The sequence below is a fragment of the Plecotus auritus genome (assembly GCF_963455305.1).
Source record: "Plecotus auritus genome assembly, chromosome: 5".
Taxonomy (NCBI): domain Eukaryota; kingdom Metazoa; phylum Chordata; class Mammalia; order Chiroptera; family Vespertilionidae; genus Plecotus; species Plecotus auritus.
This window is the reverse complement of record NC_137776.1, coordinates 153,516,603-153,588,691: the sequence shown is the minus strand read 5'-3', so window position 1 is coordinate 153,588,691 and position 72,089 is coordinate 153,516,603. Positions and strand designations below refer to the sequence as shown.

Here is a 72,089-nt window from a genome sequence, read left to right as displayed (position 1 = left end):
AAAAAGAATTAGGTAAGTATTAAATGTCACTTAACAGTGGATGCAAATGCTCTCAGATCTAAAGACTCAAGTCCCATATTTTTCAGCTGTTTTAAGTCTCAGAGCAGAGTGGACTCTGTCCTGAAACTTCCTACAAAGAAGATTATTAGTACCAATTGGGAATACTCAGGTTGGCTCCAAACTGGCTAATCTCAGTGTTGCTGTTCCAGGAAAAACTTCTTTCCATAATCACAGGAGATTACAACTGTGGAAAAATGAAAGGCAGGAGAAATGGGGAAGCAGATATTCTGGAAATGTAATCTTAGGGAGAGAAAAAGCAACTGGCAGAAAACGAAGCTCTCTTCTCTCATCCACAAACACAATTCAGCCCTGCTGTCTTATTCTGTGAGTATCTGAAAAAGAGATAGCAATTGCTCACATTTTGGATTTGAATAAAATTATCTTTTGTGGTATCTGGCAACCCTGATTTGGTTATGGTTTCTGTACTTCAGTGCATATTTATGTAAAACTATTTTATTGTATTCAGGATTTGGGTGCATATTTTAACATTGTACATTTTTTCTCCTTTAAAAGAAATACATGCTCATTATAGAGAATTTGTATTTAAAAGGTACAAAGGAAAAGGTAAACATCACCTGTAACCTCGCCAAATCATTAATATTTTGATGTTATTTCTCTTCAGTCTGTGCTTGTGTAGTGACTCCAACCCTCCATTCAGATTGTCAAGAGGCCGTCTTTCCTCTCTACCCAGAGACCTCGGAACCTTTCTGACAGGACCCAGGGGGCAGCCCCCTGTGTTTATCATGCCTTCATGGCGAGAAAACCTGGACTTTCAACCATCGACTAAAGGGCTCTTTTGGGGGGAGTGTTGCCTTTGTTGCAACCAAATTCAGGACATCCAGAGCCAGGCCAGTGCAGCACAGGGGGCGGAAGGGGCCTCGGTCAAGTGGGAGAGTCTGGTGGCCTAGAGCATCGACCACGGCAGGACACGCAAGTCGCACTACCAAGGTCACTGCCTTTTGGGTGGAAGTTTCTCTGAAGGAGGGCTCAGAAGTAAAAGGAGCCGCTTTCCTGGTGATGTTGCTCAGGCGATGGAACTGCAGCGTGGCCTTCCCTTGATGTCATGTCACCCTTTCTATTGCCTCCCGTCCCCCCTCCCCCAGCCATGACACACTGGGTTTCTGTCCAGGAATGTTTGTGTGCCAAAGTGTTTGGGTCAGGAAGGGGCTAACATCAGCCACACGTTGTGCCTCAAACCAGCCTTTCCCTAGCACAATCACCACCCTGGCATTAGGCTCGGTCCCAACCATCAACCAGTCAAGCACAGCCTTACTTGTGCCAGTGTCAGTGGAGCTCTGCAGTGACAATGCCAGTGAGGTTGCCCATCGGGTCCCTGAAAGTCTGACCATGCAGTGAGAGATCGTATCACTGGAAATGAAGACGGATCTTCTCCCACTGCCTTGTAATATCACTGACTCCAAGTTGTCAGTGCATTGAATTGTCTACCAATCTCTTCTGTTCTTCATCTTTACTTATCTGAAAAGATTCAAACAGATTGCTGAAGGACAGTTATTATAAATTGTTTTTACTGATTAAAAACAATATCAAAGACCATGTTATAATTAGATAGAAATTTTTAAATCACCAAAAAGCAGGCAATGAGTGATTATCATTGTCAGCACCATCACTTCATTGTGGTACTTAGCCATAGTTTATTTATGATGATACTAGAAGCCCGATGCATGAAATTCATGCAAGGGTAGGCCTTCCTTCCCCCAGCTGCCAGCACCGGCTTCCCTCTGGCACCCGGGACCCCGGCTTTCCTCACAGCCCTGGCTTTGTCCTGAAGGACATCCGGTCTAATTAGCATATTACACTTTTATTATTATAGATAATGTCTCCACTGTGTGATCATACACTCCTAGCAGGAAAGCATTTTGAATGTAAGCAAATTATACTTACAAAAGTTACTGAACAAAACACTTAAATATGTTTTGAAGTATACACAAAATTTAAAATTTTTGTATATATTTACCTGTATGTATGAAAATATATATGGGTACATTTTTTGTACATGTATATAAATATACAAACTCCTTTTTTTTTTTCTTTCTGCATCTCAGGGAATATTTAAATGTGACCATTTTTTAAAACTACTGGCTAAAGAATATACTTTTTGCCTTTAAATAGGTTACAACTGAACCTGAGGATTATTGACACAGTGAGAAGACAATAAGTCTACAGAGAACATCTAGATCATTCCTACAAACAGCAACCAATACATGTGAATAAATTAACAAATAAAATATGTACCAAGCTTATTTATGTACAATGGTTGATTTCATAACTAGATGTTCTGTAGGAGAAAAAAAGATAAGGAGAGATGCTAGTGCTTCAAGAAATATGTGAAGGAAAGAGTGGAAGTTCTGGACAAAGCATTGGTGGGATGAAATTCCTGGAGTGAAAGAGCGTGGGTGAAGACTTGGTCTTGTAAGTGAAAAACCACATGAAAGTCTAATGCAAACACCAGATGGCATGAGAGGGAGAGAATGATTTTATAGGTCTTAGGAAGAGACCGGACATTTGCAAGACACTTACATGCCATTCCTTTCTAGATTATGAAGGGAAAATCAAGTTTCAATCTGTATTTCTTTTTTTAGAGTTCCTTCCAATAATATTGCTTCAGACCAATTCTTTCAGAAGGAATAAATGCAGATTTGGTATCCCATAAAGTTAAAAAGATTTCCTTTGGTTACTTTCTTCCTTTAAAGGGAATAATTATCTTGGGAATAACAGAGCACAGACATCATGGCATGTGATTTATCAATAACTGCAGGAAACTTGAATTTGCACAATAGCAATAGACATCAGAAGTGATCTTTTGGGAAATAGTTGGGAACAAGGTTGGGAATTCCAACTCAGTTTTTTTCCTACCCTAAATTTAGATTATAAATTTTTCTTCTCAGTGCTATTTTTCCCTATCTTTGGTCCCCATTGAAGATACCTATTCCATTATCCTAAGAGGTTCTTGACAATTATTCCTGGAGGCATTGCTCCTTCTCCCTTCCTCTTTCTCTTCCCAGCAGAATCCAACCCGGATGGTGGCCCTGGGTTTTGCTGGTCCTCCTGAAAAGATGGAAGAAGGGCACAGTTCTACTAACACACATGAACTCCATCAAACTTCCAGGAGTTTCTGAAATGTTTACACTATCGGTACCTGGAGCACACTGACTTTCCCTCTTCAAATATTTAGTGTGTTTTTTTTAAAATATATATTTTATTGATTTTTTACAGAGAAGAAGGAAGAGGGATAGAGAGTTAGAAACATCGATGAGAGAGAAACATTAATCAGCTGCCTCCTGCACACCCCCCACTGGGGATGTGCCCGCAACCAAGGTACATGCCCTTGACCGGAATCAAACCTGGGACCTTTCAGTCTGCAGGCCGACGCTCTATCCATTGAGCCAAACCGGCTAGGGCCGTCCCTATTCTTAAGGTATGAACAAACCCCTTGAACAAACTCCAAAATGCTCAGTCATTCTCAACTGGATGTGAATTAGTCTCACCATAAAATCACTTTCCTGCTTTCAACTAGTTGCAATAAGGGAAAGAACATTTGTTTTAAAATGAAGAGAAGGTAACCATGAAGTATGGAGCTTTGTCCCCATCAGCCTAGACCTGGCAGAGAACATGGACATCTGGAAAGATAATGGTCAGGAGGTCAGAAGGTCAGGAGGTCAGGAGGTCAGGAGGAAGGATTTGCCAAAATGAGCAAACTGTGCCTTCACCCCTATAGACCATATTCTCCAGATAGTGGGAAAATCGGCCACTGTGGTGCTCCTGAAGTCCCAGGGGAAGTGCTTTGGGTGAAAGACCCTGTGTCTTCCTCCTCCACGGTCCTGGCCAAAAGCATCCACCTCTGAAGGGTCTCAGCGGCGCTTTTAGAGACTTCCTGGTGAGGAGCGACTGCCTGTTATGGACAAAAGCTGAAAACAAACAACATAAGCACAAATCAAAGAGGCCACTTACTCAGGGAGTAGACAACTAGCCCGCACCTCCACAAAACAACAGTAACTTAACAGACTTCTTAAAAAATCATTTGGGGGGAGGGGATTATTTAATAACATGACAAACACAATGCAGTTTTACAAGGCTTTTTTTTTTTTTTTTTTTTTTTAACTGTGTCATGTACTGTTTTGCTTAAGGGGAAAAAGTCTTTTATACTCTTGCCAACAAGAGAAGTAGGGAGAGGACTCAGAAGGAATGTTATATTTTGGATGCTTCTCTGGATAACCCGAAATGAAAGAATTGGCAGATGATATGGAAATAATGGCAGATAGTCCTGCTGGCCTCATATTGGAATCTATCTTGAAAAGACTGTTTATTAGATTATACAGGGCTCTGAAAAATTCAAAGAACTCTTACTTTGACAAACCATTTTTCCATCATCTGGTTAGGATTCCTGGGCCAGTTAGCTCAGATCTGCTATTTCCTCCCCATGTGTTCTGCAAACCATGGGAGGAGAGGGTCATTATTTTGCAGGAGTCAGGAATGAGATGCAATTATGGGGCCTGTGCACAGGATGGATGATATCGTCCCCCAAGCCGGCCAGCCAGCATAGAGGACTGCTTGTCTGCATTCAGGGACTGCTGATTGAATTCAGCCTGGAATATCCTATAAGGGCCTTATCAGCCAGCTCTTCTCGTCTGTTTATTTAGAAAGAAACCATTGTGTGATGTGGTTATTCCAAGGAGGCCCGCAGAGCAAGTGCTGCCTTTGACATGATGAATAAGCAGTGTGCACGTGTGTCCGCACGCATAGAGTCCCAGAGGCCCACCTGCCTGGGACGTGGGGGGAAGCTTCGGATGGAGGCCTGCATCTCTGAAATCCAAGCAGATAGATCCGGAGCTGGTGAAAGAATGTGCTGTCCTCAGTCTTAGCCCATCATATTTCGGGGGGAAAGTTTATATTCAGAAATTCAGTGTGTTGGAATGCTGGAATAACAGCAATTTTTGGTAATTTGCCTGGGTTTGCATTTTTGCTTTCTTTGGCCTAATCTGCTTAATTGAGACCTGATCTCTGGCTGGCTGCCAGCATCCACAGAGCATGTGGGCACCAGATTGATTTACCTCTATTTCTGTCGACTGAAAAATGACATTCCTCTCACTCTGTTAGCCTCTCACCCTAGGGAAAGTCATATATTGAAACAACTTGCCTGGAAGTAAATTAAAACTTGAAATAAATAAAGACAGGGAGTGAAAGTATCTATTTTCACACTTATCCCTCATTCTCTAAAGATTCAGATGTCTTAACACTCAATCGAAAAAGAAAATCAATAGTGAGCACAAACTGATTATTATTGACTAGAAGAGGGTTTACTTTGAAAGAAATATTCAAACACATATTGGCATGTCTGCCTCCATGTTCAGGCAGCAAGAGGAACCCCAGACAAGTGTCCTTCCACCTCACTTAACTCTAGAAGAGGAGAGAAACATGTGCACAGTGGAGTTTCATACGAGACAGAGTGAAAGGAGATCAATGTTAGAGATGCAAGCAAGGTGCTCAGAGAGGAGTTTTGTTCTGGGAGTTGGGGAAGGAAGATTAATGCAGGGGGCCTCTTCTGAACTGAAATTCTCCCCCATTCAGGGCAGCCACATGCACATGCACTACACAAACAGCACAAAATGGAACACTGCTTTCACCTCCCATACAATCAGAACATGTGTACTTACATGTGCATGTGTTTATATGTGTGCATATATGTGCAAATATACATATGGAGAGGAATTGTTGGGGGGTTTTAATATTATCTTTAAAATTGTATCTCTTTAAAATTGTTGAGGCATGCCCTACCTGGTTTGGCTCAGTAGATAGAGAGTCGGCCAGCAGACTGAAGAGTCCCTGGTTTAATTCCAGTCAAGGGCACATACCTGGGTTGCAGGCGCGATTCACAGTACTGGGCATGCAGGAGGCAGACAATCAATGATTCTCATCATCAATGTTTCTATCTCTCTCTCCCTCTCTGAAATCAATAAAAAAAATATATTAAAAACATTTTTGAGGCATTGTGATAAACTTATGAGAGAAAAATAGTTGACAATTAGTAGATATATATATTCAGTGATTTTGTATAGTATAAATTAATTATACTTAAATACATAATACATAATATATGCATATATTTGCCATTATTGGTTAGGTTTATATCTTTTTTATTGACAGAATTCACATTTTGAATTCGATTTGCATTATTATACTGTATTTTATTGCTCTGCAAGAAATTCCCTCAGGCCTGTAGAAGAGCCTGCTTGTGCTGTATGCCAGACCAGAGCCACCAGAGTTTCTCGACCTGGAACACCACTGTCTGCTGAGAGAACATTCTGCCCTGGGGTTAATATGGGTGGGAGTTTCTCTATTTCGTGCTTTATGTGTATGTAAAACTACTGGGCCAAGCAGAAAGAAGATAATGAAAATGTCTCTAAATTAATCATATCGAAAACAAATACACAAATAAATATATACATAATTGTGGATTATTTATTTACTAGAGGCTCGGTGCACAAAATTCGTGCATGGGTAGGGTCCCTAGGCCTGGCCAGCGATCAGGGCCGATTGGAGCTTCCGGCTGCCAGCCGGAGCCTTCTTTCTGGCTGCTGGCTGGGGCCTCCCTTCCCCAGTTGCCTGCTGCTGGCCAGAGCCTTCCTTCGTTCCACGCCGCCCCCTGGTGGTCAGCGCATGTCATAGCGAGTGATCGGACTCCCGGTCGAACTCACGTGGGGACAATTTGCATATTAGGCTTTTATATATATAGATATCTGATGCTTTTTTCCATCCACTTTCCTTTAAACAATGTATCTTTATATTTACATAAATAACATACATATATTAAATTATATTGTACTAGAGGCCCAGTGCACGAATTCGTGCAGCGGGGCTAGCTGGGGAGGGGGGAAGGGAGGGACACGGGAGGTTGGCCGGCTGGGGGAGGGACTGCAGGAGTTTGGCCGCCGGCCCCGAGGAGGGAGCTAGCCCTTGGGACCCCTGGGAAAGGGGCCACGTCTGCTGCCACACACCTCTGGTTCCCCATTCCAGCCTGGGCCTGAGGGCCCCAGAGGGCTCGGGAGAGAAGGCAACGGTTGCCAGGCTGGGAGCAGAAGAAACGAACACCGGATGCCATTGGTACCCTGCCACCACGCAGTTCCCCGCCTCCCCCCACTCCTTCCCTTGCTGTTGTGCCGCCAGTGGCGGTGGGCAGTCAGCCCCTGGGGAAGGGAGCAGACGCGAGTGACATAAACCCTTGTGTCGGAGGCTGACTTTCACAGCAAGGGAGCTGTTCTGCCACATACAAAACCTCGACCCAGAAGCAGGTCTCTACAAATGGTTTAGCACTAGGGGCTGATGGGGGCTGGCTGGCTGGGGGAGGGGCTGCGGCAGGTTGTGGGAGTGCACTGACCACCAGGGGAATGCTCCTGCATTGAGCATCTGCCCCTGGTGGTCAGTGCACATCATAGCAATTGGTCGTTCTGGTCATTCAGTCATAATAGTCGCTTAGGCTTTTATATATATAGGTTGTATATAATGCTATATCTTCTATGCAGAATATGCCTGGGTCTATTTATGAATAAACAATTATATCATAAGTAAATATGAGAAAGACAAATATGGGTTATTTGAAAAGACTGATAAAATGGACAAACCTCTGGCAAAATTAAAGTTTATTAAAAAAAGAATAGAAAATAGGACTTCCACTCCCAGCCAAGATGGAGTATCAGGAACAGGATCTACAGAACCACCTGAAACCACAAACACACACAACAGAAAAATAAATAAATAAATAAATAAATAAAGCAATGGTTTTCAATACATTGAAACATGAGGCAGTAACATCCGAGAAACGGAGGGAGAAATCAGATAAGACCTGGGATTTCTGCCTTGCAAGAACCTCCAATCCATAGCATGAGGATGGAAAGCCCCAGACTGAGGAGCCAAAGCTAAACATCCGGAGACACCAAGGTGGCTGGAGTTTACTGGGCAGAAAACTGGAGAGGGAACTGCAGGCCGAGAGCTGTAGAGGTTTCCTGTGTGTGTTCAACCGAGGGCTGAGCAGTGCAGGAACATGAGGACATTGCTCGAGTTTGGGGGAAGACCTTCCCAAAAGACTGAGGAGGAAGTTTTTTGCACTCACACAGGCTGGTAGTGATGCCTGTTTCCACCATCATACAGGAAAACATCATAATTCATCCAGCATTGGAGAGAATATTCAGAAGTGGGGTAATTAGTACCAGACTAAACACTGCTCTGGTCCCTTCTAACAAATCTTATAATCAAGTCCTAAAAGGATCAAACTGTCTCCAAGTAACTCAACAGCATCCCAGAGAAGAGATCAAGAATATTTAAAAGAATGTTGGGAAAATACCCAGCACCCAAAAAGGTAAAAATCACCATGTCTTACATCCAAACAAGAGTTACCGGGAATGTAAAAAAGCAAGAAAATGTAAACCATAATGAGGAGAAAAAATAAATCAAAATATTATACATTGCAAAAGGAAAGATTGGTGAAAACATAGCAAGAGCTACTATCTGAAATAGAACAAAGGGAAAAAGATGACAAAACAAAATAAAGAAACAAAAATAACAAACAGAGCATCAGTGAGGTGTGAGATTACATCAAGTGGCGCAATATACACATCATTGAAGACTCTAAACGAGGGGGGGAGAGTTTGAAGAAATAATGTCTAATTTTTTCCAAATAAATAAAAATACTATAAACCCACAGATCCAAGAATCTCAATGAACCTAAAGCAAAAGAAACCTGAAGAAAACCACACCAAGCTATAGCATAATAACACAGTTCATAAAATATGTGAAAAAAATGGATTCCAAAAAGATTTTTCATTCAAAATAATGTAAGCAAGAGGACAGTGGAACATTTTTAAAGTACTAAAGGGAAAATAACTGTCAACCTAGTCTGTCAACAAAAATATATTTTTTAGATGAAGAAAATAATTTTTAAACACACAAAAGCTGAATATTTAATACCACATCTTCAGTTAGAAGGAAGATGATGCCAGATAAAAATATAAATCTACAAAAGAATAAAGACCACCATAAATCATAACTTTGTAGATTAGTATGTAATATTTTTTTATTATTTAAATTTTATTAAAACATCATTGATTGTTTAAACAAAAATAATTATAGTATCATGTAGGGTTTATAATATTGGTAGAAGTAAAATGTATGACAATAATTAAAGGAGAGGAGAAGTAGAAGTTTCTATGAAAGAGTTCTTATACTATATGTAAAGTAATATACCATCACTAAAGGTAGACTATGGTGAGTTAAAGATGCATACTATAAACCCTAAAGAAACCACTAAATTAGCAAAACAAAGAGTTATAACAATAAGTCAACAAAGAAAATAAAGTGAAATAAAAAAATACAAAAGAAGGCAAAAAATGAGAAAAGTTGGAACAAAAATAGGACAAATAGAAGTCAAATAACAAAATAGTAGGTTTTAATTTAATCTATATTAATAGCCACATGAAATGTAAATGATCTAAACACCCTAATTAACAAACAAAAAATGCTCAATTAGATAAAAAAATCAAGACTCAAGTATATTTTGCATATAATACAGCATTATATATAATACAATACAATTTAATACATATTTATGTAAATAAAAGAATACATTGATTAAAGGAAAATGGTTGGAAAAAGATATGTTATGCTAACACTAACAAAAATTGCAAGTAGAAATAGATAATCCACAATTATAATTGGAGATGTCAGTATCTCTTTTACTAATTAATAGAGCAAGTACCGGTAGGTAGAAAATCAGTAATGATATAGAAGACTTGAACAACACTATCAACTAACTTGCCCTAATTGACATTTACAGAACAACCACTCAACAATAGCAGAAAATACATTCTTTTAAGTGTTTAGGGAACAATCACCAAGTACTGGTCCCAGCAGATTGAGGAGAGCACCACAGTGGTCGCCTTGCAGACCGCTAACATGCTACAGAACTGAGGTATATGATCCAGTCCTTGGAGACTGACCTGGACTCCTAGAGAAATCTGAAGGTCATGTTGGAGAAGCCTGCGGGAGGTGGAGACCCGCTATGCCATGCAGATGGAACAGCTCAACGGGATCTGCTGCAGCTGGAGTCAGAGCTGGCCCAGACCCGGGCAGAGGGGCAGTGCCAGGCCCAGCTGAACATCAACGTCAAGCTGGAGGCTGAAAACGCACCTTCCACCGCCTGCTGGAAGAAGGAAAACATGACGCCCCGGACAACCACTCCATACAATCTATCCAAAAGACCATTCCCCACATGACTGTGGATGGCCAGGCTGTGTCTGAGGTCAACGACACCAAAGTTCTGAGTGTTAAGACAGCAGAAGTGGGACAGGAGGCCAATCAAAAGTTCAGAGATCATTGAACATTAAAAAAAAAAAAAAAAAAAAAAAAAAAGAAAAAGCAGAGAAGATAGGAATGCAACCCAAACTTTACCCAGTACCTGACACATCAATGCCTGGTATTATTATTTTTCTATTCTTTCCCATCATCTTAAACCTTGGCAGCCATTCTTTCAGCTTTGTACTCTGCTTCGCTTCTCCAGACAGGCCCGGTCTTCCTTCTGTGAAGGAGCTGTCACCAGTGCCTCTGGGGTTCCTTTGAATGGTATCTGAAACTGGACTGCTTGGGCTCATTCATGGCTCCACCACAGAGTAGCCATGTCACTTTGGACAAGTTACTTAAATTCTCTGGGTTTCAGTTTCTTCATCTGTAGAATAGGAGCATTAGTAGTACTTATATCAGGGTTGTAATGAGGATTACATAGGATAATACATGTAAAATGCTAAGAGGTAATGCTTAATGTACAATTTTGAACAGGGGTTGGTACATAGTTAGCCACATATAAATTTTAGTTACCATTAATATCAAAATGTGATTAAATTTATTCTATTAACACCCAACATTTTTATATTGGCTCTTGTCACTGTAGAGTTTGCCTCTTAGAAATGGAGAATTGTATGACAGCTACTTGTGATCTCCTGTGGAATTGGATTTTAAACATCCAAAAATATAACTTGGAAAATTAATTTTAGTTTTATTTTTATACCTTCTACTTCTGTCTTTCTGCCCCCTTCATTTCTTGTTTTTCTATTATTGTTCAGTACAATTAAGAAAAAAATTACCCACATCTGTTATTTATCTTTTCATCCTGGGGCAAGGCACATGTGTATGGTTCCCGCAAGATAACAGGAACCATATGGAGCCCACGGAATTATCAGTTTACAAATTCAAACTTTTCCAAAGATTGTCCACAAGCAGCCCAAGGATCTTGGGTGAAAGAGTTTGCATTGTGATGTTTATATTCAGCAAACATAATGGTGTAAAACATGCTCACAGCTGGTGCCTCATCAGGCTGAAGGAGCTTAAAAGTGGTTCCAAGTGGTTCTCAAACTTTGCTGTACATTAGAATTGCTTTGGGTGCTTTTAAAAAAAATCCCTATTCTCATGTCATACCCCACACCAATTAAATAAGAAACTGTTGGGCAAAACCAGTGACATCAGTATTTTCTTGATGGTGTGTATGGGTGTGGTTTTTCAAGGCAATTCCTATGTGCAGGAAAGTATGAGACACAGCAAGAGCTTTTAAAAAAAATTTTTTTTGCATTATTTGGCCACTATAAGGGACATGCTAAAAGACACCTTCACTTGGAGCTTTTTTTACATTCCCCTTAGATGATGCACATGTTTGAGTAAAAATTTTAGCCAAGTCAAATCCTAATTAGCAGCCTTGAAGTGCTATTCCTCAATAGCATCCTTCTCAAAAACAGCAAATACTGATTTAATTAGGCCCAGAGGATTTAACTTAATCTTGCTCTATGAAAGGGAGGGAAGGAGGGGAGAGAGAGAGAGGGAGAGAGAGAGAGAGAGAGAGAGAGAGAGAGAGAGAGAGAAAGAAGAAGAAGAAGAAGAAGAAGAAGAAGAAGAAGAAGAAGAAGAAGAAGAGGAAGAGGAAGAGGAAGAGGAAGAGGAAGAGGAAGAGGAAGAGGAAGAGGAAGAGGAAGAGGAAAAGGAGAGAAGGAAGGGAGGGAGGAAGGAAGGAAGGGAGGGAGGGAAGGAAGAAAAGAAACTCAATCTATTTGTCCAATTTTCAAGTCAATTGCTATTCATTCAATAAGTTCCATCCTGGGCTTAACACAAGCTCTGTGTCTGTTACGCTTAATTACATACAGTTGGCCTCCAAACAGAGATCAGAAGGTGACATACAAGGTATGTTTCAGGCACCAGCTGGCTCCAATTCAGTGTCCTGGAAAAAGCCTTGCTGAACAGTGGGTCACTTTGCAGAGGATGGCTCATTGGATGCTGCTTGGAAGACAATTTGCTTTGATCTCGAAGAGCATTTTCACTCTCATGAAAATCTCTGGGTCTCACAGCTCCCTACAATGGTCTTAGTGTCTGTAGAATCCTTTCCCATGTTGCCTTCTTATTGCAGAGGAACAATGAGGCACTTGAATTTCTTATGAAGAACTGTGTTGCCATCAAGAACTGGATCCCTCATCTTGTTGTTTTTTAAAGAAATAATATTTCGAACAATAACGCCCCTTTGCTTGTAAAGTTGCCTTGCTGTGTAGAACCAGTTTCTGATTGTTTCAAGTTAGTGATTTTAGTGATTAAAGATTATTTGTAAAATGAGGGATTGTGTTTGAAATACTATAACTCTGAAGTGATTTCTAGATCTTAGTCTAAGATTGTCTGATTTTGAGCCTCTAGCATTAGTTTCATGTAGTCTTGTTGAGGTCAAAGGTTCAAGTACCAATTTCATAATTTATCTTGAGCAACTTATTCTTTCTGGGCCTCAATTTCTGCACCTCCAAAAAGGAGTTTATCATTACACTTGCTCCTTAGGTGTAGAGAGTCAGATGGCTAAAAGCACGGCTTCCAGAATCAGGCTGCATGGTCTGAACCCTACCCCCAGCAGATTAGCTACATCACTCTGGACATGTAACATTGCCATGCTTCATTTCCCTCACTTATAAAACTGGGATGTTTACAACGAGTATGTCATAAAGTGGTCATGAAAATTAAATGCTAATGTGCATTCAACTCAGCACAGAACCTGGCAAATAATAAACATTTTAAAATAAAATAATTGCTATCATCATTATATCATCCATGTAAAATGAGACTGCATAAATAACTTGTAGATACCAGAGACGTGTAACCCCTCATCCATCCTTGTCTCCTCTTATCTCCAAGGCCTTTTGGACACCGTGAGGACAAGGGTAACTGGCTCATCTTTCACTCTCCAACAACTAGCCCATTCCTGTGCTTTGTCTCTATGCTTCTTCACAGGCAGCAGTTTTACCAAATGTTTGGCTACTACATAAGCTGGGTTTCCATCTTTCCACTCTACTCTATTTCTCCTCTACCTACTTTTTGACCAAGTCAATACCATCTATATTAAGTTTGTATCATAGCAACATCTTCTTTCAAGGTACCAGTTTCAGTATTACTGATGGCGGGCTGTGTTGTGATTGGGAAGATGATGTGTGTTAATCCAGATGAAAGAGGATGATGGCTTACACAAGAGTTTTAGCAGTGGGAGTGAAAAGACATGGTCAAATTCCAGATAAAACTTAGAGATAGAATCAACAGGACAGGCTGATGCCTTGGATATGGAGGGACTAGGAAAATAAGATAAGAACCTCCCAGTTTTTTGATCTGCCTAACTGGGTGAATGGTAGTCCCATTTTCCAAATTGGAAACATCTGACATTTGATCTGAGTGAAGTATGAAAGACAAAAAGACCCCAACCAAACACTTATGTGAAAAATTTAGGGGATAAAAAAAAGAAACAATAAGTAAAGTGACCTGAAGAATGAAAAGATCATGGTTTATTTGTGGAACAGAAAGAAGGTCAATGTTGCTAGGTTGAGAGCTTGTTTGCTTGTTGGTTTTAACAATAAAAAAATATAATTTTTATTTGCCATTATTAATTCTGTAGGAATATTTAATATACTCATATGACAAAAGCAACACAAGATGTTATCAGTTTTCAAACTTGCTGAAATTGTTTTTATTATATACTAGTAAATCTATTCAACTGTAAGGTAGATGATTTAAAATTATTTTGAGGAACCAGACAATTTTAAATCATTTTGGTACATTTTATCAAGTAAGGCAGGCATATTAATTGTTTCACGGACTTTTACAAGGTTAAAAAAGTATTAAATTCAAGTCCTTATCTACTAGAAACAGAATCTTTACTAGATAACAAATTCAACTAATTACAATTTGATGTTAAAATTTGATATTTGAATCCAAGAATCAGCAAAATCTTAATTTATTTTATCTCTTATATTTCACAGTGTTGGTCAGAATCTAGCTGTGTCAAAATACTTAATTGTTGAAATTGTAGGGAAAAACCCTACAGAACAAGTGGAGCACTGAAAATTATACCACTAGGCCTGGGGCCATAGAACAAGACAGGGAATAGATGAGAGAGTCTTGTAGGCGAACTTCAGGTGTAGGGGGATCTGATAGGCATGAAGTACAGCCACCAAATCTTTTTTTTTATATATATATTTTATTGATTTTTACAGACAGGAAGGGAGAGGGATAGAAAGTTAGAAACATCGATGAGAGAGAAACATCGATCAGCTGCCTCCTGCACACCCCCTACTGGGGATGTGCCCGCAACCAAGGTACATGCCCTTGACTGGAATCGAATCTGTGACCCTTTAGTCCACAGGCCGACGCTCTATCCACTGAGCCAAACCAGCTAGAGCTGGCCACCAAATCTTTGTGCCACATCTTCTGCTGTGTTAGTACAGTCACTGCTTGAGTAGGTTTCTACTGTAACTTTTGGCATGAATATCCACTTTTATATTCTAAATAAGTACATTCAGACTTCTCCCCTTCTCTTTGAATCTAATGTTTCTCTGGTCTAATGGAGACCATCACAACTTTGCATACATAGAAAACCTTTTATTCATGAGATTTTGAGCAGTTGGGCAGAATAAACAACTCTAATAATTTTCCCAGGTCCCTGAAGCCACAAATGCATTGGAGCTCACAGTGTTCCCAGAGCACTGGGCCAGTGCAGACACCATTTTGCCTCCATCCCACCAACCCCCTCTTTTATATTAGAAAATATGCCCAAGAACAATGTACCACACATTTTTTTCCAAGAAGTTTTTTCCCACAAAGGTAAGTGTCCATGAAAGGTCACCTCCTATTTGAAGCCTTTTCTTATCATTCCCCTCACCCTACCCCTACCTCGTACCGCCCTCGGAATTTACTACTTCCTCCATTTCAACCTCCCTTTTATCCTGCTCAAATCTCTACCAAGATGTAGTTAGGACTGTGCGCTTTACAATTAGAAAGTCCTGAACATGAATTTTAGATCCTCCACTAATTAGTTGTGTGCAATTGGGTTTCAAGGTGATCATCGAAAACAAATGTAACAATTGACTGACCACAAGAAATTATTATAAAGATCACAGGAGACAATGAGGTAAAAAACTTAGGACAGTACCTGGTACATGGGCAGTGCTTGGTCCCTAGTAGCCCTCAAGAGTGACCCCAGAAGTAGTAGTGTTTTCACCAGCATCGTTATCTCTACTACTTTGCCAATTTCAATAGTTTTTTGCATGTCCTTGCTCATGTGTCTTTCTCTACGAGGTTGTTTCTAAGCCCACGGTGACTGGGCCCTGATTATTGTCCTTGTTTTCCAGCCACTAAACACAGGACCTTCATAAATGTTGATTGAATTTATGAATGAAGGACTTTTGCCCATAATTAGTATTTTCCGTCTTTTTTCTATTTCCTAGACAACTTACAATCCTCAAACAATCAACAAGTGGCAGTTTAGTCTGAATTCCAACCTTCTTTCCCTTGCCAGCTGTTTATCCAAACAGTCGGGAACACTGACGGATTTGAAATTCCGCTCAGGCCCAAAAGATAAGTCAAACGAACTCACTGTCAGGGGAGGAGAAAAGAAGAGCTTTACTTATGGTTAAGTAAAATAAAACCAGCAATCCTTAGTAACGAGAATAGTCTGTTTATTCCTGTTTCATTTTATCTGAGTTGCAACATCTTCACATTTAATTAATTTTATAATTTGATTTGTGGTCATCGATAAAATCTCATGGAATCTCAATGCGATGGGATTTAAAGATCCTGAGTAGGTTCAATGCATGTATGAATTTCCTCTGCAGCAACTGGAGTAAGTACTTCACAGAACTTCCATTTAACGAGGGCCCCACTGCGTCCCTAGAGATCCTTATATCAACAGCTATAAGAAATGTAAGCTACATGAATGCCAGGTGTTTACTAAATGACAGGCACTTTCTAGATGCTTTGCATATGTTATTCATAATTTTCAGGGCAGTTATTCATAATTCTGGGAATTATACATAGAGATATAGAATCAGTAACACTTTTAGTTGCAGGTAAGAGAATATTTGACTTAATTTGCTTAAGAATTAATTATCTCATATGACAAGAAGTATGAAGAAGGACATTAAGGATTCATTTAGCAATTTTACAGTGTTACCAAGGACCCCTCAGGCTCTTCCCAGCCATCCCTGGAGCCGTCTTTGGCAAATTGGTTTCATCCTTGTGACTGTCACCTCCTGGATTCAAGATGCTGCCACTTCTCCGGGAATCATGTCCACCCCCAGCAGCCCACGTGGGAAACAAGAGAAAAATGCTTTTCTCCTTTTGAGGTTCTCCCTTAAACCGTCCCTTTCCATGTCCTTGGACAGAAGCATTTATTATTCATGCTCACCATAGAGCACTCACTGGTGGAGGAGAATGAAATTATTATTGCTATTTTAGGTCAATCAGAATTTTCCCAGGGCCTGAATCTTCCCTGAAATTGAGAGATTTCTGTCAGTTATCTGAATCCCAAATCTAGGTCCTGTGTGTAAAGAATAAAATGTTAAATGCTGTTTGGTTAAAAATGAGCTACATCATAATTATTATCACCCGTTTATGGCTAAAAAAAAAAAAAAAAAAAAAAAAGAGGTTCAGAGAAGTTAAATAGTATTTTCAGGGTTACATGAATAACAAGAGGAAGACAGGACTTCAATCTTCAACACCACCACAAAATTAAGGTCCCTTGAAATATCTGAGGCTTGCTAAAAGGAGGAAAACCTCTCAGGATCAGTACATTTCTGATAAAACAAACGAGAAGAAGAGTATAGATAAAAAGTAGTTTTTCCATGCCTGCTATAAGCCAGGCACTGTGTTACTTACACTACCTCAATAAGACTTAGAAAAGGGCCCAGAGCGGGTAGGTAATTAGCTGGAGATCACACAGTATTTCAAGGTGGTGTGTTAATTTGAAACCAGGTATTCTAATTCCATAGCTATGACCTCTGCATGTTACTTCTCTGTCCTTTTGTATAAACACACAAAATAGGGTGTCTTGAATAAAAATGGGCTGTATGAGCTACAAAATACAGAATCAAGCAAAGGGTTGCTGGGGGGGCGGGGGGTGGTAGGTAGAGAGCAGGTGGTTACCCAAGAATCCCTTCATTCTTCTGATTGCCTGGTCTTCAGTCTTCAGATTGCATTGACTGTCCTGCTGCCCGCGGAACTGGTCCCTCAGAAATGGCAGGTCTGCTGCTGACATTGCCCCATAAACCTGTCACAATCCAAATTCTTACTTATTTAAAAGGAGCCACCCATTTGCAGCCATGGGAACAACTTGGTGGCTATGGGTGGTGTGGGCGCTGGTAGAGTGACCCAAAGCACCTGAACTGTACGGCAACCCTCATCTTCTGTCCTGACAGTCTGTCTCTGCGATGTCTGGGTCTGAAAGTGGAAACGGATGTTGAGCTGAGATGGGCTAATCATCACTTCTGCAGAGCTCTGACTACCTGTCCCAGGCAATTCTCTGTGTGGAAATTCTCCGTAACGAGGGGTAATATGAGTGATAAGAAGTTCCAAAGAGCAAACCTCAAAGTATCTTTCCAGAAGTTTCTATAGAGAGTAGGAATGAGGAGAGCCTCTCAAGGCTCTGTAGCTAAGTAGAGCTTCGGAGGCCGGCGGGCTTCGTTTGGAGCACCAGCTTTGCCACTTTCTGGCTTAAGAGTATCAGCTTGATTCATTTCTTTCAATTCCTTATTTGTCAAAACAAGGCTGACCAAAGTGACCTCTGAAGTGTTGGTGGGCCTCAAGCTCAGCACGTTGCCAGCACACAGCAGGTGCACACAGCTCCCCCAGTTCCCTTCTGAACTGGCACGTTTCCTCCCACTTGGGCCAGGACTAAAAAGTTTACCTTCTCCCAGGCCCCGCGTCTAGTGCCCAGCCTTACAGTGAAGAAAAGCAAGGAAATTTAAAGGTGCCTTCAACATTTGGTACTCATCAAACACGAGCCCCCGATGTCGAAGGTCAGTTTCTGACATTACAGCGAAGGGAAGCCAGTTGCCTAGAAGTGGGAAAACTGTCTGGTAATTAAGAAAATTTATAGATATTTCTCAAAACTTCTTGGGGCCTGGGTTAGGAGAAAGGGGAGGATGGGGCATTGGTATGTATTTGATCAGAAGCTCACATAAATCCAGATCCAATTAGCCTCGCTGCTCAGAGATATAAAAAGACAAGGAGCCATCGAAAAGGCCGAAGGAATCTTCAGCGAGGTTTTTGCAGTGGGAACAGCAGCCACGCCTGCGTTCTCCGCGTCCTTTCTCTGCCTGCTGGGGCCAGCCCCTGGGGTCAGAGCAAGACTCATCCCCCCTCCCTTGATTTTCTCCACAGCCTCCAAAGGAGAGATCTGAGTGAGAGGCGCTTTTACAAACTTGGATAAGGCCTCTCTCTCTAATCCAGAAAGCAGATGTTTTTTGACTCAATCTTGGCAGTAAATGCCACTTTTTAAAAATGTATTTGCTTATCTACTTATGTATGTATCTATTTACTGGCTAATTGTCTTTTTTTTTAAAAAAAATGATCTGTTTATTTACTTTTACGAAAATGTGTGCCTAATTTAAATATGTCCTACACAGGGACTATTTCTAGTCAAGGTTTCACGTTGGCTGCGTTTTTCCTTCTTTGCATAGATTTCCAGCTACAGAGAGGATGGCTGGATACTATAACTTTTTGGCAGAAATCTCCAAAAAAGGAAGAAGGGAAGTTCTTTTCCAGGACCAAATTGTTTGCACTCTTTGTCTTGACAGTGCCACCTGACCCCCCTGGGAAGGGTTGGGTTTCTCCACATCCATCACGTCCACAGAGGCCGTGTCAGGAGCCGGCAGGGCCTCTTCCTCGCCCCGCCATGCTGACTATTCACTACATTGTGTGCCGAAGACCAGAGCCTGGGACGGAAAAGGTACATTCCTGTCCGGCCTCTCAGGACACTGACCCTTTTGTGAGCTGACTTTCCTCTCTTGTTCCCGTATCTTGGACCCCCCCACCCCCCACCCCCACCCCCACCCCATCACTGTTCAGAGCCGTTTCAAGTGTGATCTTGCAAGGTATCACTTTTCTGAAAATTTTGGCCCATAACCATGGGCATTCAGATATGAGTAAAAAGATACGTGGGTAATAAAGCCAAGCATAACAGCCAGCGCGTCGGGATTCCTGAGTGCATTTTGCAACGCCGGATCGCGTTGCAGCTGATGCCGGAGCTTCCATGTGGCCAAGCTAATCAGCGTGCGCTGGGGCGTCTCTCCGCCGAGGCTCTGCGCACGTGAAAAGGCTACTGGACCATCTGAGGTTCCGTTGAGTGCATCATCTTGAAAATGTTCCCGCTTGATTTATATCCTTTGGAAAATTCTCTCCTTCCCTGTTGCAGTCAGACTTAGGTAAATTATGGGGGTAAAGCTTTAGCTGATCAGAATCAAGAGGCATCAGTAGTCCTGGAAATTCCCTATCAGGCACCACATGCCAGAGTGTCTTGGTACTGTTTAGGCTAAGAATTTGGCAGGAATGGGCCTAAACGATTTCACCTCTGCCTTTTTTTCTGAGATGAATGAAGGCACTCTTCACTCTCTCACATGATGGAAGCCCTGAGGCTGCCTAGCTTCCCTTGAATAACTCACCCTAACTAAGCCTGTTCTGAAATGCATATCAGATACAAGCTGGGTGCTGGATTGCACACTCTGGAGGGCCTCCTAACAGGGTAAAGGGAGAGCATGTGAAATGGTACAGTGGTGGGGGGAGACAACCCCAGCGAGCACGCTCTATCGAAAGCCACAGCCTCCACTCCATTCCCAGTGGATGGCAAGCGTGGCAACATTTTCTGAATTGTTTTCCCCCCCAAGAAAAGTCAGAAATTCGGATGCTTAGGTGGCATCGTTAAATGTTGGCAACTAATTAGAATTTTTAAAGAATTTTCTATGGAAGTAAAAGAGTCTGTACTGAATTCGGCCAAGAGGATATCAGTTTTTAACCTCTGCAACAGACTGGGACCTGGGAATTCGTCTCTAACTACATCATCTGGGGCTCTATGAGTAGAGAGTTACAGGGACCTTTTTCCCATGGCATCCATGGATAATGATCCAGGCAGAGGGATGCTCACCCACAGCACATCCTATGGGCCTTCCACCCTGGCCAACACACATTTGAGGATGACTCAATTACAGTTACTCGTTTTCTATGGATGCTATTACAAATTAGCACAAACATGGCAGCTTAAAACAGCACAAATGTGTTAGCTTCACAGTTCTGTAAGTTGGAAGTGTGACACAGTGTTCAGTGGGCTAAAATCAAGATGCCAACAGGGCTGCCCTGGCTAGGTGGCTCAGTGGTTGGAGCATCATCCTGTATACCAAAGGGTGGCGGGTTTGATCCCTGGTCCAGGCACATACGGAAGACAACTGATGTACGTTTCTCACTTTTTTTCTCTTTCCCTCCCTCCCTCTCTCTCTCTTTCTAAAGTCAATAAGAAAAACATGTCTTCTGGTGAGGATTTTTAAAAATATGTCAACAAGGCAGCATTCTTTTTTTTTTGGAGACTCCCGAGAAAAATCTGTTTCCCTGTCTTTTTCAGCGTTTCGAGGCCTCCTGCATTCCTTCGTCCGTCTTCACACCCAGCAATGGCAGGTGGAGTCCTCACGCTGCAGCACTCTGACCTTGCTTCCGTCATCACATTTTTTCCCTACTCTCTGCCTCCCTTCCATTTTCAAGAATCTTTCTGATTATGTTGGGCCCACCTGAATCCAACGTATTATCTCTAGTATTATTTAATCCACCCACCCCCCCCAAGAATTACAGAGTCCACATTTATAACTAACCAAGCTTGGGTGGATCTTGTATCACTTCACTTGGTTCCATAATTAAAGATTGAAGTCCAAAGTTTCAAAAGTAATATGGATCCTGCCCCCCTTCTCTCTCTCTCTCTCTCTCTCTCTCTCTCTCGCTCTCTCTCTCTCACACACAACACACACACACACACGCACACGCACACACACTCTTGTTTTTAACCTGGAAAGTTCAATTACAGCCTATCTTCCTTATGATCACAGCTAAACCTGAGAGCCCTGGTGGTTCTCTCTCAGAAACACAGATGGTCCCCACATCAAACTTCGCAGCTCACCAATCCCAAGTGCTAGCCTCTCCTGCCAACTCACCCCTGGAAACTAATTTTAAACTCTTTTAGCAGAGAAAAATATTTGGATCTTTGCCTATTTTGCAAAGGCTGAGCATCAGATTACACACTCAGAGCTTCTGTTTTTTTAATATTATGTGTCTGTACTATTTAAACATACATGGAAAGTAGTATTTTTTTCCTAACAAACTAAAGCTTGCCGGCGCCAGGATTGCATTGTGACTGTGACCATTATGTGAGTGGTGTCACTGGGATGAAGTCGGTGGCCTCAGTGAAATAGTCTGACTACACAGGAGGGAGCCAGATTGAGACATGGAATGTGGGCTTTCCCTTGGCTTTTCTGGAAAGTGAGATAATAACTTACTAAGACTTTCCATTAATTACTCCAGTGTCACATCCTGTGTCTCACAGTAGATGATGGCAAGCCCTGAGATACTGAAATGTTATTCTCCTTATATTTGTGGAGACTCTTTTTAATTAGAGGATTTTTCCTTTCTCTACCCTTTTTCTTCCACTTAAAAGACATTCTTAGTCCATGTATCGAAGCTGCATAAGCACATGTGTTTTGTGACGCTGCATATTTCAAGAGGAAAGAGAAGATCCTTTGAACATACTTTTCAAGAGTCTCAACTCATTAAGAATCTATTTTATCTCCCATGCCTGTGAATAGTTTGCAAGTGATGGGGCCACTTACCCCTAAGTTTCATACAGCATCTGTAGTGTGGACTTCGCTTGGGAATTGGTGAACATTTGAGCAGCAGCTGTACCGAAGTTTCCAATTCCACAGTCCAGGCAGGGAAAGTCAGCTGAATAAATTAACAATATAAATAATATTTCAGAGGCTTTTTGAAACCAGTTAAGAAAACAAACTATTTCCAATCACTTCAGATGAATTATTGACATTCCAAATTCTAATAACAAATTTTTTGTTTTGCTTATTAAGTTAGGCGTTCCAATTTTCCCCGCTAGAAAGCCCCTTATGGGCATGGTTTAAATTATTATATCTACCTGAGATAAGTAAATAAGTAAAATAAGTAAATAAGTAAAATTACCATATATTAAATAATTTTTTCACTTTTTCAACTAGTCTTTCACTCCGTTTAATGATCTTTGACTCCATCTTTCATTATAGTAAACGTTTTTTGCTACTCCCTTTCCTTCCACTAAGAACTCGGTTTTGATTTCTAAGGACTTGACAAGTGTTGTGAATCCCCAATTCTTGCTGAATTCACCTGTGCCCTTAGCCCTGGCTGATAGGCAAGCTGGGTTTCACAGACTGGCTGTAGAGACTGGCAATAATAGTACAATGGACTGGTGAAATCTTTCTGTGCCAAGCAGTTCAGCCAATGCTCCCTTGGAGGAGGCCTCACTCTTCTCACAAGGGGAGGAAGAGCTCACATTTTTGATCCACCTACTACGTGCCATACTGTGCTAAGCACTTCACATGTATTACCTTATTTCATCCTCCCAGACTCCTATGACAAAAGTACCATTGTCCTGAGAACTTTCTTTTCTACTTAGAAGAGCATGGATTTAGGCCGAAGACCATCTGATCCTGAAGATCATATGAGTATATGTAAAGGAATTGCAACCATAAGTCCAATAAAATACAACATTTTTAAAAGAAAAGCAGAAACAACTTCACAAGCCAACCACTTCAGTGGAGCAAATTATGTTGTTGAATTTAAGAAAATAATTATCTTATAGGTAGTACTATAAGCAATTGTTGTAAAAAATAGTTTTGAGGAAAATGGTGGTGGAGCCTAAAATCCTTGCAAACTGAAGATTTTAGAGATGGCTCAGATAGAGATGAAGGCAGGGGGTTGCTCTCCTTTTTTTAAAAAAAATATATTTTTATTGATATCAGAAGGGAAGGGAGAGGGAAAGATAGAAACATCAATGATGAGAGAGAATCATTGATCGGCTGCTTCCTATACGCCCCCCACTGGTGATTGTGCCCACAACTCAGGCATGTGCCCTTGACCAGAACCCAACCTGGGACCCTTCAGTCCACAAGCAGACGCTCTATCCACTGAGCCAAACCTAGGCCTGTCTCCTTTTCTGAGAGCTCCCCAGGGAGAGATACCGTCTAATTAGCTTCTGAATGGGACAGAATGGTAAGTCATTAATTTATAATAAGACAGACTTGTAGTGGCAATGAGGAAAAAGTGTTGCTAGAATCATCTTTAGAACTCAGGAATTCAGTCTAATCCAGCCTCCCCACCACCACTTCTCTTTTCTGTGTTACTAAAGATACCTATTTAACACGTTTTGAACATCATTCCCTTTGCCTGAGAAGCCACCTCTACCTGTACTTCAAGCATCATGAAGTTTTGCCCTCCAGGAGGTCTTCCTGCCTCTTGGAATATGACTTCTGTTGTTTCTGTCCTCCTACCCAACTTCATGAGCTGCCTCAGTGTATTGGAATTCCTGGTCTGCATGTTTACATCTCACTAGAAGTCAAAGACTCTAAGAGTACACACTGTCTTTTTCAGTGCAGCATCCCCATGGCTTTGTTAAGTGACTTGGCATGTTTTGGAAATGAACGACTCTCATTTGAACTCATCCTGAGGTCTATAAACCGGTGTTTAAGCAATAAAAGTAGGAGACAAAATGGCAAAATGTTACTCTTAGTGACTTGCTTTTTAATTGGACTATGGAATTCTAGAGCTCTGATGGAACTTTTAGTGTCAGGGCCCAAGTTTCTGCATTTATAAAACATGAGAGTTGAAATCATAAACTCCAAGTGATGTTGCCACAGCTAGAAAGAGCTAGAGCCAGGGATTGACCCTTAATCTCTGGATTCCAGTCTACTTTTCCTTGTATCACAAGTCCTACTAGTGGATTTTCCTAATTTAGCCTTGACTTTGTAGCCAAAATCTCAGCAATGTGAATTCCAGCCTTTGAGACCTAAATCCCCAATTCAGCATTTCATATTTTGTTTGAAAGAAATGATCACTAGTAACGTTATAAGTCAGATACAAGATACAGATAATAAAAACTACAGATTGTGTGATACTGGAAACAACAAAAGGAAACTTCTCTCTCTTTTGTTTACAAACTGTGGCTTTCTATGCATCAACATACTCCTGACGTTTAAGAAAATATTAGTGAATAAATATTCAGAATATTCTGAATATAACTTTCAAGTTTCAAATCTTATGTTAACAAATATATGTGGCCCTAAGAGGAGTCAGTAGTTATCAACAGTTAGATATAACATGTTGGCTTCCACGTAGAAGAATGTGTGGATTCAACCATAAACCTTGCCACAAAGAACAATAAAATACATTGTAAAAACAAAATCATTGGATGCAGAGAGAATCTCTTTAGGCCCAATTTGTCCTGCCAATTGCAGGAAGAAAACTGTAACTTCAGAGTGTATGGCAAACAGTTCAAAAGGAAGACTTCCTTCAAAGTAAAATCAAACTAGTTTTACAAATTAGAAGATATTTTAACTATCTGAACTTCAAGCAGATGGAGGGAATATATCCAGTACACAGCTGTCTTTACATTGCCCATTTTGTTACTATGAAGTACAGTAAAAGAGACTGATCCCTAAAGGAATGAGATATGTTCTTTTTTTTTTTTTTTTCCAAAGAGAGTGGCACTTTCATGATTTTCCACAAAACAGCTGCAAAAATACCTACAGTAGAGCATCTGGAATTCTTAAAAGTGACTTGAGGATTTGTGGCTAATGAAACATTGTGAAATAACACTCACCATGTTGTAAAAAAATGCCCTTAACCATTTATTAGCATTCTTTAAGACAAAAATGAAAGGTGCCCTAAGCATATTAGCCTAGCTTGATTAGAAGAAAACACAAAAGTGACAAAGAAATCATGTAAATAGACGCCTTGCCAGAAACAGATCTTGACGTGGTAAGACATTTAAATCTCTTTTAAAGTTTATGAGGAGCAGTGTGATAAAATCCCAACATGATGGCTGTAGCTTAAAGTGTTTGATCTGATTCTGAAGCATCATCAGTAATAACTTACATGTTCTTTTAAAATGTGGTTTCCTATTTAGACCAAGCACTGTTCCCAGAAAAATTAAAAAAAAAAAAAAAGAAATTCTCTTAAAGATGGTTTTCATTTTTACCTCTCACATAACAGGACTATCAAAATGAAAGCAATGGCCTTTCCATGAGAACTTGGGTCAAATAAACCATGTATTGTTCCATCTTAAAATGAAACATCTGGCTGATTTAAGGGGGGGGAAACTAGCTTAATTATTCCTGAGTATCTAACAGAGAGAGGTTAACTTCAGAATCTGTATGTCTTTCCAAGGTAGACATGAAAGAAAAAAACAAACCATGAAGTTATTTCTGACTTGGGAAAGTAGATCTGGAGGTAATTTAGTGAACACAAATTACCAGTGACAAGGGAAGAAATAATTTATTCTCCTGGTGAGTCTTCTTATATGAGTGGGCAGTGCAGAGCTGTCAGCAGGGAAAAGGCATTTGGATGGATTTAAAAATAATTGAAATCTGAGTCCAAAATCCTATAAGATATTCAGGGTATCATATGAAGTTGATATTCCTTGGAGAAGTTTCATTTCTAAACTGAAGCATGAGGGTGAAACTATGGGATATAAATTCAGATGGAGGAGGATTTATAGCTGGGAAATAAACATGTTGGAGGGATGGCTAACCCTTAAATGTTTCTTAACAAATTCTTCTTTTAGCCTCACTTTTAGTTTTTTTCCTGGGCCTTCAATCTAAGGGTCTCTTCTCACTGGAGTATTTATAGATGTCTTTGGAGGCCCTTCCTAAGCTCTGGGTGTTTTCTCAATGGTCTCTCCTTGAATGTGAGCCTTGGATCACTTCACTGACCATTACTTCCAGACATAATCCTCTTGGAACCATGTTGTCCTTTCCCGGCTCGAACCATGGCCCATGGGTAGGATGGGACAATGATTTGGTAGCTGGCAACGCTTCCCCAATGTCCTGTTTTCTCTTCTCCACTTGGGCATCACTTAAGACTAAAGGGGTAATCAGACTTTCCTGAAGGTACAGAGGAGCTGCAAGGCAATACATTCTGGAAGAGGAAGACCTATAACTGTACTCTAAATCTGCCTTCTCCCATAGTCCTATGGAAAAGCACCTTCACTAAGGAGACATACCTTGACCACCTGGCCCGCACCTCTCCCAATCATTTCTTCTTATAAGCTACATGCTGTGAAATTCCACACACCTTTTGGGAAAACCCAATCTTCCTCACAGGCTTCTCCTAGGGTCTGTCCAGCTCTGTGATGCTTTCACTCCTTCTGATGGAGGTGTGTGTGTGTGTGTGTGTGTGTGTGTGCGCGTGCGCGCTTGCGCGCATTTGCATGTGTAGCTATGGTAATGGAAGGAGTTGTAATAATAGCAGTATACAAGGTGGGTGGCAGGGGTGGCACCAAATGCTTTTCATGACAAAATGTCTCAGAAAAGAAAATTTTGTGTGGAACCAGGAATGAATACAGAAACTCTGTATTTTCAGGACCTGCCTGAAATAAACCTGTCAGTTTGTTGGCCATCTGTGTCTTACCAAGAATCAGATTGTGCAACAAAGCATTTGCTCAATGAGTCCCACAAAATTAGAGAATCAAAAAGTGTCTCACATGAATTGTACATTTTCTCACTGTAGCTTTGTACTCTCATTCTTCTCCATTTATTGTTTAAGCTAGTTTGGAAAGAGCAGGGGAGAGAGCTAGCAAGGGGAGTGGGTAAGGGTGTCTGATGATTAGAACTTCAGCCCCAGTGAAGGGAACAAGAGCTTGGAATGAGCAGCCTGAGGCCCAATTTCAGTCATAATGTGTAGCCAGTTATTATGCATTAGGTGGGCTACCTACAGGTCACTGAGAATTGCGTCTACATTAGTAGGATGTTTGTTGCGAATGCACTGTGTAGGAGGAATGGGATTGTCTCTCTTTAAGGAAAACAATCAATAATAAATTCATATATGAGTGTTAATTTTCAATTATGAAAAGAAATAACTAGCACAGAGACATATGATTTTATTTAAAAAATGGATATTAACTCAGGGGCTCAAAATTTTGACTACGATGAATGCAAAATGGCCAGACCATTTTAATATTATGCTGGTCAACAAATCTCAAAAATTGGTCTTTGGGTATTTTTTTCTCTCAAGGATGAAAATATTGATTCCTAACCATGGTTGTGAGTTATTTTGATAGTTCTCTGATTCCTCCAAGAACTTTCAGGGAAATTTCAATTTTAAATCCCATGAAAAAAAATAGGGTACTCATAATTCAATATTTCATTATTTTAGTGGGGTATTGAAGGTTTAAGTGGAGTCATAAAATCAAAACAAACAATTTAATGTTGCAACTGACTTAATGAAATTAATTCCAGGATACAAAAGTCACTAAATTGGTAGAGAATTTCCTAGACAAGGTTGTAATTAAAGTAAGAGAACTTCTCATCAACACCGGGCCTCCAGACTTGGCATAGCCTTGTTTCCAGGGGAAGGAAATAAGCATTACACATTCTTTGAACCTATCTTCACTGCTTTGAAAAAGAGAACAAAAGGGAGAGCTAGAGCCAGAGAAAGGGGGGGGGAAAAAGGAGGGAGAGAATGTTAAGGAAACTATGACGCATAAGGAATAAAAAGAAAGAACATCTGTCAGATAATTGGCAAATTCCTTCACAAAGAGAACATTTAAAACTATTATTTTCTACTCCAGCTTCGGGAACTACTTTAAAGAGGAAAGTAGAGTAGGGAGTGAAGAGAAGTGACTTCTTCCATACTGTTATTTTAAATCTCGATATTCCATTTTGCCCCTGATTTGAACCAAATTAATTTGATGTCCACAGGCACTGCTTTTTAACAAAGTAAATTATGTATTTTCATCTTCTTCAGTGTCTAAAGAAAGGGGTGAATTGTATTTTCACTCAGGCAAACCAAAAAGGGAGCTGGAAATAATTGAGTCCCATGTCCAACTGGCAGCCAATACATTAGCTTATAAGATTAGCTGGGTCTCTAGAAGAAAAATGGAGGTGAGGTAGGCTTTTATACTTAGTACTTTAGGAACAAAAGTATACTCTAAGTACAAAAGGACAAAGATAGGTGAGGGAAGAAAAGAAAGCTTACCTCCTGTTTGAGCAAAGAGATGAAAACAAGTAGAAAGCCCCACAACCTGTCCCCACAGGGCCAAAGCAATAAGAAGGGCTAAGGTTCCCATCCCTAAGGCAACTAGAGAAACAGAAAATGGAGAGAAGCAGGAAGTAGCTCAGGCAACAGCATTTTGAATGGCCAGGGCCTTATCCATTATTCCTCCTTTATTACCCTCTCCTTCCTCCCCTACTCTTCTTTTCTCTTTACTTTTTTCTCTTCATGCTCTTCTCTGACACTGCCTTAGGGTTCCTGCATCTTCCACTGATCCCTCTACTGAAATGGGACAACCTCTTCTGCTTTGAAGTAACACAAGGAGAGGTCTGAATAGAAAGCAAGATTCTGGATTATCAGGAAAGAGTAAAGATGCTTGTTATTCCCAGCTCTGACTTTCAGCTCCATTCAACATTAGATGATTTTAATAATTGAAAATGGCATTCCTCAAAACATCATGATTTATATTATAAGTATTTGCCTACTTCCCCTTTAGTAAATAAAAACATGCACAATGATTCAGCCAGCACAGTTTATTTGGAATTATTTTACCAGTGACTTATTTGCTCACTTAAATGTCACAAAAAATTACAAAAGGCTGCTCTCATTTCTCCCTTCTTCCATGCCATCCTCATCCTTGCCAGTGAATTTGTTATCTGGTGCATGGACATCACAGACCTTGTAGGCCAATGACTGATGCTACGGAAACATTCTTAATGGCTCATTTAGTTCAATTCCAGTCTACCTATAAGGAAGGTGGGAGGAAACATGTGGATCACCCACCCTTCTGAACAGAATCCTAACTTTTCCTGCTCAGTGAATCAGTAGAAATAATCATTTATTTGAATGCAATTGTTCCTGCTCGCTGACAACACATGCCAGTAGGCAATCTGATGACACCACCACAGAAAATGCCCTGACATTGGCACTGCTCAAACAGGAGCACTACTAAATGTTTCCATCTCCTAATGTGTCCATATTATATGCAGGCAGTAAATCGATTGAACCAATTACATTCCACTGACCTGAAAAAAATATTTTGTAGATCTTCTCAACTTTTTAAGACCCTGGCTGTGTAACAATCAATAAATGTTCACCTATGTACCTGCTTCTGCATAATACATACCTACTGAACACTTAGCAAGTTGAAAGACCCCCCCCAACCCCAGATCTTACCAAAATCTTATATCAAAGACAATTTATACATATGTGAAACAATTTCTGAGTAATACAAAAATGACATAATTATATCTGTCAGGGTTCAACCAGGGAAACCAACCACTCTGGGTATGTAAAATAGAGGGTATTTAATTCTTTATGTAGATGACAGAGGCTGAGAAGCAGAACCCAGAATGGTGGTCCAACCTGAGATTGGCAAGAGCAAGGGGTTGCTACCTCTCCAAGGCTCCATGGTCACAGTGTTACCTGAGTCCAAGGTCAAGGTCACAGGAGGCAGTGAGAATCCTGGCGAGGAGTGGGGATACTGCCCAAGGCAGTGAGGGAAGGAGAAAGTACCCTGGCTTCTCCCTTTTTAACTCCCCTACTATGTCACAGCAGTGCCTCCCATTAGCCAAGTCCTGCTGGAAGACAACTGATGGAGAAACCTGGGCAACACAGGCCACAGGGGGTAAACCTCCCAGAGATATAGAGCAGGGCAGAATGGAGACAGGCAAGGAATGGATCTGGGAGCAGAGGGCTCAGGTCTAGCACAGTGATGGAGCACTAGCTTAATTCAATTAGCACCGAGTCGAAATAAATTCAAGGAAGAGGCTAAAGAATAAGAAAGGGAGGGAAACCCTTTCTTATTGCTAACCATTCTACCCTGATTGTTCAATACACTTTTATATGTCACACATATACTTCTATACACACACATACCAGGATGATTCAAAGAAGTCACCAGCACGCTTACAGGCCAAATTGGGAAGAGGGGCATTTGAAATGGCACCAATAATTTTAGAGTTCTTTTTCTCCACTGTTGCCTAAACAGTCACAAAGGATCACTGCACATGTGATGTTGTTGGAATCAAGGTAAATCAATTGAGCCAATTACATTCCACTGATATGAAATCCAAGGCAACTAACTACTTAATCTTCATTCTCTTTAGGCAAGAAAGGTTGGTAGGCTTGGGAAACCAGCAGCCTACAGAAGGCATATTTCCCACCAAGCCATCTTGCCCAGCCTTTTTACCAGTTGTGAGTGTATGGTGTCTGGCTTGTGGCTAGACCACAATTCTGAGGCAGTTGGCAAGCAGGGGCCGTGCCAGGCTGACTTCACCGGGATGATATCAGAGCTGGGGTTGGGTTGCCAGTCTCAACATGCTGATGTCAAAGCCAGCCCACTCCTTAACCTGCTCGGTCTGTTAGCTGAAACAATTGGGCAACTTTAAGCTAGGGACTAAAGACCAAAGGATTATTTAAGTCCCCAGGAGTCTAGGTTCCCAGTACCAGTTGCTCTGAGTAAGCAATTCAGATAATGTCACGTATGGTGAGGCAAGATGTGGGAGTCAGATCTAGCTCCAAACCCCAGTTCCTTTGCTTACTAGCCATATGGCACTGGGCAATTCAAGTCTTTCATCTTTAAAAATGGGAAGAATGGCCCTGGCCGGTTTGGCTCAGTGGATAGAGTGCTGGTCTGCAGACTGAAGGGTCCCAGGTTCGATTCTGGCCAAGGGCACATGCCCGAGTTGCGGGCTTGATGCCCAGTGTGGGGTGTGCAAGAGGCAGCCAATCAATGATTCTCTCTCATCATTGATGTTTCTATCTCTCTCTCCCTCTCCCTTCCTCTCTGAAATCAATAAAAATATATTTTTTAAAAAAATAATAAAATAAAAATGGGAAGAATGAGGTTAGAATTAAGGACACACAGACAACATGTAAGCCGAGTCCTCTGTATAACATACAGTTTATGTTCAACCAGTCATTCCTAATAGAACTGTGAATGTGGAGTTCAAATTAATCACTAATAATAATGATAATCCATGAAATAGATGTTGGCCCAGCCACTAAAATGAAATTGCAGTAAAAATAGCCAATCAGTTAATTGATGTGTGCTTTCCTTGCTTGAGACAAAAAATGCTCCCTTAGGCTGCTTATCTGACAATGCTGATCCTGATCCACTAAATCAACAGCTCCTACAGGAACATTGCAAACTGGATCAATGAATAGGAAGTCATTATCACTACCATTGTCCCTGACTTCTTGTTACTGAGAGAAGCCAGTCCCAAATATTTTTCCCTTTGGATGTGTAGGTTGTACTGTACTGGCTATAAATGACATTGAAGCACTAATATTTGCTGAAGTAAAGATCTGCAGACTATGAGTTTCAAAGGAGATTCCTAGTTGCTAGTGTTTTACTCTCTACCTCTTAAATCTAAGTATTTCTCTTCCCTCCCTTTCTTATTCTTTAGCCTCTCTGCTCCTCCTGCTGGTATTTCTTCCTTCTCCCTATCTTCTCTATCACACACATGGATCACTCACCATGAAACTAGACACATTAAATTATTTTGTAGCAAAGCATTCAATAGGCCATCGAAAAAATGTGATGCATATTCAACTAATTATTTTAAGGATTCTGTTATTTCGAAATTTGAGAAATCTGCAGGAGGAGAGTCCAAAAACTGGGCAACTGCTTTTCCTTTGAGGGGTATGTTGACATATTCAGCGAATAATTTCCAAAACACTATGTGATTTGGGGAGTTGTTTTTCTATCTAGACAATGTGTGTGGCTTGAAACTCACATTGGTGCAGTATGTTTTCTTAGATTGGCTTGCCAGGTGACCAGAAATGAAAAGCATGTCCTTAAAAATTACCTCCTCCAGTGCCTATCTCCCCCAATCGAGAGGGTTCAGTGCATTCCAAATTCACATTTTTTGCTCGAACGCCCTGTGTGGCCTCGGCTCAGTTTAGATTTGAACTCAGTTCAAAAAGCTTGAGTCCAGGAAAAGATTGTGCAAGAGTGCCATGTTTACGCTGCGCTGTACATTCTTAACAATACTAGCCATTTAATCCATAAACATCAGTCTACATTTTATGAGATTACCAATCAAGTTCTTGGCAAATATTACATATTTAAAGGCAAAAGTAGAGAAAATACTAAATAAAGCAATGTTTTCCGAAAAGTTTATATAAGACAGTGAACACAAGTGCATCAATCAAATCAGTGAGGCAAACATTTGTGGGGTGTCCACGTTGAGCATTGCACTGTTGCTAGGTACTCAGAGGACCATGAACGTGAGCCAGACCCTGGGCCCTCACTCAGAGAAATCATAATGTAGTGCTGAAGGCTTTGTTCTCCCAGGGCTGGCTTTACCACATCCGACTCCAAGCCGTCATTCAATTAGAAAATCACTGTACAGCCTCTATCCAAGAGTATAAAGAAGTTGATTTTGGGGAGTACCTCTTATGAATGCACTAAATCTGTTCCAAATTTTCTCATTAAGTTTTAAGAGTTGATAAGAGCATTTTTGTTAAATAATACCTCAGAATTCCCTGTATTTATCAGTAGAACTTTTCTCACAGTAACAATAAAAGTTAACATATTGACTAGTTACTACATAGCTGGCACTGACCTAGTTCTAAGCATCTTACAAACAATAACTACTTTAGTACTCAAAATAGCCCTTAATATGGGGTGCCAGTTGTCTATGGCTACACAACTTACTGGTTTAAACTTAATGGCATAAAAGAATAATGTTTTTCTGTGTTCACAGACTCTGTGGAAATCAGACAGTGCACAGGACGTCACATGGACAAGACGTTTCTACTCCACAGTGTCAGACCTTCTCAGTCGCCAGGTGGCGTGACTAACTAGCTGGGGGCTGGAATTACCTAGATGCTTCTTCCCTCGAATCTGACACCTGGCCTGAAATGATTTAAAGGCTGGATTTACGTGGAACTGTGAATTGGGGCACTTACTCATGTGGCCTCTCCATGAAGGGTGGGGATCCTCAAAACATAGCCTCAGAGTCCTTGGACTTCTTACAAGGCAGCTCTGGGTTCCAAGAGCAAGTGTTCCAGTGAGGAAGGCAGAAGCTAGATCACCTTGTATGATCTAGCTTTGGTCATTGTTTCCATCACACTCCATTGGTTAGAACAGTCATAGCCTGCTCAGAGTCAAGGGTAGGGGACACAGTCCTTCCTCTTGATAGAAGGAGTGCCAAAGAATTTGTGACCAAGATTAAAAAATGCTACAGAATGCTCTGGCGGGGTAGCTCAGTTAGTTGGAGTGTCATCACCGATACAATAAGGTTGCACTTTTGATCCCCAGTAAGGGCACATACAAAAATCAAACAATGAATGCACAAATAAGTGGATCAACAAATCTCTCTCTCTCTCTCTCTCTCTCTCTCATCAAAAAATAAAATATTCAAAAATAAATAAAATGAATGCTACAGTTTGTTCTTATTATTTGTATTCTATAATAGGATGAGATTACTTGTCTGAGATTACTTATTGAGTAAGAGTCAGAAGCAAGATTTAAACCCAACCTACCTGGCTTAAGAGTCCACATTCTTTACAATTAATTATGCTGCCCCTAAATCCAGTCTTGCAATTCATTCAACGAATTGTGAGAATTTTCTATGTGCTGGTCTCTTTTCAAGACCCAGGAGGATATAGCTCTGAATAAACTAGACAAATGCCCTTCTCTTAGCATTTTACATTCTATTCGTGACAGATAATAGATAAATATATAATATGCCAAATCAGAAGGGCTAATTTAAAAATAAAGAGTTATAATTAGTTACTTGACCATGATACTTCATGTGGGATGGCCATGAAAGTACTCTGTGGAGATGTGACATTAACCTGATTGGAATCTACACTAATAAAACAGAAATATGCAAATTGACCATCACTTTGTGACACCCACCAGCCAATCAGGAGTGAGTATGCAAATTAACCCAACAAAGATGGAGACGGCCCCGCCCCCCAGTCACTCCAGGCCTCTGGGCAGCATGCATGCTGGCTCAGAGCAGCCAGGCGGGGTGGGATGCCTGCTATGGTGGGGGGCAGAGGAAGCTACAGGAGCGGCACTCCAGCCAGAGCGTAGACAGAAGGCGGCGGCCAGAGCGAAGGCCTGGGTCCCGGGTGCTGGAGGAAAACCCGTGCCAGCAGCCAGGGGAAGGAAGTCCTATTGCACAAATCTTCGTGCAACAGGCCTCTAGTAATAATAATAATCCGTCATGTGGGTTTCTGGAGGATTATCATTCAAGGCAAGAAATAGCATTATGCACGCCAAAGCCTCAATAAAGAATGAGATGAATGGGAAGGAAGTTAGGTCCACTAACGTCAGGGCATATAGCAAAAGTAAAGGCCAGAAGTAGGAGCTTGCTTGCCAAATACATGCACCAGCATGGCAGCCTGATGCCTAGAGCAGACTCCTGGGTCAGTGAGAAGAGATGAGATTAGATACTAGAGAGCCAGATTCTGTAGGACCTTATGGGCCATTGTAAGGAATAACTTGGGAACCATTGAAGGCTTTGGCACAGATAAGTTATGTGATCTGAATAGGGTCTGAAAAGCAGGAGTGGAGGCAGGGACCAATCGGGAGACTATGGTAAAAGTTTAGGGCAAAGATAATGTTGGGTTGGATCAGGATGGCAGTGGTGAAGGTAGCAGAAAATGGAAAGTTCGTGGATCAATTTTGAAAGTAAATCTTACCCTAAAGATTTGCTCATAGGACTCTGAAAGAAATCGAAAAGTCAAAAATCTCTTTTAAAGTCTTGTTCTAAGCAATCAAGAGAACAGAGCTGTCACTTGCTGAGATGGGAGAAGTTGAGGAATAAGCAAGTCTCTGGGAGACTGAAATTTGGGCTTCTGTGTTTGACATGCTACATTGACAATGACTATTGAACTTCCATATGGAAATGTTGAGGAAGCAGAAAAACAAGTCTGGAGTTAAGGGGTATAGCCTGCCTCAAAACCTTGGGGTCATCTTCTCCTTCTTCTTTTATTCATCCTTTCCAGCCAGTCACACTAAACACTGTCCATTTCACTTGCATATTGTGCAATTGCAAATAGCAAAGGGGAACATTCAGGTTTTCCTGATAGACACTCCCTGAGATTAAACTTTACATATGATGATTAGTAAAAATTAAATAAGTAGGAATCAAATACACTGGAATGAAAGCATTGAGGTTGGGCGGGGGGCGGGGGGGAGGAGGAAGACAGATGCTTGAAATGAAAAAGAAAGAAAAGAAAAGGTGGCAATGAAGAGGAAAAGAACAGAATTTACCCAATGAAATGTGTCCCTGAGTCTGTGTGTGCATGTGAACCCAGTAGATCAGTAGGGAAGGGATGAATAAGAACGATTTGAGTTTTTAGAGAAACAGAAATACCAAAAGGAATGGGGGAAGGAAAATATTAGTTGGACTGTAGCCAGTTTCACAGCTCCAGGGACATCTGGAGCTAAGACAAGGAAAGGTGAGGAGCTGTCCTTGCTGTAGTTCTTGCCTCCTGGGGCCGGTTACGTGGGATATTTACATTAAATTAACGTGGCTGGCTATGGCTGTGTTCAGCACTTGGATACGCGGTTAAATAATCAGTGTGGTTTGGCTGCTGGTTTCTTTACTGTGGTTAAATAATTGGTGTTGTCTTGGTTGCTAGCTACTTTAAAAATGTATATGTGCACTTGTTTCTCTTTTTTCTTTCTCTGGAGCAATTTTGACAAGCCCTTGGCAGAAAAGTAGCTGACCAGCTTTTAAAGGGATGCTTTTTCCCCTTGTCATTTATATTTCCCCCAGATGCTTTTAAAAGATGTGTAAATTTTAGAGGTTTTCCTTCCTGGGACCTAGGAGAAGTGCACAATATTTGAAAGCAGTTCAAGCCCTAACCAGTTTGGCTCAGCAGATAGAGTGTCAGCCTGCAGGCTGAAGGGCCCTGGGTTCGATTCCGGACAAAGGTTCATACCTAGGTTGCAGGCTCGACCCAACCAATCCTTGCAGTGTTTTGCTCCATGTGTCTCTCCCCTCCCTTCCACTCTCTCTAAAAATCAATGGAAAAATATCCTCCGGTGAGGATTAACAAAAAGAAAAAAAAAAGGCAATTCTGTTCACTTCTTTTGTTTGCAACATAAGGCTGAGCCTAAGGGCATCTATAGTGTTCCAGAAATGGGCCCCACTCATCTAACAATGATGAGGTTTTAAGGAGGTATTTCCCCCTGTGCTATTCATTGCTAGACCTCCAAAACCTAGAACAGTTCTTGATACATAGTAGGTGCTCAATATCTGTTGAATGAAGGATTCATAATTCAGGACTGACATAACTTCTATTCCAGACAGTTGCTTCATTTAGTCATTTTGTTGATTTGTTTAATAATTGTCAAACTACCACAAACTGCTCTGCCCGTTGACCACAGGAAACCATCTCCTCTCCAGATGGCTCTGTCCCTTCTAGGATCCCCAAACCCACCACTGACTTCAGACAATTGCTGGTCAGGGCAATTAATCCTCTATCAGCAGGAAACTGCCGGGACAGCTGGGTCAGGAGATTGCACAGTCCCGGGATAAGGCTCCACCTGACACACACACAACAAATACCAAAGACGTATGTATGTGTGTATGTATGTAAGTCATGGATGAAGGCAAAGTCTTCAACTGCTGCTCAGAAACCACAAGGTTCTCAGGATTTCCACAGGACCAAGTTTGAAGTCAGATACAGAGAGGAAACTGTCAGAGTGGGAAAGAAGTGAGCAAAGAGTAAGGTTTTCTTCCTCAAATATGTCTCAACCAGGATACTTTCACCTCCACTAGAAGCCTATTTTATGTCAATCATTCACTGGTGACTCAGAGAAAAAGTTTTGATACTGCCCTAGCTGGTTTAGCTCAGTGGATAGAGTGTCGGCCTGTGGACTGAAGGGTCCCTCCCAGGTTCAATTCCAGTCAAGAGCATATGCTGGGGTTGCAGGCTCAACCCCCAGTAAGGGGGCATGCAGGAGGCAGCCGATCAATAATTCTCTCTCATCATTGATGTTTCTATCTCTCTCTCCCTCTCCCTTCCTCTTTGAAATATATATACACACACACACACACATATATATATTATATATATTATATATATTATATATATTATATATATTATATATGTTATATATGTTATATATGTTATATATGTTATATATGTTATATATGTTATATATGTTATATATGTTATATATGTTATATATGTTATATATGTTATATATGTTATATATGTTATATATGTTATATATGTTATATATGTTATATATATTAAAGTTTTGATATTTTTTAAATCTATCTGGAGGAGCTGGAGGAAGTAGTTCTTATTTTAAAGGGATTTGGGAAGGATTCTTCAGAATTCATTGACTTTGCTATTCTGGTAAGAAGTCTTATTTCCCTTAATAAAAGGCATTCTTTCCAACTATTTTGACAATTATTGATCAGGTGTGGGGAACTGTCAGGAAAGGCAAATATTTAAGCAGCTGTCTTGGCACTGAGCTGGGTGCTATGGAAGAGCGGTGGGGTGAGGGCCAAGGAAGCCAAGCTTGGGAGACCACTTTCTGGGTGTTCTCGCTTATTAGTTGGTGATGTTGGATCACTTAACCTCCTTGAACTTAAATGTCTTCAATCTTTACCTTATTACTTTTCTGTAGACTTAAATAATAATGTTTGCCATACACATAAGAGAAATTAAAATTAAGCTATAATGGGATGTAATTCTCATCTATCAGATTGGCAGATATCCAAAAGTTTAATAACGTGTTGTGTTGGTGATGTTGTGAGGAGCAAGTATTTTCATACACAGGCAAAACTTTTATGGAGAACAATTGACCTTTCGTAGGTAGATAGAACAATTGACCTATCAGAATTTAAAATGTACCTTCTCTTTGACTCAGTAATTCCACTCACAAGTGTATCCACTAGCTGTATTACAGTACCTACAAAATGGCAAAAGTGCAAAGTTATTCATTGCCAAATTGTAATAGTGAAAGAGAGGAATTTAAACATCCATCTGGTTTTATAATATATGAATGGAATAGCATGCACTCATCAAAAAGGTAAGCAAGTAATTTGTCAGCACTTTATGATGCCATAGGGAACAGTGTCCAAAAATATATTGTTTAGTGAAAAAACCAAGGTCATTGTTTTATCTACATATGTACATATATCTGGGAATGCATACAATAAATCAATAATAGTGTGTTGAGGAAAGTGGGTTCCTGCATGCACAGGAGAGTGGAGGCTTTCTGGACACCATGCACTTTTTTAAACTTGTGCGTTTTCTACTACTGTTGGCCCTCAAACAACACGGAGAGTAGGGGTTGTTCCATGTATAATTTTGACTTCCTAAAAATTTAACTACTAGTAGCCTTACGAATAACATAAAGTCACTTAACAAATATCTTGTATGCTACATTTTTACATACTGTATTCTTACAATAAAGCTAGAGAAGAATGTTATTAAGAAAATAATAAGGTGGAGAACATACATTTACATTACATTTCTTATTTACTGGAATAAAAAGCCATGTGTAAGTGGGCTTGCCCAGTGCAAACCCACCTTGTTCAAAGGTCAGCTGTATACATGTGTATTTCCTATTTAAAAATAAATTTAAAAATTTTAATGAAATAAACTGGAAAGCACAAAAAATATGTGAAAGGGCCTTTGGTAATTAAATGTGTGCCCTTGCACGAAGCACAGGCTTATATCTAAGGCCACATATCACAACTTCCCTAATCAGAAGAACCCTGGGATAGAGTACCAACCCAGGTGAGAGCTCCATGAAAGGTTCTAAGATGGGTAACTGGCTATATGAATAATTATATCAATATAGACGGTTAATCATGTGGGGGGATGTGTACAACTTTTAGATCTAAATGGCATGTATGGCCTCACTTTATTATTTTAATGGACAAAAAAATATACTAAATGGCGGAAACATTAAGTAATGAGGCCAGAAATGAAAACATTCAACTTAACATAACTTCTAGGTTAAAATAATATTTCTAAGGGATTTTCAGGGCAGTCAAACTATTCTGTATGACACTAATGACAAATACATGACATTACACATTTCTCAAAACCCACAGAATGTACAACACAAAGAGTGAACCCTAATGTAAACTATGGACTTTAATTACTAATAATGTATCAATATTGGTTCATTAATTATAACAAATGTATCTCCCTAATAAAATATGTAAATAATAAGGGAAATTATGTAGGGGGAAGCAAGAGAGGAAATGTGAAAACTCTATGCTTTCCATTCAACTTTTCTGAAAACCAATTAGTGCCTTTTAAAACAGCAGTCTATTAATAACAAAACAAAACAAAAAAGAAAAACAAAGTTGGAAGACAAAAAAAAAAAGCTTCAGCTTCCTGGCACATACAGCAGGTACTCAGCACATATCTGTAGGTTTCAGCTGAATCAAATTTAATGAAAATGAGCAGGTAAGTGTAAATGCTGATTTAAAAAGTATGAGGAATTTGAACAATGATATGTTTGATAATGTCTTAGGATACACATTCCATTAAAAAGAATTGGATATCTTTTCATCTTTATCAGTTAATAAGATCATAGCCTTTTCCCCCAAGATACTTTGATATTTATACACTCTCAACAATAAAAGTGTAAGCAATTCTAATATGTTTTCCTCAAATTGTTTGAGAAGCATTAACCACACACTTAAAATCCTAACTTGTTGATAGATATTTTTGTTGGTGTGACAGCTTTTCTTTCTTTTTTTTTTTCTTTTTAGAAGCATACAGTCTTTACATAGATCCCTACAAAAATTTTTTTAAACCAGATTTTTAAGATAATTCATAACTTCTCCTATAAATTATGTTATTTTTTTAATTTAATAAATCTTTATTGTTCAGATTATTACAATTGTTCCTCTTTTTTCCCCCCATAGCTCCCCTTCACCCAGTTCCCAACCACCCTCTGCCCTTACCTCCCCCACCACTGTCCTCATCCATAGGTGTACGATTTTTGTCCAGTCTCTTCCCGCACCCCCCACACTCTTCTCCCCCCGAGAATTGTCAGTCCACTCCCTTTCTATGCCCCTGATTCTATTATATTCACCAGTTTATTCTGTTCATCATATTTTTTATTCACTTGATTTTTAGATTCACTTGTTGATAGACATGTATTTGTTGTTCATAATTTTTATCTTTACCTTTTTCTTCTTCTTCCTCTTCTTAAAGAATACCTTTCAGCATTTCATATAATACTGGTTTGGTGGTGATGAACTCCTTTAGATTTTTCTTATCTGTGAAGCTCTTTATCTGCCCTTCAATTCTGAGTGATAGCTTTGCTGGGTAGAGTAATCTTGGTTGTAGGTTCTTGCTATTCATCACTTTGAATATTTCTTGACACTCCCATCTGGCCTGCATAGTTTCTGTTGAGAAATCAGTTGACAATCCTATGGGTGCTCCCTTGTAGGTAATTAACTGTTTTTCTCTTGCTGCTTTTAATATTCTTTGTTTTTTGCTCTTGGCATTTTAATTATGATGTGTCTTGGTGTGGTCCTCTTTGGATTCCTTTTGTTTGGGGTTCTCTGTGCTTCCTGGACTTGTAAGTCTGTTTCTTTCACCTGGACTTGTAAGTCTGTTTCTTTTCAACCGTGGTTTTGAACTCTATATCCAGTCGTTTGCTTTCCTCCATTTCTTTCATTTGTGATCTCTTTCTTTGTCTCCGCATTTTTGTTGCTTCCCTGGGTTGGTAGGGTAGCTTTGTGTGGAAGGTGTCCTATAGGGCCTGGGGGCTCAGCCTCCCCCAGTTACCTGAGGTGGACACTTTTGGTGCACCCCTTTGTGGACTGTGTGCACAGCCTTGTTGTAGTTAAGTCTTGATTGTTGTTGGTTTCACTGGGAGGAATTGACCTCCAGGCCAATTGGCTGTGAGGATCAGCTGTGTCTATGCTGGGAGAACTTCTGTGCTGGAGACACCCTTATGAGACAAGACTTGCAAAATTGCAAAAGCCTCTGTGCTCAGCTTAGATGGGGCGGAGTCTCAGGGTGGAGCAGACAGCCTTGGCTTCCCGTCAGCCCTGCCCTATGAGTCCCCTGTGTCTCAGTGTCCCTTGGTAATCGCTGCAAGCACCTCTGAGAGAAAGCCGCCCTCGAGTTTCGCCCGCTGCCAGACAGTCCAGTTTCTCCCTGAATGAGTCTGGGTTCCCAGAAACTCGCCCAGAACTGGAGTTCAGCACAGTCGGGAGCTTCCATCTCCCTCCCGCTTTAGAAAGCCAGCCGTGCACTCAGCCGCCCATGCATTCAGCCACCCGTCCTCTCCGTGCGCGCATCTCCGTACCTCAGCCTTTTGCAGCTCCTCTGAGTCTCAATGTGCTTTCCTCTCTCCTTCTAATTGTAGAATTTCCACTCAGCCAGCTTTCCTGTGGTTCTGGATGGTGTCTGTTTTGTCTTTTAGTTGTAGTTTTGATATTGTTGTGTGAGGCAGCAGTTTAGGTGTTTACCTATGCCGCCATCTTGGTTTCTCCCAAATTATGTTATTTTTATTTAGAGAACAGTTTATCCAGATTTACAAAATTATTAAAAAGTTCCTTATTTTAATAGTGAGACACTAGGTCTTAAAACAAGGCCTGGCATGGTTTTGAAACATTCTTCAATACCCATTGTAGAATTGGCCCCAGTTAACTTAAGGTGTAATGTCCAAGTGAGTACAAGGCTCTACCTTGGAAAAAATTACTCTTTGTAGAAAACTGTTCTCCTAACTACAAGCCATAGAGGTTGAAGCAGGTTGTCCTTCAAATGGTCTCTACAGAACTTGACTGTTTGGGTTTTCAATCTCTGTTCCTTTAATATCTCTTTTGCACAGAGTATGAAAGTCAAATTTCCTGAGAATTGGAGCTCCTACTGATTTTGTGGGATTTCCTCTTATTAGATGTTGAAACCCAGCCAGGATCTTGATCTCTGAGTCCCCAAGCAATAGTGTAGAGCACGTTTTCTGCCCCTCGGAGAACAGCTGCTCTGTCAGCTCCTGTGCGTGTCAGTAAAAGCGAGGTTGTGCTGTCATTTTGCATCCTGGAGTTACTAACAACATTCTTTGAAAAATAACCAGTTTGTTTCTTACATTTTCAGTAATCTTCACATCATGGAGAAACCCTTAAGTTCCTGCACTAACAACTTATTTACCTCTAAAATCAAAGACAATAACCACTAGAAATACATAGCACAGAGCTTCTCCAATTATCTGCGGTGGAAGGCCAGACACTGTTTCTGTCTATTACAGATAGGTACTTTTTTGTAAAACAGAATAAAAGTAGATTACTAGAAAAATTAAATGATACCACAAAATAGAGGCCACAAATTTTCATTAGATTCAACAGACATGAAATTACTCTTTCAAGTTGCTATAAAAGTATCCAAATGCTTACTTTCATGTTCTCATGGGCCACTGAGAAACAGTGCATGGACCAGCACCAACCCACAGTACAGGCTGGTGGATCCCTGGTGCCGGGGGCCGCCTTTTTGTCTGATGACAGCCTTGGTACCCTTCAGGGAACATCCTCACACAACCCAGACCAAATGAGTTCCCAGGACTTTGCCAAGAACTTTTTTGGGAAAAGAGTAATTATTTCTATCGGGACTGTAGAATATTCATAGCATTAATATTTTAGGCAGTCTGCTGGGTGCAAAACTGATATCTCATTGTTTTCTCATTTCCTTTCACCTGATTACTAGTTAATGTAAACATCTTTTCACTTGTTTGTTAACATTTTAATTTACACTTCTGTGCATTGTCTAAGTACATCTTTCCCCCATTTTCTCTTAAACTACCTTTTTCTTATAAGTTTATAAGAGCTCTTTACTTATTGGAAAATTAGTCTTCTGTCATCTACTACTTCTGTCATCTGCCAGATCTGTGTGTCTATTAACATTGTCTCTGGTATATTTTCCATATATAACCTTCCATATATTTTTTCCATATATAACTTCTTAATTTTTTTATATAGTCAAATATGGTTTTCTTCCATATCTTCTGATTTTTTAGTCTTGGTTATAAGAGCATTTGTAAATTCTAGGTTATATATATATATCATAGCCTAGATTTTATTTGATTTTTTTTTATATTTAAGATTTTATCTGGGATTTATTTTTACATTTCCTTCTAAATGGATGGTTAGCTTTGCCAGCATCATCTTTTTAAGAGACCATACTTTTCCCACTGATTAAACCATAAATTTTGTAAAGTTACTATATGACAAAGGTTATGGCTTAATCATTCATCATAATTAAATTAACATGGGAATATCATTTTATATTTTAAAACTTTAGAACGTCTCCATATTCTTTAGCCTCTCAGAGTCTCTGTTCTCTTTTCCATAGTATAAATTATTTGGAGTAGGCCTGAGTTGGCTGATTTAGAAGACAAGCAATAAGTTTTGATTTTTCATTCATTCAATTAATAAAATATTTTATTGACTGTCTTATAATCGTCCATCAGTTGGCTATGTGATGTGACAGAAAAGGGAAAAGTATTTGACCTAAGCACTTCGAAATGATGAAAAGAGTATGTACTTTTCTAGTTTTATAAAAACTTAGTGGCTTAAAACAACATTCTTTGTTATTTCTCATGATTCTTTGAGTTAACTGGGGAAAGCTGTACTGTTATTGCATGGGGCAAAACCAGAGCTAGGGTCAGGTGAGTGAAGTGTCTACGGTACAGAATTTAAGAAGGCACCTACTCTTGAGGTTCCTGTAATACCACTATGAGAATATTTCCTTAAACTTTACACCTAGGTGCCTCACTCACCTCACCCTGTTTGACTCTGACCCTGAGTTGGGCTTTCTCTCAGATGCCAGTTGGAGCTGTAGTCATCTGATGGTTTCATTGGGTTGGACATCCTAATGAAAGAAGTCCATTGGGTTGGACTTCTTCACTCACATATCTGGTGCCTTCTTTAATCACAAGGCTGTAAAAGTTGGGAGCTAACCTGGCATATCTCTCTCTCTCTCTCTCTCTCTCTCTCTCTCTCTCTCTCTCTCTGTGTGTGTGTGTGTGTGTCCTCTCCTTGGCCTTCCTCAAAACCTGACAGTCTCAAGGTTGTCAGATTTCTTACATGGTGACTGGCTTCTCCAGAGCAAACACACCAAGAGGCCCAGGTTGAAGCTGCGAGGCTTCTTGTGACCTAGCCTGGAAGCCACAGGATGTCAGTTACTATCATTATATTCTACTAGAGGCCCGGTGCACTTAATATATTAGGCTTTTATTATATAGGATAGGTCAAAGTCACTAGACCTGTCCAACATTCAAGGGAAAAGGAGTTAGACTCTGCCTCTTGATCTGAGTGGTATGGATACAAAGTGAGGGAGGAAACTGATGGAGACCAATGTGGGAGACTACCTACCACAGAAACACTAGGGATCAAACAGGTTTTGGGGGTAGGAAATCAGAAGGGCTCTTGGGGTGTTAAGTTTGCAAAGCTCATTAACAAACAACTAAACATGGAAATCAGAACACAGAAGCAACAGACTGCTCTACCTGCTGCCCCAGCTCCCACAATTGTGGGAGGTCTTCTTTCCATAGAAATTATCCATCTATCTTACTCGAGGGCAAGATTTCCTTCTTTTTATGGCTGAATAATACTCCATTGTCTATCTATCTATCATCTATCTATCTATCACATTTTATTTCTTCTTTGTCTATCAATGGACCCTTAGGTTGCTTCCATATTTTGGCTATTGTGAATAATGCTGCAATGAACATGAGAGTGCAGATATTTCTTCGAGATAGTGATTTCTCTCTTTTTGATACATACCCAGAAGTGGAATTGCTAGATCCTATGGTAGTTCTATGTTAATTGTTGAGGAACCACCAAACTGTTTCCCAGTAACTTCCAATTTACATTCCCACCATCAGTGCACCATAGTTCCCTTTTCTCCACATTCTCACCAGTATTTCTTTCTTTCCTTCTTTTTTAATGATAGTCATTCTAACAGCTCTAAGGTGATAACTTCATTGTGGTTTTGATTGGCATTTCCCTGATGATTAATGCTGGTGAGAACCTTTTCCTGTTATTTGTTGGCCATTGTATGCCTTCTTTGGAAAAATGTCTATTCAAGTCCTCTGTCCATTTTTCAATCAGATTGTTTATTTTTTGCTATTGAGTTCTATGAGTTTGTTATATATTGTGGATATTAATCCCTTATCAGATATGTGGTTTACAAATATTTTCTCCCATTCTGTAGTTTGCCATGGGTTTTAGTTAGAGCAAGAATGTGAAGATCCAGCTCAGAAAGCAGGGAGAAGACATGCGAGATTTTTCTGAGAACTCCAGGGAAGTGGATTTGGGGGGAGGGTGCTCACGATGGGAATTAAGTCAGCTTAAGAGATTTACAGAGTAATATGGGGATTAGTGTCTGGGTGCTGAGGGATGGTTTGGTGGCTATCGATGCAAACTTGGATGTGAAGCACAATGGGACTCATGGCTTCTGGGACTCACCGAGAAGGGAGCTCATTCATTCTCCCATCTCTTCATAGCCTCCTTCTCAGGCCAATATCAGGTACCTGATAGATAGCCCTGCAGGTCTGAAATGTTGTGAGACTGGGGTACTTAGGTGTCCCTGAAGCACACATATCTCTCTGGAGTCCCTTAAATGCCACTGAGAGCTGCGTTAAGGACAGAATGGGGCAAATTTTATAAACAACAACAAGAAAAACAAACAAACATGTGGCTCTCTAGAGCTGTCATTCTCAAAGTTTGGTCCCAGGCAAGCAGCAGCAGCAGCAGCAGCAGCAGTGGCAGCATCCCCTTAAAACTTGTTAGAAAAGCAGATTCTCTGACCCCACGAGGCTTGCTGCACAAAGAACTCCAGGCGGGTTTTAACTAGGCCACCAGGCACCTCTCATGTTCACTAAGGTGTGAGACCCACATTAGCTTAAAGATACAGGTGAATTTTTTAAAAATGTATTTTTATTGATTTCAGAGAGAAAGGGAGAGGAAGGGAGAGATAGAAACATCAATGATGAGAAGGAATCATTGATTGGCTGCCTCCTGCACGCCCCCTACTGGGAACGGAGCCCACAACCCAGGCATGTGCCTTTGTTGGGAATCGAACCCAGACCCTTGAGTCCACAGGCCGACGCTCCACTGAGCCAAACCAGCTAGCGTGATATAGCTGAATTTTGACCTTCTTCTTATGAGCCTAAAATCACAGAGCATTGAGATTGAAAAAACTTTTCCAAGTGTCTAGTCTCACCTTGAAACTTACATATGAAGGGCCCAAGTTTCAGAAGAGTGGGACTTGTCCAAGCCATCCTTCCCAGACTGAAATTACAACTCCAAATAACACAGCACTCCAGAGCCTGGAAAATGGTTGTTTACGCACAGAGTTGTAGTCTTTTTTTTCTTTTTCTTTTTAAAATAGAGATTGATATTGTGTTTCCTTTGACTCAAGTCAGCTCAAAACGATCTGCTTTACCTCAAGTTCTTTTGGGAACTGCAGAGGTGCAACTTCCTAAGGCAGACCTCGCGCGCGCGGCTGCGGAACGCAGCAGCCTCCGCAGGCACAGGAGGCTCTCTGGCAGCCCGGTAAGTCTGCGGTGGCCCTGTTCTCGCTTTTGCCATTTCAAATTCACTTGCCTCCGGGGAGAGGCGGGCAGCCGAACTCTGTGCGCGCTGGAGACCAGCTCCCTCTGCTTCTGTAGAGGAGATTTAGCCTTAATTTTTGTGACAGATGGAGTTGATAGTCTTTCCACGGAAAGGGGAGGAAAAAAGCGCCAGTTTTTGACAGGCCGCAGACGCCCGCTGCCTCTGGTGGTCGAAGGCTGCGTTGCGCCGCAGTTAAGGTAGTTCGCAAAGTCCCGCGCCGGGCAGCTTCCCTTAAGCAGCATGAGGAGTTGAAATATACACTTGATTATAAACCTTGAGGGAACGTACCAGTTCATCCCCTTCCTTTATGCTGTGACTGCAGCCAGAAGGTACTGCTGAGCATCCCTAAAGATTTTTAATGCTGTTATTTTCTCATCACAATCGTGTTAGGAACTTATAGTTCTAAAATATTAATCTGGTTGATTGGATTTATCTTGCAATTGACAACCATGCCTGGCTCCAGGGCCGTACCTACCAGATCGGCAAATTTGGACCACGTGCTGGGAAGAGGGGGAAGGGGGCTGTAAATATCTCATCAGTATCCCCCTAACTAAAGTGTGTGCCTCTTTCTTATGTGTGTGTTTAATGCTTAAGTCTCAAAGTCCCACAATAAATTCTCATCTCCCGCCTGTGATGATCAGGACCCAAAGATGGGTAACTCGAAAAACAAATCGAATTCTGAAGCCGGTCGAAGGCACAGATGGGGTTCAGGAAGGATTAATGAAATCACTCCCCCCCTCCCGCCACGACCCCCAAATAAAGTTTAAAAGAACCAAACAAAAAGACCTGTGGCCGGCTGCAAACAGCTGCCCCTAAGCCCTGATCGCTGGTTCTGAGCGCAAGCTGGGGCTCCATATCCGAGCCTCCTTAAGAGTAGGAGGAGCTCCCGGGCCTCTGTCAGGCTCCTTAAGCCCTTCCTTTCAAGCCCTGAAAGCCTGAATGTGAGCTGCCCACCACCCTCCCCGCCCTCCCCCACTCCGCAACCCCACTCTAGCGGCTCAGAGGGAAAAAAAGTTTCAACAACAACAGGCAGGACCAATAGCATCTCGAAAAGCCGGGAAAGGGGGCTGAGCAAAGGGCGAAAGAGAGTGGAGAAAGGAGAAAGCGGGCAGGCTCGGAGCGCGCGGGGCCGGGGCTGGGCGAGCCGGAGGAGCGTTGCTAATGTTTTTGTTTGTTTGCTTTTCCATGCATGCATAATGAGGGGGCACCTCGGCACCACGCGGGGGCTCCCGGCCCACTTTTGTATTTAAAGCCTCGCTGCGAGCGAGTCCGCTGCCGGGCTCAGCGGATCCGCTCCCCGGGCTCCTCGTCACCCGAGAAGCCGCCGCAGAGGGAAGCCCGGGAGCCGCTCTCCGCCCGCGCCGAGTTTCTTTTTCTCCCCGCGCTGCCCGGAAAGGGCTCCCCAGAGCTGGGCCGAGGCCGGGGTCGCCTCGAGCGGAGGGGGAGGGGACGCGGGCGGCCGGGACGCAGTGCACCGACGCGAGCCAGGACGCGGCGCGATGAGAGAGCCCGCGGCGGCGGCGCGGAGCTGAGCCCGGAGGAAGGAGCGGCCGCACAACGGATCTGCAGGCGCGGAGCAAAATGCACCCGCGGCGCTCCGCGGTCCTGCAGCCCCGCCGGGGCCCCGCGGCCCGCAGCCCACCGGGGCGGCAGTGAGCGCCTCCCGCCACCGCCGGGGACCGACCGGAGGGGCTCTTCGCGGCTGTGCTTTTCTAGGAACCCACCGCAGCCGGAACGAGACCGACCTGCGAGCAGCAGAGCACCAGCCAGCGGCGCGCATGGATTTATGAAAACACTCATGCAAGAAGTTGGCAGGACTGGGGCAAACTTTTCCACCGGCTCCGCGTCCGCCGCTCCCCGCGCCTCGTCTCCTTCACCCTCCTCTCCCGGCGGCCGCCGCTGCCCGCGATGGTGGCAGGACTGCTGGGCGGCGGCGGCGGGACCCGCGGGGGGACCGTGCCGGGCGCCTGGCTGTGCCTGATGGCGCTGCTGCAGCTGCTGGGCTCGGCGCCGCGGGGCTCGGGGCTGGCGCACGGCCGCCGCCTCATCTGCTGGCAGGCGCTGCTGCAGTGCCAGGGGGAGCCGGATTGCAGCTACGCCTACAACCAGTATGCCGAGGCGTGCGCGCCGGTGCTGGCGCAGCGCGGCGGGGGCGACGCGCCGGGAGCCGCCGCCGCCGCCTTCCCGGCCTCGGCCGCTTCTTTCTCCTCGCGCTGGCGCTGCCCGAGCCACTGTATCTCCGCCCTCATTCAGCTCAACCACACGCGCCGCGGGCCCGCTCTGGAGGACTGTGACTGCGCGCAGGACGAGAACTGTAAGTCCACCAAGCGCGCCATTGAGCCATGCCTGCCCCGGACCAGCGGCGGCGGCGCGGGCGGCCCGGGCGCGGGCGGGGTCATGGGCTGCACCGAAGCCCGCCGGCGCTGCGACCGCGACAGCCGCTGCAACCAGGCGCTCAGCCGCTACCTGACCTACTGCGGCAAGCTCTTCAACGGGCTGCGCTGCACCGACGAGTGCCGCAGCGTCATCGAGGACATGCTGGCCGTGCCCAAGGCGGCGCTGCTCAACGACTGCGTGTGCGACGGCCTCGAGCGGCCCATCTGCGAGTCGATAAAGGAGAACATGGCCCGCCTGTGCTTCGGCGCCGAGCTGGGTAACGGCCCCGGCAGCAGCGGCTCGGACGGGGGCCTGGACTACTACGACGAGGAGTACGACGACGAGCAGCGCCCCGGGGGCGCGGGAAGCGAGCAGCCGCTGGATGACGACGACGGCGTCCCGCACCAGCCGCGCCCGGGTGGCGGCGCTGCTGCGGCGGGTGGTGGCGGAGATCTGCCCTACGGGCCCGGGCGAAGGAGCGGCAACGGCAACAGCAGCGGCGGCGGTCGACTGGCGCCCCGAGGCGCCTGGACCCCGTTGGCCTCCATCTTGCTGCTGCTGCTCCCGCTACTGTTTTAGCCCTCGCGCCCCCGCCATCGGCTGCGGGAGAGCCCGTGCCAGGGCACCTGTAGCTTGGGGACAGAAGGGATGGTTGGGGATAATTGCCAAAACGTTTTCAAAGTTGACTGTACCTAGCCGGCCTCCCCTCCATAACTGTTGGCACTTGCCCCGTCTCCTCTCCCGAGCATGACTCCTTGGACATCTTCCCTTACCCCTCATCCCAAGCTCCAGAAACTCCCAACACGTCTGCCCCGCAGAAGCTGGCGGCGCAGCTAGAGTTCTGGATGCCTGGCATGGAACGGGCGGGGGGTGGGGGTGGGGGCGGGGGCGGGGGGGGCAAAACCACAGTCCTGGACTCCAAAGAGGTGCTGACCAGTGGGGCCTTAATAGTTTCAAGGGACTGGGCTTGGGGCGGGGGTCGGATGGGGGATTTATATTTGCAAAGAGGCTGTCTTGTTCATGAGCATTTTTCCTGTGAGGGGTGGGGAGGAAGGGCCGGTATTGACTTTTATTGTGGCCAGTGAGGACATTGCAATCTTAAATAATCAGAGAAGTCCCACTTACCTGTTTCATTCGTTTACTCTTGGTACCAGCGCCCTGAATTCTCAGTCTTGGGGTGGGAGGTGGGAAGGGGTTAATATTCCTGAATTAGTTTTGGGTAACTTTGAGCCCTTGACCTTAATTTCATTTACACCACTCTGCTCTCTTAGCACATTTCTTATAATTAAGGGTCAAAAAGTGCTGACCTAAAGAGTTGCTAGTGATATCGAACAATGCAAGTTTGTATTACATGAGCTCTGCACTGCCATCTATGAAAGCCTCTTTATGATGTTTGTTTTGTTGTCTTTTTTTTTTTGTTCTTTACATCAAGAAGTTGTATGTACAAATATGCAGAGAACATATATTGCTTCTGCTTTTATCAGGGTGCTAAACCCTGGTACTTATATAAAGTGTATTAAAACTGGGGTTTGTTACCAGTTGCTGTACTTTGTATATAGAATTTTTATAAATTGTATGCTTCAGAAATAATTTATTTTTAAAAAGAAATTAAAAACTTTAAATCTGCATTCATATTACACCTTTTCTCCCTGAAATGTATAGAAACCATTTGTCATCAGGGATCCAAACCCACAGTCCATTGTGAAGTGTGCTCTTAATCTAGAACAGTCTTAAAATGTACAGTGTATTTTATAGATTTGAAGTTAACATTCTTATTTTCAAGAGAATTTATGGACATTGTAGAAATGTATAAATGCATTTCCAAACTGCCTTAAACATTGTATTTTTATAGACATCGTTTTAAAAAAAATTATGTTTTAAGTAACTATGTCTTTGTGTATTTCATTTTTTTTCCTTTTTTGGTTGTTTTATTAAAATGTTTAAACAGTAAAGAGTTTTAAATAATGAATATGGTGTAGTTACTTTCCAGAGTTACATTGTGGTTAACCCAATAATGGGTGTGGAGGGGCCACTGGGAATCTATCAACCATCAACTGAAATTAAAATGCAGTACAAGACAAGAAATGAGGCCTATTATTTCTGCTTTTAATTTAATGAACAATTAGACATCTGTAAATGAGGCAGCTAAAAAGATATAATTGACTGGCTTCCACTGGTTTTTATGTTTGTGGAGGTGAATTCACAAAATCGTATCTCCTACATAATTTGGGCATAACCCTCACATCCCTTTTTCCTCCCCCATTTCCACTGGTACCCCTAACCCCCCTCCAGGAGTGTCCTCCCTAACTACTAGACATTCTCCTACAATCAAACATGCCAATAACATTTGTTACCAATAGGTCTTAGGAAACCTGCAAGACTCAGTACTTCAAAGTCATTTTCACACTTTGGGTGAAAACTACAAAATTTTGTTACAAAACATTCAGGGGAGCAAAAGTAAACACACTGGGGAGAGGAACAATTACCAGAACTTGTAATATTGTTGTGAGGAGTTGTTTAGCCGTGGGCTGAAGGCTGGGTTCCTGCCAGAGCTACTGATCTACACTCAAACGCCCTTAGATAAATAATTACACTCTTAAGCTGTGTCGAGTGCTGATACACTTGACCTTGTAAATAGAAATGTTTGCAGTAGGAATAAACTCCGGCATTGGAAAATCTTTTAAACATTAACACAAAAGAGAGCGCTCTGTCCTCTGGGGATTTGACTCTGAACCTCGCCAAGCTAGGCACTTGCAAGGGGGAAAAAAAGTTTATTTATCTTCTATTCCTGGTGTTTATTTAAAGCTTTTCATTTTAAACGCGGTGATTGGAAGGCAAGTCAGGAGTTTAAAAAGTCACCACAAATAAACTTTGTCTGAGGGGTCCACAGATTAGCAAGATCTCGTGTCTCTTTATATGATATTAACATGTGCTGAGAAAACATAACCAGATTTCTCTGCTGCCTGAAGTAATTAACAAAGCCACGCCCCCTCCCAACTTCCTCCCACCCACTCCCACCCCCTACTTTCAAGGTTTCTTTTCCTCTAAGTGGCTCTTTTCCCAGCTTTTATGGAGGGCTTCTGGGTGCTTCTTGTTGGGTCTAAAATCAAGAGATTCATATATGGGTGGCATCCGAAAGTCTTAGGTAGTTGTAGTGCCAGAGACGCCTAGGAATGGTGTGTGGCTGGAACCCCTGTCACCTGAATGGTTGAGTAAACATATTGTTAAAACAAAGCCGAGTGCTTTGTTTCTTTGGGGAATGAACAAAGGGTATGGCAAAAGGCTTGTAAATGAAATCAGCTTTCTTTACAAAATGTCAAGTTAGCAACACTCCTGCGTTTGTTCTTAAATATATTTAAATCATCTCCATTTCATGTTATTTTAACACATTCTTGACTAAAAGTTAAGTCTTTGTCCCAGGAAAAGGCCCAGTTTTCCCCAGTTAGAAGTAAAAGGCATTAGCACTAGAAAAGGCCTGATAATTAACTGCTACAATAAACTCACGACTTGATTTTACAGGGTCCTGTCAAAAGCATCTGCCTGGAATAAATCAACACAGCTAGCTCTGGGGGAGAGAAGACACGAGGCTTTATGCTTTCTTCCTTGAAGAAAGTGAACATTGATCGGTGGTCCATTTCAATTTAAACAGTTCTGCCCTGGAGCCTAGGAGCCTCCTTTCCCCCTGCAGACCTGGTGGGTTCCAGAACAGGTTACTTAGATGTCGGGACCTTCCACTTTGGTTGTGGAGTGTGTAGGTTGCCATCTGCTCCTAGGCAGAAAGGATTTTTACAGATGTTGACATCTGTAATATCTCAAGCTCTCTGGGGAGCCTTTTGGAATTTTGGACATTCGAGATGGAGAATGCCTGGAAGTACCATTACCGAGAGAAAGGGCATCTCTGGCTTTTCCTGGGGACTCTCAGAAAGCACCCCTCTTCCCACAGAAGTCTTCCAGAGTGAGAGCGACTCCTTTCGAATTTCACGGCAAATCGTGGGTCCCGGCGGTCGGTCGTCCTCACTTTCCCAGTTAGCAGGTTTGCCTTCTCGGTGACAGTTTGTTTGTCTTTGGAGACACTCCAGTGACAAATGTTTAAGGGAGTGTGGGACAATGGTGGAGAACAAGGGGGCAGTTCATTGAACTGACAGTGGCCATACAGTAAATAGGAGGAGGTTGGGGCTTCCCTGTTCACCCAAGCACACAGCAACGCTTTTGTATATGACCACAATGGACATAACATAAGGTCTCTGTTTATGGTTAACAATATATGGCAATGTACGTGAGCAATATCCATGTGTAAGGTAGAAAAAAAAATGGCTGGAGGGGATGAAATTCTGGTACTAAGTAGCAGGACCTGCCTTGGCTTGGACAGGGCCCCTGCAAATGTCCAGAAGTAAGGAAGCAGCTCCTGACACCCACTGCCACAGACTACAGGGGCCACCACGCCCTGACACGGCTGGAATGCACTGCCAGTAGGGCCTGCATGGGGCAGACAAGACTCAGAACCAGGAGTCCATCTCCTTAGAAGAGTCCAGAGAAACCATTCCCTTCCTCACCACTCCCTGCGTCCCCACCCGGGCTCCATCCCAGCCATGTTACGCGGTAGAGACCAAAAAGAGGGAGGGAAGGCCAGGAGAACGTTCAGAGCCATCCAACCCTGCACTTGAAAGTCTTTCTACTTTAAACTTTGACTTTGCATCATTAGCTTATTGGCTTCAACTGTGGAAGTTCTCAAACATAACCTCAGGGATCCCTTTCAAGCCTAGGAAAAGAAAAGCAGACATTATTTGTTTTTTGACCTCTTGTACAAGGAACTTCAGAAACACTTGTCAGCTGACCCCGTGTCTCCCAAAGCAAGGTTGTTGGGAAGCATCACGTTACAAATGCCTGGGTATCCATGGGTCTCCCCGCATGGTGAGTTAAGGACCGTTGGACGTTACTGTAGTCCGTAAGAGGGCTTGGTTTGCCTCTTGCTGGACAGTTGAAAAGGTTCACCCTTGACTATCTGAATGACATAAGTAATGTGCTATTAGCATAAGTACCTTCTAAGGCATCCATTTAATCAATTTCTTAAATCACAGAATGATCTACTACAAAATAGTGGACTGTATACACTATATTTTGGCACAAAGATGGTCATTCTCCCACTAGTAACCAGGGGCTCTAAATAAATGATTTCAACAATGTTTTATTAAAGGACGACAAGAGCCCTCGAGCTGCATTAATCGGGGAGAAGTCGAGTGGCACTTTTGTTATGGAAATGTTAAGCACATAATAGCACTACTGAACAATGTGCAGCCACTTCATTCTTTCAGCCATGCTGACACCTCTTAAAGAGGAACTGCAGGGAAGGATGTGGGAAAGATTTGCTTTCCGAGGAAGCTTTCAGCTCATATTTTGGAGAGCTACCTCCAAACCTTGTGTAATACGCATGCAACAGAAGCAGAAAGGGCTGCTGAGATGCACAAACTATTTTCCCTAATTCTGGGAGCTTGGGTTCCATAATAAAACCCAACGTCTGCATTTTTTTTGACAGGGGCATTTGTCAAAGCTATATGTTGCTGATTTTGTAGTGCGAGTCCAATTTTATAATGTGGATCAAGGTCTCAGTTACTCTCAACAGTGTTGATATAGACTGCAAGTAGCTTTGACAAGTTCTCCTTAAGCAAACAGACTGCATCTTAAAATCCGCAAACAGGTGAATACACACAATGTCTTAAAGGGCATCTTCAATCTGTAACCAAAAATAAAACAATATTATGTTTCCAGACTTTATGGACACCCTTATGTTCTCTCGTTATCAATATCTATTCTTACAATTTAATTTCTGTATTTAAATTTTATAAGTTCTATAGGGTATTTGTGGGTTCATTGATGCCAGGATGAAGTCATAGCTCACAACTAAATCCTATTGTATATCTTATCACCGATCAGGTGTGACTAGGCACCAGCATAAGAAATATTTCAGTGAGGCTTGAGACCTTTCTCATAGATATGTCTTTTATGAAAATGCCAGTCCAGCCTTCAGTTTTAACCCCTGTCACCTGTTACCAGTCACTTCTGCTTTTGTGATGACTGAAACTCATGTCTGTAACCCTGAATAGTTGATAAGATTGGGGCGGGGGGTGATAAAAAGAGTACGTTTTGGTTCCTCAGACATCTGTTGAGGGTCTACTGTGTGTGGCAACCAATGTGAATGACTACCCTGGACACACTGGTAGCCAAGTGGAAGACACACAGATACTTTCAACATCAAATGGCAAGCACGGAGGAGTATAACTGGATGATTTAGCCCAACGCTGGGTTTGAGAAAAGCTTAGGGATGGAACAACCCTGTGCGTGTGTGGGGGGTGGGGGTGGAGGGGTGGGGGGAGGGGAGTGGCCATTCCTTACCACCAAAGCATAAAGTAGGAAGTAGCAAGGATGGGGTTTGAAAGCAGGCTTAATATTGGGTCACAGAAGCCTTGAATGTCATGCTAGGCATTGATTTTACCCTGCTCAGTGTACATGAGGGGAAAGCTCTGGGAACTCCCAGCTGAAAGCTTCAGAGGTTCACCTTCTGGAACTGAGTATATGACGATTTTAAGGAGTGAAGACCAGAGACCTGGAATACAGTTCGGAGGCTACTACCAGGCCCAGTGGACAGAGGCCAGGGACTGAATAGAAGAGTGGCAGTGTGGGGAGAGAAGAAGGCAGAGTCAAGACCCTGTGAATGTTCTAATATGAAGTGTTCAGGGAGGCGGGAGGCCGATATGACTGCTGGCTTCTAGCTCAGACAATTGGGTGAATGGTGTCAGATTCTGTCCCAGAAGAAGAAAGGTTGGAGGGCAAGTTATGTCTGAGGATATACAAACATACCCAGGTGGCAATGCACTTCAGGAAACCAACTCTGGTCTAACGTTTAGGGCAGATGTCAGACTTGTAGAGTGGTCACGGTTACAACTCTGAGAGTGACACTCCCAAAGAGAGTGCTGAGAGAAAGAAGGGCAGTGGGCATGGCGAGATGTCCAGAAAAGGAACCCCAGCAGGGCTCACAGAATGTCAGAGAGGTCTGAGGAGGAGCAGGAGCAAAAAATAATAAAGTTTCTGATCATAATTTAACCTAAATATTAAAATGCTTAAGAGGCTAGTATTATGACTAAGCCTAAAGACCAAGACAAATTCACTGGATTTCTAAGAAAATATAATGACCAAAATATTCTTAATTATAACAATAGTAGTAATCATCATTGTAATTACAATTAACTCTAGCAAAGTAAAAATTACCAAAATTATCTCATTGCATTAAAAGAATTATAATAATAATAAGTAATGACAGTGAGTATTGTTGAGTCATTACTATATGTCCTGCATAGTGCTGAGTATGTAATATATAGTGCATCATTTCATCATTGCAACTTTACCTTATTTTTATTATCACCATTTTATAGATGAAAGAATTGATGCTTAAATGAGTTGACCATGGTTATTCAGTGAGTAAGTTGGTGAATATAGAATCTAGGTTTGTGTCAAGATATTGAGCTCATAGCTTTCATACTATATTGAATCTCAAAACGTAGAAAACCTGAATAGCCCAGGTTTTTTTTGAAATATTGGACCAAATCCAAATGATTTTTTCTAACCATCTATCGATAGGGGAAAATATGCCACAATGTTAACAAGGCTGGCATTGTGGGTAATTATTATTTTTTCTTTATGTGTTTCCCAAATTTTATCAATAAATATATATAGCCCTGCTTTCACATTTTAATGTTTTTAAATAATACTATTCAAAACCATAAGAAAGAAGAGGGTGCAGGCTCTGCACCTGCGCTTACTGCCCCGTTTCCTACACTTCAGAGGAGTGTGCCCTCCTTTCCCTCATTTGCTCAGTGTACCTCAAATTTTCATGAAAAAGAAGTGATACTTTTGGAGGCCTAAAATATTTTAAACTGTAAAACTGTTCTATTTGAAAAATCATATGACAGACAAATACATCATAAAAACATAAACATGTTAGAGCAAGAAGGGTCTCAAAAGGTCTTTTCTGCATCCATTCACTTAAATGATGTTTATTGAGCACTTACTATGGGCCAAGTGGCCTGCTGAGCACTAGGATACAGCAGTGAACCAAAAAGGGAAATTTCCTGCCTGCGGAACGTGTGGGCCATGCTGCAGCCTCTTTCCTGACTCTCGCTTCCTGTTCTGTAACAAGAGCATCCTTCCTCTAGTAAAGAATGACCACACCTTCTTCTTAATCTACGTCCATTCAGCTTTCTGTGAATCTTTAATTTTTCCAAATGTGTTCATGCCTCACCGATATGTGTGGGGAAATATATTTATAAATATACACTGAGTGGCCAGATTATTATGACCACCTGACGTTTGTAGGCAAATTAGCCGTACACTGCATCATATGGGATATGGAAGCCGAAGGCCTGTTCGAACATCTTTGCTGTCTGCAGTTACCAAGATAAAACGTCTCCAGTTCGCACAGGAACACAAGGATTGGACCGTTGAGCATTGGGAAAAAGTCATGTGGTCCAATGAATCACGTTTCCAGTTGCATCATGCAGATGGCAGAGTGAGAATTTCGCGGAAACAGCATGAAAGCATGCACCCCACATGCATGACTACAACCCTTCGAGCTTATGGGGGCAGTGTTAAGGTTTGGGGCATGTTTTCCTGGCATGATTTGGGCCCTTTAATTCTTGTGGAACAACGTCTGAATAGCACAACATACCTAAGTATCATTGCTGATCAAGTTCATCCTATCATGTTGATGGCGTATCCCAATGGAGATGGCTTCTTCCAACAAGACAATGCGCCATGCCACGGTACTTGTATTGTGCAGGAGTGGTTTCAAGAACATGAGGGAGACTTTACCTTGCTTAGGTGGTCCCCACAATCACGAGATCTCAGTCTAATTGAGCATTTGTGGGACGAAGTTAAAAGAGCCATCAGGCAGCTGTTTCAGAACCATCAAATCTCACAGAACTGGACAGTGCTATTCATCAGGCATGGTGTCAGATTCCTTGCATCACCTTTCAACATTTTGTGGAGTCAATGACAAGAAGAATTGCCGCAGTATTGAAGGCAAAAGGTGGCCCAATGAAGTACTGATGGGGTGGTCATAATAATCTGGCCACTCAATATATATATATATATATATAAATATATTTATATATATAGTAGAGGCCCGGTGCATGAAAATTCATGCACTGAAGTGGGAGGGGGGGGTCCCCTCAGCCCGGCCTGCCCCCTCTCACAGTCCAGGAGCCCACAGGGGTGGGAGGTGACCCAGCAATCAGGGGAAGGAGACGCCCCATCACACCTCTGCTGCTGCCACTGCTGGCAGCGCAAGCCTCGGCCAGCCCTGGTTACCTGAACCTTGGGCGTCCCTGGGCAGCTGGGCGGCTGAGGGGACTAGGCACTGCCAACTTGTGGCTGTGGGCGCTGCCATCTTTGCGACAGTGTGAGGGTCAATTAGCATATTCGCTCTTTATTAGATAGAATATAACTAAACATCCCATTTTTTATGTATTTACAATTGGAAGAAGTAAATCCCATCATTTGTCAGTTCAATATACAGTTTTCTTCTGGTGAAGTTCTAATAGAAGAGCTGAGCCAAAAAATGTTATGGCATTTTCAGAAACTGAAATGAGCCCTAATTCTTGACATGTGCCTAAATGAAAATGTACTATTATATTCTGGAAGAAAAATGGTTTATAATGAGTAAAGTAACCATGAAATTGTATATTGCATAATGTTTAAAAAATAAACATCAGTAAGCTAGAGAAATAAAAAACAGACTAATATTTCATTTAAATTGTCAAATGGAGCCCTAGCCTATTATCACCTGACTTGCCTCTATTCACAAATAGTGAACCTGGTCACACAATGCAATATGAAGATCATGGATCATAAAAACGTATACTTGAAACCTATATAATCTTATTAACCAATGTCACCTCAATAAATGAAATAAAAAGAAAAATAGTGAACCTATTACATGTTAACATAAATAATATATTTTTGAGGAAAAAGTCTATTAGTGAGAAGGCAGCTGGATTTTCATATCTGCTTCTGTATTTATTCTATTCTCTATATAGTATATGTCTTTAGATATGTAGTTAGAAAAGGCAGGAATAATTTAATAGTCTTTTCAAACAGTTGTGGACATTCTTTGATACAACAATATCCAATAAGTGGTAGATTTACAAAGATTAATTGTAAGGCACAATCTGAAACCATATTAATAAATATTTCATAATCTGTGACATTAAAATCCATGTCTATCTTGTTATTTTAGTGGTCCTTTAATCCATGCATGATATTATCATACCATCCTTCCAGTGGTCTTTTTAAAAGTATCTGTCACTGAGTGGTGAAGATAATACAAACATTGACACATTTTATTTTATGATATTAAATAGATAACATTTATTAATATCACCACTGATCTCAATATTAATTCTCTAATTGTTAGAAACATATCAAGTTCACAGTACAGGATACAAGTTTTCCAAAATTCTCATTTTTAGCATGGAAGATCAAATGTTATTACTGGCAACAAATCATGTCATTTTCCTTGAATTGTGTGTTTTTCTGAAAAAATGTTTGCCAAATATTCAAGACTGAATAAACATAGTTTGTCCTTCAGTCATTTTTTCATGTAAAAATGTTCTTCCATGGAAGAAGTGGCTAGTTCACAATTCAACCACACAAGTGTTTTTCCTTGAGAAAACCATGTATGCAGCAGAGATGCCTAAAGAGTACTTTCCGTTTTATCACATAGGATATTTAAAAAATGTGTGTTCACCGATAGAGTTTAAATACATTTTTTTTTGTTGCTTCATTAAGGTTATTCTTAGGTGAAACTGTCAAGCTTTTTGTAGTGTAAATAAGTACATTGAAGCAAAGAGTTCGATGGCTGGGACAGTTTGGTATGATTGTCTTGATTTGTGATAAATCACCACTAAATTTACTCACCATTGTGTTTGCTCCATTGATGCAAAGAAATGTTAACACAATGCGGAAGGAAAATAGTTCCTTGTGACTACAATGAAAACAGTTTTGATCTGCCTTGAAGATATTCCAGGATCTGTACAAAACTATTGGAAAATTACTGATATATTTTCTTATTTCTAGTATTCATAATACTGATACCTCTTCATTACTTTTCATGTCATATTGCCCTGGCTGGCATTGCCAGTGCAATGCTAAACAAGAGGACATGATAATAGGTGGCCATTCTTCTTGTATGCTGACTCTAGGGGTAATACTTCTAATGTTTCTACTGTGGTGCTTGGTATAGGTTTCCAGTATATGCTTTATTAAATTAAGGAAATTTCTTTTAAGTTTCTTGACCTATTGTTGGTGATTTATATTTTTATAAAATAAAATAAATTTCATTTAGATTTTCAAAATAATAATATTACATTGCATAAAATATTCTCTTTCATATTTTAACCTCTAAATTCTGTGTTTATATATTCATTCTTTCTTAATCTTTTACATGCTTTCTTTTAAAGTTTTGTTTATATTATTAGTCTTTTCAAACAATATGTTTTGAGTTTAAAATATGACATTCATGCTAGGGTTAACTGTTTTTTGTTGTTTATTTTTACTGCACTGTTATTGACTTCATTCTACTTTATTTTTGATGTTCTTTTATTGGGTTCCTGATCATTTATTTTCATTTTCGTGTTTTCCAATACATTTGTTTCTGGATACAACTTTTCCTCTGTGCAACTTTTAGGTCACATCCTACAGGTTTTGATGTGCTATTCTCTTATTGTAGTTCATTTCCAAAGAGTACATACTTCTGATTTTGATTGGTTCTTTTACCTCAGGGTTGTCTAGATTATGTTTTTAAGTTTTTAGGTGTTATTTTCTTGTTTTATTATTTTAATCAAAATGATTAGTAAATATAGTCTAGTAATTTCTGCTTTTTTGCAACTTAATATTTTATTTATGGATATTAATATAAAATTTTGTATATATTTTAGGTATATAAAAAGGAAGGTATAAAATCTGATTTTGTTAGTGTTCTTTACAACAGTATATCAATTTAATTATCTTAATTCTCTATATCTCTTTTACTGTTGTTTTAAAGTCTCCTACTATGTATTCTGTGGAATCATCAGAATCGATTTATCAATTCTTTTTTTAAGTTTCTATTAGGTTTTGCATATATATTTTGAAAGTAAGTGTTAAATGCAGTTAGTTACATGACTATTTAGCTTTATGGTAAAACATATTTTATAAAAATATGAAACAGAACTCTTTAACTTTCTAATAGCTTTTGCCTTTATTCTGTCTCATAATAATGTTGCTGCATCTGTTTTTATTTTGTTAATTTATGCTACCTATTTTTTAAATAAACTTCTCTTTGTTTTTTTTCTTTTTACAGAGAATGCATATACATTGAAAATTTAGAAGATACAATTAATCAAAAAGAAAAGAATGAAAGCACCCATAATAGTATCAGCTAGAGATAATCTGGGAATTTTTATGTATAACCTTTCAATATTTTCTATACGTTTAAGTAAATGAAAACATACTTTCTATTTTATAAATTGTTTCATATACTTAATACACCCTTTAACACTACTTTGGGGGTGACATAGCTTTTCATATCTCTTCTTTTTTTAAGTCTTTATTGCTGAAAGTATTACATATGTCTCCTTTTTCCCCGCATTGACCTCTCCCAGCTGGCTCCTGTCCCCCAGCACAGGCCTTCATGCCCCTATTGTCTGTATCCATTAGTTATACTTATATCCATGCATATTAGTCCTTTGGTTGATCTCTTACCACCACCACCACCACCACCCTCTCCTGCCTTCCCTCTGAAGTTTGACTGTCTGTTCGATGCTTCTGTGTCTCTGGATCTATTTTTGTTCATCAGTTTATGTTGTTCATTATATTCCACAAATGAGTGAGATCATATGACACTTATCTTTCTCCACCTGGCTTATTTCGCTTAGCATAATACTGTCCAGTTCCATCCATGCTGTTGCAAATGGTAAGAGTCCTTTCTTTTTTACAGCAGTGTAGTATTCCATTGTATAGATGTACCAGTTTTTTAAACCACTCATCTGCTGATGGACACTTAGGCTGTTTCCAAATCTTAGCTATGGTGAATTGTGCTGCTATGAACATAGGGGTGCATATATAGCTCTTCAATTTTTATTCTTTTTGTGTTCTCTTATTTTAGTTCTTTAAAAAACATACAGTTAGCTAGGGTTAGTTTCATTTGATTGGTTGATTGGCACTATTTTTTTTATTCTAATGGAGCTTTTATTTTTTCATAGGCAATCTATACTAATAAAAGGGTAATATGCTAATTAGACCAGACATCTTCCGGACATCCATTCAGATAAAGCCACAGCAGCTGCAAGGGCCGAGGGACTGTGGCACGGGAGAGGTGCCACCCCTTTCACAGAGGTGGCGTGGAAGAGGTCTCATCACAGGCCGGTCCAGTGCCGGGCCCCTTCCGCAGAGGCAGCGGGAGAGGGGGCTGCACAGTCCAGGTCCCAGTGCTGCCCCTTCCACAGAGGCAGCCACAGAGGCAGTGGTGGGGGTGTGGGTGCGGGCCCGGTCCTGGCACCACGCCTCTGCTGAGGCTGGACGGGGTGTGACCTGCTGTGCCTCAACCTCCCACAGCCCCTCCCCCAGCTGGCCTGGGCCCAGATTGCTTCCTATCCACCAGTGGGCGGGGGGTGGGGCTAGCCCTAAGAAGCGAGGGCTAAGGGCCGGCAGCCACAGCAGCTCGCAGTGGCAGTAGCAGCTGGGTGATGGGGTCAGCGCCTTCCCATGATCAGCCCGGTTGCCTCCCATGGGGAGCGGGCCTAAGCTGTCAGTAGGACATCCCCTGAGGGCTCCCGGACTGTGAAAGGGGGCAGGTGGGCTGAAGGACCCCCTCCAAGTGCACAAATTTTTGTGCACCAGGCCTCTAGTTTAAACATATTCACATTCACTGGTTACTGATTTATTTTTACCTTCTTACTTTATATGTTAAATTTACCATACTTTTTAAAAATCCCACTAGGATTGCCTTTCTTGGATGGAATATGTCTGTTTTTACTGTTGTTCTTATTGTGTTTTTTCCCATCCCACCTCCCCAATCTCCCAATTGTTTGGAAGTTATAAATTGCATTACTATTTTTTTCTAATGTTTGATTAGTCCATATATATCACTATTGTTTTATCTCATTATCTGAAGTTAATCAATTTCTATATTGTCCTCCAAAAGAAAAAAAAATGACATTTTCTAAGCCCTTCCTCCTTCTACCATGTTGTATCATACAAATTGTTTCTTCTACTTTTTTATTAATATTTTTCTTTACAATTTATCTTTACTTAAAATTAAAAATACATATTACTGGTTTCTTTGTGAAGAACAGCAAAATAGAGGCAATAAATAAGATCTACCTTCGAGAATTGCTAGGACATAAAGGAAGTAAAAACAACAACTTTATTTTCCTAGCTAGAACGAAAGTTCCTTTTAGGGAAGAGATGGTCTATTTAGGAAGAACCTTGATAAGTTGTTGGGTAGGAGCATGGGGGGAGGCTCCGGAATGAAAAGGGTGACTGAAGCTCATAAAAAGACAATTCAAGTGCTTTTTATGAGAAGCAAAGTATAATGTGTGGTGGGAAAATTAGAAATGAGAGGAGACAGAGGAGAACAAGATAGGACACAGCAACATGGCAAGAACTGGAGGCCTGCAGTGACAGAAATAGTGGATGTACTTAAAGGGAACAGAGCATACATAAAACTCCGTTTAAATTACCTGCTGTATGGAACTAACATAAATATTCGTCACTGTTATATGTAAAACGCAGATAAAAATACACTCCATCCTGCTATCCCTCATTTATGCTATTGATTTTTCTATGTGATGAGAGTGAGGGTTCAAGAAGAAAGAGCTTTGTCTCACTGTGGTCAGAGCTGGAGCAGAGATAAACAGATGCAAGGTGCAGAGTGGGGGATGAGCTTACCAGAAATTAGATTTAGAGGGGACTAAGGAAATAAAATGATGCCCTGGGAATTGAGTGGAAAACCTGGGGCTTCCTACAGAACCAGGAATGGAGATTCCACATTTTAATGACCAGGAACATGGGTAACTGTTAATATCCCTGGAAAATGGAATCAATGATATGAACTCTACTGCCTGCAGAGGGGGAAATGCAAACCAAGTGAGCTCATCTCATGAAGTTCATCCTGTGCACCATAGACGCTCATTTAAATGTGAAATGTATTGTCATTATTGGTCTCATAAGCCATACTACCCAGCCCCAGGAATAGAGTCATATTGGATATATATGTCAGACCCTTGGAACTTCTCCAGCTTCTGATATAAACAGGAAGGAGTGGCAAAGGCAGGTTTCATTAGTGACAAAGTCTGAGAATTCGTTGTGTGATTCCTACATTTAGCCTCCCTTGCTGATGCTCATTGTAAGCATTCCTTTTCATTTCAGGTTATATAAAACATTCCAGAGCCAAGATAAATCCAAGCTAAGCCTACATTTGGAATAAACTCTTTTTGTCAACGAAGCACATTCCAGGCATGCCATCTGACTTTAATTTGTTTGTGATGTCACCAGTGAGAATGTTTCTCTCAGGAAGCAAACATGTTTGGTCTTAAGTAAGGCTTTAGCTCTTTCAAGCTATTCATTCAACCAAAATCTATTAAGTGTCTCATAGGTACCAGGAGCTATGCTACATACTATGGAACCATGTCATAATTATCATTGTCATCATCGTCATTCACTGGTCAGCATCAAATAGCAGAGTGGATAGATGGCATGGGGGAGGGGTGCTACAGCTACTCCCATGGTTCTATCAACCCCTCCCAGTCATGCAGATAAATGCTGATATGAGTTACATGAAAATGAGGACATACTGGCCAGATTAGCACAATTTCAAGAGAAGTTTCCCAATGTCCCTTGTCACTGGCATCACTTAGCTCCTGGACTTTGAGATGCCACAATAGCAGCAATTTCTCTGGCCTTCTCCTTAGCGCCTCAGCGCCAGCCTTTGCTCCTCTGTTCTTCCTGTTCCTGCTCCATTGGCTGTACTTCCCGGTGATGCCTCTTACCCACCAGTTCAGACTCTATTGAACTGTCCACTCCGTTCTTTTTGTGGCTGCTGTCACAGGGACACTGTCCTGGGCCTGACATGGGCCCATCTAGCTCAAGTGTCCCTGGTGCCAGGATGGGGGGAAGATGTTATTGTTGAAATATATCCCTCCCTTCCAAGTTCATGAGTTGAAATCCAAACCCCCAATGCCTCAGGATGTAAACTTATTTGGAAATAGGGTCAGCACAGGTGTGATTAGTGAAATTAAAATGAATTCATATTGGAATGGACTAATATCACCCGTGTCCTTATAAAAAGGGGAAACTGGGACACAGTCACATTCACCCAGGGAGAACACGTGTAAGATGAAGGCAGGGATCAGAGGGATACGCCCACAAGCCACTGAATGCCGAAGACGGCCAGGAAACCACCTGAGGCTAGGGGAGAGGCATAGAGCAGATTCTTCCTCAGAGCCCCCAGAAGGAACCTGCCGACACCTTGATCATCTCAACCTCCAGCCTAAAGAACGTGGGGCAATTTCTGCTGCTTAAGCCATTCAGTTGTGATGCTTTGTTATGGCAGTCCTAGCAAACGAATACAGCAGATTTGAAAAGAAGCTGAGTTTGGCTAAATGGATTGTGGCTAAATTTCTTACTTCTTCTGTTGGGAATTCTGGTACTGTTGTGTACTCTTTAGTTAGGCTTCATTCTAAAGAAAGATTATATGCCCTAAAGTAAATATCATATCATATAATAATATCACATTGTAGTATATGACAACACCTCAATGTAACAGGTGTCAAAGCTTATTGAATATTTCCCAGACTTTTGTGTGCATAAGAATTGCCTGGGGTGCTGGTTTAAAATGCATTTATACCTATTGAATCAGAATCTCTGAGGGCCAAGGCATGGGAATCTGTATTTTTGACTGGCATCTCCAGAGATTCTAGTGAACACATTTTGAAGACCAGCAACAGGAACTGAAGAAATGGTGGGATTTCATCCAAAGTCTATTGGGTGGAGTGGAGGCATCTTTTGGCATAGTTTTAAGGAGAGTCCTTACATCCCGGTATGGAAGCAGTTACCTTTCTAGCCAACACCTAAGAGAATCTCCCCCAAAGTACTTATTACGCATCTTAATTTTAAATGATCTTATTGTAGAACCCCACACCACAAAAACCACATCACAATAGTTCAATGAGGTAGGAAATTACTTCTAATTTGGTTTGTTTCCCTAAGTAAAGGCAAGGGTCAAGAAGAGTCAGAGAATTCATTCATTTGTTCAGTAAATGTTCAGCACCCTTCTAGGCATAGGAGAAAAAAAAGCAGTGATGGAACTGTCTCTGTCCTCATTGAACTTCACTCGAGAAGGGAAGGCCAACAGGAAACCAAGATGAGAAGATGAGGATTCTGGCAACGACTGCCACTTTCGCCCTCACACCTATGTAGACAGTGGGAATGTACTGATATTAAACACTACATCTTAAATGTACGAACTGTGTGTATATAAGACTTTCATGCATTTTTAGAGAACAAAAAGGTGATGATACAATGATGGATGACTTATCCTACATAATAAGAGAGGAATATGCTAATTATCCGTTACGCCCTGAGGCGTAACAACCAACAGCTTAAGACCGAGTGGGTAACGACCGGATCATGGATCTGCAGGAGGGTGAGGCAGCGAACTACAAGCAGGCTGGGACCTATAAGTGGGGGCAGGGCAGCAAGCTATGAGGCAGGTGAGGGGGGCTGGGGGAGCTACAGGAGTGTGGCAGCGACCTACTGGCACACAGATTTGTGCGCAGGGCTATTAGTATGTCATATTAGACATTTAAAGCTATAGTATTGCTCTGAAAAATAATACTGCTAAATATTCCATGTGACTTCCCCATTCCTTCATACACATTTCATTTGTGACTCCTCATCAGAGGAAGGAAAGGTCTGTAGGTTGGATGGTGTTAATTGCTTCTTTTAACAGGCAACACCCAGCTCAGAGCTGTGTTTCTGATGTGCTTAGTTATTCTAACATTTCTTCCAGGGCACCAAAGAGATTCAGTTTCAAGAAAAAAACTTGATCACAGGTTTTCAAACAAGATGGAAAAATGTTAATGAAGTAATGAACATTTCAAACCACATTAAAAAGTCAAGAAAATAAGACTTTCTATTCATAACAACTACTAGATATTAGTTTTCCCTGTTATTCAATAAAGCTTAGGAGACAGTCCAATATCAGACAGAGGGTAAAATTGGCTGTGCGCATTTTCAATTGAAAGCTAATTCAGTTTTGATAGATGGTGCCAAAATGTAAGTCCCCCAGCGAATGCTGTCTTAAAACCTCACACAATAATAATTGTATAAATTGCCTTGCCAGTGTTTACAGGCGTTTTCTTTTAATATCCATAAGGGTGTATTTCACAAAACCCAATGCTAGTTTTGAAAATAGAACGTTGGGGGGAAAGCAGCAATCATCTACTACCACGCACCCACGACAAACAGGAAGAGCCAAACTATGTAATTTAGCAGCAAAGCTTGTTTTTCTCCCGAGTTCCTAGTCTCTTATTTCAGGGTTTTGTGTGGAGTTTTAGAAAGAATATTGAAGACACGGTTCCTGAACCCTCGCCCACGTTAAGAGGATACAACATGCCTATTAATAATTGTATTACTTCTCTATTATTGCTAAGAATAATGATGGGCTGGAAGCATGGGCCCCTCGAGCCGAATTTATCCTGAAATGTTTTCAATTAACTCTTGGCACCCGCAGGAAAGCATCAAACCTTTCCCAGGCTGAAATATGGAAAATCTGCAGGGAGCATCTCAGCAGGAGAGGAATTTCATTAAAACCAGCACATCATAATCTAACGACTTCTGCTCTCCCTCTAAGCTCCCCATTGATAAGGAGTCCGAGGCGAGTTTTATGGATTTGCAAAGAGAAATGATTTCATAAGACCCTTTCAGGAAAGTTGCTTTGGCCAGGCCTTTGAATGATTATCTGCTCGCTGATGAAAAAATGGTCAGACGTTTCGCTTAACTGTGACCGCTCCCTAAGAGGCTGAGCAGTTGGGGACACAACATCAGTCCGCAGACAGCTAGCTGCTTTCTGGGCTGGGAGCGGGGAGAGGAGGGGCAGTTTCCCCAGGTCTCTGTAGAGTGACATACTGTTACAACCTGTGTTTTGAATGACCTGCTTGGAGAGTCAAAAAGCAGGCTTCTCAAGGCATGAGATCAGCAGCCAGACAATGGACCAGCCTTCAAAGGTGTGAATCCGTTTCAGAAAATGTTCAGTTGCCCTTGGGGAGTTGCCGGGTGGGTGCGGGGCGGGGCGAGAATTGGAAGCCACAGAGGGAGGCAGCACAGGGAAGTAAAGAAATTTATTTGGGGTTTTTTAAAACATACATCTATCTCTGTCCACCTCCTACCCCAACTCGGCTTTGCATTCTCTTGCTCAATGTGTCGTGGGAAATGAAATAACAATATTGAAAATACTGTGACGGAAAATACTGAGAATATTCAAAGAGATGCCATATAGGAAATGCTCAGCAAGGGCTAGTTGTTATAATATTTTGATCATATTGAAAAGTAAAATGCTAGAGCGGGACTCCCACAAGCTGCCAAAGTCTTCAAAAGCAAGGGGAGTCTGAGAAACCGTCACAGCCACGAGGAGCCAGAGGGGCCATGACGGCTAAGTGTAATGAGCTGTCCCAGCTGGGATGCTGGACAGGGAAGGCATTTGGCAAAAACTAAGGAAATCTCAATCAACTAGATTTTAGTTAAGGATAACTTATCCATGTTGGCTCGCTGATTATGATAAACAGACCATACATTTTATATATATATATATATATATATATATATATATATATATATAATGTAAAATGTTAATAGTAGGGGATATTGGGTGAACTCTCTCTACTGTCATTTCAAATTTTTTTTGTAACTCTAAAACTGTACTAAAAATAATCTTTTCAAAACAAACAAAAATAAAATGCATTCCATCCTAATAAACGTGAGATCATGTGTGCATTTTACATTAGGGGAGTAAAGAACATGTGTCTTTCACCAGACACACGTGTGCGTGTGTGCGCACTCGCGCGCACGCGCGCGCACACACACACACACACACACACACACACAGAACCTGCTCCCACCACAGATCATGAATGCTGGTTACTTCACTGTAGCTTACATGTAGTAAGTCTCCAGTACTTTTGTCACTCGACTACCTGTGTATCTCATGTGCTGAAGCTATTTCAGCTGCCCCCTTTCCCCCCCCCCCCGCCCCCGCCGCCGTAGACAGCTCCAGGCCTGCCCTGTCTGTGTCCGATCTGCATGTCCTGTTCCCTCCAGGGTACACCTTCTCAACTCAATCCCCTCGACGTTTAAATTAGATGGAAAACTCTGAGCACTTCCCCAGTGTGTTTTCTTATATGACATACCCCTTTCCAACTTCATATGACTAACACTAAATACTGATAATAACCCTAGCTGGTTTGGCTCAGTGGATAGAATGTCAGCCTGTGGACTGAAGGGTCCCGTGTTTGATTTTGGTCAAGGGCACATGCCCGGGTTTCAGGCTCGATCCCCAGAGGGGGGCGTGCAGGAGGCAGCCAGTCAATGATTCTCTCTCTTCATTGATGTTTCTATCTCTCTCTCCCTCTCCCTCTCTCTGAAGTCAATAAAAATGTAAATATATATATACTAGAGGCCCGGTGCACGAAATTCATGCACGGGGGAAGGGGGGTGTCCCTCAGCCCAGCCTGCACCCTCTCCAATCTGGGACCCCTCGAGGGATGTCCAACTGCTCCCCTGCCAGCCTGTTTGCCCCCAACTTCCCTCCCCTGCCAGCCTGATTGCCCCTAACTGCCCTCCCCTGCAGGCCTGGTCACCCCTAACTGCCCTCCCTTGCAGGCCTGGTCCCTCCCAACTGCCCTCCCTTGCTGGCCATCTTTTGGTGGCCATCTTGTGTCCACATGGGGGCAGGATCTTTGACCACATGGGGGCAGCCATCTTGTGTGTTGGAGTGATGGTCAATCTGCATATTACTCTTTTATTAGATAGGATAGAGGCCTGGTGCATGGGTGGGGGCCAGCTGGTTTGCCCTGAAGGGTGTCCTGGATCAGGGTGGAGGTTCCCTTGGGGCATGGGGCAGCCTGGGTGAGGGGCCTGTGGTGGTTTGCAGGCTGGCCATGACCCCTGGTGACCCAAGTGGAGGCCCTGGTATCTGGGATTTATTTATCTTCTACAATTGAAACTTTGTAGCCTGGAGCAGAGCCAAGCCTTCTGCTTGCTCCATGGCGGCAGCCTTTCTTTGGGGATTTATGTATCTTCTATAATTGAAACTTTGTAGCCTTAAGCGGAGGCCTGGGCCGGCCAGGGCTGCAGAAGCTTGGCTTCCTCCAATGCTGCAGGCAACCCTAGCCTCCCTCCTGCTCTCTCTGTGGCCGCAGCCATCTTGGTTGGGGTTAATTTGCATACTCGCTCCTGATTGGCTAGTGGGCGTGGCTTGTGGGTGTAGCAGAGTGATGGTTAATTTGCATATTACTCTTTTATTAGATAGGATATATATATATATATATATATATATATATATATTGACAATAACACACCGGGATGCTCCAGGCAGACCCATCAGGAATGTTCAGAGACCCCTTTCTTATTCTTTCACATGTCCTATCACCAAAGCCCTGCACTTCTTTCTTACCAGGCCACCTTTGTCTCTTCCACCCATGTCACCCTCTTCCAGTCCCCCTCCCTCCCTCCTCTGAGCACTGGAAGTTTGAGCAGTGCATCCTCAGAGTCTAGATTGGTCCCATAGTCCCCTGTGCTTTGCTGTTTGTAAGTTTTGTATGTGTTTTATTAACTCCATTTTATTCTTGTAACAACCCTGTGAAGGCAGCACCACTGTGATTCCATTTTACAAGACCACAGGCAGAAAGATAAGTCACTTGCTATGGATCACACAGCATAAAACTGCTAGAGATGGATTTGAACACAGGCTGCCTAGTCCTACAGTCCGTACTCTTGACTTTGACACTACAGCCTAAACAGCCTAGAGCTAAGCACACCATGCGGTGCCCGGAAAAGGAAACGTTTGAGCAGGAGGTTGGAATGATCCAATGGCTGGCTTTGAAGATGGAAGACGGCCGTGAGCCCAGGAACGCTGGCAGGCTCTAGGAGCTGAAAAAGGCAAGGAAAGGGAATCTCCCTTAGACATCCCCACACTGTAGAATCTTGTTTTTAGCTCCATGAGATTCATTTCAGATCTCTGATCTCCAGAACCATACAATAATAGTTTTGTCTTGTTTTAAGCCACTTAATTTATGGTAATTTCTTATAGCAGAAATACAAAACAAATTATATACCTTTAATAACTTTACTTTAGGCAAGGAATTC

The 72,089-nt window shown here is 41.7% G+C and overlaps 1 protein-coding gene across 1 annotated transcript; it reads left to right on the top strand.

Moving 5' to 3' along the window:
* The first annotated feature begins 46,675 nt into the window (after positions 1 to 46,675).
* GAS1 (growth arrest specific 1) lies at positions 46,676 to 51,522 on the top strand. Its single transcript, XM_080669653.1, has one exon. It carries the CDS (start codon positions 49,170 to 49,172, stop codon positions 50,214 to 50,216), a length of 1,047 nt encoding a protein of 348 aa, XP_080525779.1. The 5' UTR covers positions 46,676 to 49,169; the 3' UTR covers positions 50,217 to 51,522.
* Positions 51,523 to 72,089: the final 20,567 nt, after the last annotated feature.

Bases quoted from the DNA above. Each gene is read 5' to 3' on its own strand.
- GAS1 (XM_080669653.1), top strand. From the start codon at position 49,170: ATGGTGGCAGGACTGCTGGGCGGCGGCGGCGGGACCCGCGGGGGGACC.